Here is a 72,089-nt window from a genome sequence, read left to right on the forward strand (position 1 = left end):
TAGGCGAAAATGCGACAATTCGGCGGATATTTAGGCGATAAGTCGGTAATTTGTCGACAAAAAGGCGAAAAAGGGGAAAATCCGCATTATTTCCCCCGGACAGGCGAAAAAGGCGACATTCTGATGCGTTTTCCCCTTTATTTCCCCTTTCGCTACCAAAGCATTTACCCCTTTATTTCCCCTTTTTGTGTTGCTTGGGGATCACTGGGATTCTTTTTGAAATGTAATATACTCACCATTCTCAGTGCTCAATTTTTGTCGATCTGTTTGTCTTAATATTGATGAATGTTCATATAAATGTGGTCCATGTTGATTGGCAGTTGGACAGTCCTTCGGATTCTCGCGCTCTTTGTCAACTAGTCAAAACAATTTTATTGGAAGACTACAAAGCCAATCTCGTGGTCGGTATTCCTAAAAAACCTTGGCTGTTTAGCGTTTTTGACTGTGATATTCGATCCTTTTTAACCCCGTTGACAAGAGTTCAGTCGCCTGCAGAATTTTTGAGGACTACAGTGGCATTCAGGTAGCCTGTTCTGGGGAACACAAGTTTGTAGAGAAAGTCCAACATCATCGACTTTATGGTGGCACTGAGTTTCATCATAAACTCGTAGAATTATGGTCTGCTATGATATTAGTACTGCTCTAATAATAGACCTGATCCTAAAATTAGTAGATTTGTTATGATGTAACTGTCCAATTTATGAGATCATACGTGGAAGTTACATTATCTACACCAACTTACTACATCGTGACAATCACCAATATATGATGGAGAACGAACTTGAGTTAAAGATAGAATAATAGATTTAACATGAATAAAGATTGTGACAAGACTTAAGAGTTACCGCGCCTGCAAGTATGATCCATGCCGTTCCATCAGTACGAACTTACTCGATTCATTCTTTCCGCCTTCTCCGTCGTTGAGTTTATCTTCGCGTTAAATACTGAACATCAGTTTTCCAAGTTTTCTCGTGTTCAGCTTGGAGGAGTGTGTGGTTAGGACCCAATACCACTACAACCTCACTAGTAGTGATGCCTGTTTAATCGATACTAATGTCGTCAAAGACGCCTTTCTTTACTTCACTGCGCGTCTTTGCTGGTTTACTCGTCTGAGGACTGTTTTTTTACACTTACTGACGGTTTTTTCGCAAACTTGTCAGTAGAACTATGGTATTGGTCCGAAAATCTTTAGCATCCACGTTGCAAGTGCCACTTACCCATCTGCGACTTGACTTACTGCGTCTATTGTAAGCAGTCATTGTCTGTGCGCCGTGAAAAGAACCACTGCGTTTGTCACACTGCATACCACCAGCGACAGAAATACCGCATTCAGATCTTTTGCACGTCCTCTTCATGATCATGTTGAAATATGACTTGTTCGATAGGTACTAGCAAAAGTTTGTGACCGTGAGAAAACAAAATGCTCAGACTAGATAAAACAGATAAAATGTTTAGGTATACTAAAATTGTTCTCGAAGTGGAAAACTGTACAAACAAAACGGTACGTTGTGGCTCCCCTCAATCACGCTACTTTGCATTCAATGCTGTCATATATTGCCCCTACTAACTAGACCTATAACACAACATTCAGGATAACTCGTTGCTAACACTCTTGATTTCGGTATCTCAAAATAAATGGCTGTTATTTTTCTTGTAGTGAACTTCAAGGATTAGTATTTTAAGGTTAGGAGACGGAGTGAAGAGGTTTAAGGGTTAGTTGTTATACTTAAAAAATTGGGACCGTAAGTCATGGTCCATCTTGGCAACAGTAATGATCTGCAGACTAAAAAAATCGGTACTTATAACTAATAAGGTCACCAGTGATATTTTAACCCCTAGTTTTCAGCAGTTTTCTGTTTTTTATATCGTTTGGATCTGAAGTACGGAAGCTCCATATAGATTCGTCATTTCTGATCACTCACTATCAAGGTCGTCCTTCAAATCTTGAAGGGATAGTGTAGTTTCCACAAATGTGTCATTCTGAAGGCCTAAACAGCATGTTGCTGACACCACGATAGGAAGAGTCAATATAGACAACGATATGATCTCCACGCATAATCTCGCTAACTACATTATATCGGACATGATATGTGCTACAACCAGAGAAACAACTCTGGACATGTTAGCTGAAAGAATGAAAAAGAACACGATCGGATAAAAACGAGCACTATCAACACTTCAGCCCCAAGATACATTGTTTTGCTTGAAATCAACCCTGCTATCGACTAGCAAGGGCCTGAGTTTGTTAAAAGATGTATGCGCCAGGGTAAGTGTGAAATCCCCCTAAAATTTTCGATGTGACGAAATAAGGTCTGATTGAACCTTTCCAGCCGCCTAGATTCGTCGCAATAACCAATGTTAGAAACAATATCCAATTGATGAGAAGCTAATGGTTGTGGACGGTTCCTTAATTCCTCGGTAGTGAAATCAATGAAAAATTGTATTTCACCCCAAATGGTAAGATTAACCTTATGCGACAAAAACTGAGTACAGAGAGTATCAATAACTACGGGAAAAAATACACTGAGAATAAAGACTTTTGAATTCCACAATAATTTCCTGATTGGGAAGTACAAAGATCCATCCGAACAAAACATGTTCTCTTGTACAGAGCCTCAAATAGATGGTTCATCACATGTATTTTACAGCAGCCTTTCCTCCGACAGATCATTTACGAGATTCAATAGCTTGGACCTAAGAAGTCGCTAATTTAGAAAGAACCTGAAGGCGCTGATATGAAAATACATGAATGAAGTTTCGTGATTGGTGTATGTAAGCTTCGAAGTTCTTCACTAGAAGCAATACTGACAGCACTTCATAGTAGGTTCTTCAAAAGAATGGGTCAAAGTTTACGTGGGATCAGTAGGTGATGAAGGGGAATGTACCAGATTTTACACATCGATCACTTCCTAAATTAATTGTTAATATCAACCAGGCTGAGATCCTCACGGACATATATTCTGGATCAAATCAAATTGTGTGAGTTTCCCTTGTTAGTTTTCTCTCTTCAGACGGAGCAAAGGTAAACTTAAAGAAGCCGTTTTTCTGATGTTTTTCAGAATGTACTTTTTGTCCTTTTCTATAAAGCCCACAAATGCTCATTCCTGAAACTGTTTCCAAGAGTAAAGTGCTTATGAAATACTTAATTTGGCTGAAGTCGTGCTTAAATGCAGTCTTTGGTTCCTTTTCAGAAGACTCTCTTAACTTAGTATTTCCTCTCTCACTCCAAAATGATAAAGTTACTCTGGAGCGTATCCAACGACGAGCAGCGAAATCAGTTCGGGGACTCAAATTCAAGCCTTATGAAGGGCGTCTTCATTCACTAGACCCTTACCCATAAGAGTACAGGCGTTTTAGAGGTCACCTTCTAATGGCTTACAGCATCTTATTTACTTCTGGATATCCTTCTAAACACCTATTAAGTTAGCTTAAAACACAAACATAAGTGATAAAACCCAGAAAATGGAGACACAACACAACAGAACGGACTGTAGACACAACTTCTACTCCTTGAGAGCTGTCAAACGTCGAAATTCGCTGCCGGCCGACCTAGTCCAACTGGCTTCCCAGGAGTCCTTTGAGAGGAAACTTGATCTATTGTTAACAACTAAGGATGGTATCTTACTATGATTTACCTATTTGTTTTTTCTCTTTTGTCGGTAATATACCAAGGTTGCTGTCTGGAGGTATTGGTGATCCACGGCTACTAGACACAGAAGCCTTTTAAGCGAAAGCTTCAATTCCGTCCAAAATCATTTGTCCTTCCTAAACAACGCAGGTGAAACGACAAAAATTACGAAGCAAGATAGTTACACCGCTTAAAAATTTCTTGTATCAATAAAATTTATAAAAACGAGTGTATAATGAATACGTATTGAACTTGTTTTAATCTACGCTATTAAGGTTACTAGCTACGGTGTCTTTTCAACTTTATTTACTGCAACGTTGATATCGCAGTTTAGAATTCTCACACTGTCTGCCTCTAGTTTCTTTTTCCAGATTTCATAAACTCAAGACATTTGTTATCGCTGTTCATTGTGCACTACCTTGGTAATTAAATTTGGGTGAATAGTGTGCGCCTGCTGGGTCGCAAGCTCATTTTCTCTTTGTTTTCTTTTTCAGCTCCCCTAACTTACACTACTTTGCATACAGTGCTAGCACACAAAGCAAATACTGGCTGAACTCAAACTACTACAATTGGCAATAGTTGTATTTAAAGGATGTTCGATCAAACAATTACTGATTGATTAGTTTGACCAGTTCATATAGTCGGTCGATCGCAACTACTTGATAGTTTTTCAATCTGGTAATTTATTCGAATCTTATCGAAGGATTTACTTTTGGAATAATTCCAGCTACTCGTTTGAGCTTCACATTTGTATGGTAGTAATGCAACCGTTAGATGAAACGGACAACGTAAAAGTAGCCGTGCGGTGCCGGCCAATGGATAAAAAAGAAATTGCAATGAACTGCCAGTCTGTGATTTCGGTATCTTGTTTGTCATCCGTGTAAAGTTATGTCACATTGTAGGTGAGTGAATTGGATGGATGTGTGATATTAAAGCGCACAAGTTCATGTGATGACCCTCCAAAGCAATTTACTTTCGACCTTGTTTTCGGTTGTGGAAGTAAACAAACTGATATTTACAACATGGTAGCGAGACCAATTGTTGATAAAGTTTTAGAAGGATATAATGGTACTTATTCAAATATTAGTCATTAGATCTATTTTTGACTTCTAAAGGAACTATATTTGCTTATGGACAAACAGGTACTGGAAAAACATTTACAATGGAAGGGATCAGGTCCGAACCAGAACTGAGAGGTATTATTCCAAATTCATTTGCCCATATATTTGGGGCAATCGCGAAAGCTGATGCGAATACGAGATTTCTGGTTCGTGTTTCATATCTGGAGATATATAATGAAGAGGTACTGTACATTTTCCATATCCAACTCCTTCAATTTGTTCAATTACTGTATCTTTTATTTTAACAGTAAATAAATGATTGGTTTTGTTTCATTATCTAATATTAAGTGTTAACTTTACGTGGAATCGTTCTGTAAATTTTATGGTCAGGCTTTGATATTTTGAGTTTGAGAGCATATTTTAAATACTATATCAGTCATTTTGTTGAAACCTTCCATGGCATTTGAATGTTTCGTGAATAATTTGTTCTTCAGTAATACACAGTAATGTGGTTGGTGTGCATTATACTTTGCGGGTTTTATTTTCGTAAAACTTCTACTTTTGGTTAAACTTTTACTAGTTAAACTGATACTTTGTGTTTACATTGAACGTTCCACTCTCATACCAATTTATGGGAGTGTCAAAACCAAATCTCCGTATGTGCAACCGTAGTGTTTAGATCTTAGTGTGATACCTTGAGAAATGGTTTATTACAAAATAAGTAGAAAAATATCCCGTGCTAGATCCTAAGTCAATAACCATGATATGAAACTGTAAAGTGAGATCTCGTTCTATGTCCGGATGAGAGAAATAGATATTTTAGTTAATTCTATTATTAGTTGTTAAAATTTTATGTCCGCAACCAAGTATTTACCTGTAAAGATGACACAGTTATTCGAAGTTTGACAACGTCTTTACACATAACACCAACCCAGTCAAATCAGAGGTTAGAAATGAAGGGGTTCAAAGATATTTTTGGAAGGCTATTGATAGGTTGAGAATCGTTTGATGTCAGCTGACCAACAGTTACAAGGGATGCGTAGTGCGATGTGCCCACTTGAGATCTGGTGCGGATGCATGACCAAGCACCTTCAGTAAGGTGTCTGCAGTAAAACTTGTGAGGTCAGCATCAATGTCAAAAACGTAGGAACTATTTATTTTAGCCATTTATTTATCGCTACACTGGTTTGATAGTCATAAGAGTATTAGCATCTTTAGTGAAACAGGCCGCATGATCGGATGAAATTTGACGCATAAATTCTTACTTAGGGAGAATACCCTTAAATTTTATGAAAGCATGCAGAAAACTGTAACAGTTGTTGAATTGTATTGCATGTTCATTTTGAAGTCAATGTCTACAACTTTTGTTCAAGAACTTGTGTCAATGTGGTCACATCGATGATGTACTGGTGAATGTCGCTTTAACTAATGTCCACTAATGAACGACTGCTAGAATTAATTTTTGAACACCAACCTTTGAATCATCTGATTAACTAATCTACATCAACTTTGAGCTCAATCTTAAAACTACGTATTGTTTTGTACGTTTACAGACTATTCACAAACAAGATTGGAGAAGATTTACTTAGGAATAACAGTTTATTGACGTAAGTAATACCAAGAGTACTAAGATTATACCCCGCTGGGATCTACTTCTTACGGGTTTTTGTCCAACTACCATCCCATATACTCTCACTCTCTACCTTCCACGAAAGATAATGTTTCTAAATCAATCTTTCACCTTGAATTTAAGAGGCTTTTCCGTAAGCCCCACATTACAAACGCCCCATCAAATCCTTTACGGAAGTTTGTGAATGTTATCAGCAAAAAGGCAAATAAATTTAGTCACCAATTAGTCCCCTCTCACAATAAGAACGTTTGTCAGGCAAAAATGGCCATTAGTAGGACCATTTTGTGCTTCTATCGGCAAATTTTGTTACTCTATGTTACAGTTGAGCCTAGTCTGGACTAGTTTTTTAAGATCAATGCTACTATACCAGTTGAGCTGACAGATCGATAGTTACACCTGGAATGTCCATTTCCATCCCTGAAAATGTGGCTAATTAGATTATCATTTTAGTATTTCAATAGAAACGCAACAAATAATTTCAGAAGTAATTTAAAAGTGTTTGTGAGGAACACAGCGCCTGGATGTTATTCACCAGTCTAGTGACATATGCATTCCACATTAAGCAAGGCCACATGGTAGTCTGTCTATATATATATATATATATATATATATATATATATATATATATATATATAATATTATGATTTCGGTAACCAAACTTTCTTTACAATCTCCCTTGGTTTAGTTGAGCAGATTCAGTAATAACAGCGTGACTGATGTCCACCAGATAACATTAACAGTTGTAATTGCTTACAACATGACGTTTTCCATTTACTGATTGATATTTTTACTGTTCTTAAGACTTATTTTGGCGTTATTTATATATTAGGCACTAGAAAACGTAAACTAAAAGCGAACAAATATGGTATTTTAGAAAATATTGTATTGCTATGTATTTCAATAGAAACCCTTAAGCTTTTGCTTATTTATAAAATGTTCATTTCTTCTATACTTTGAGAACAGTATTTTTTCTATCTCTGTCCATTGTTCCTCGTTACAGGTTCCTCCAGAAATTCATTGTTAATTGAAGTGTTATTTAAATCTTTCGATTTTTCTTTATCTGAATCTTCTCATCATATAGATTTTATCAAGAATTTCCAAATAATAACTCTTATACTAAAAAGGTTCGAAATTAAGTGAATTTTTGTGGTGCTGTCTATTTTTCTTTGGTAAACTTCTAATTACCGATCACGCATTTACATATCAAAAAGATTACTTTCCTTTTTCTTCTTCATCGGAGACTTACTTTATAGCTGAGATGGTTTTACTCAATTGTCTGCAAACCTCAAGCTTATTTGCTTTGTCTTCTATTACAACAAACGTGTTTTGTCTTCATCGACGCTGAGAATAAAGCTTTCAAGTCATTTAACCAATTAACTACCTGTTGATTAGACTAGAAAATATCGTATATAATGAAAAATTATGGTCAAGTGATTTCATCGCTACCTCTTATTTATAGATTTATTCATTAATCTAGAACATCATAATCGTTAAGCAGTTTAGTAACTGTTCACTCAAGACGTATCGAAAAGTCTTTTCATCCATAGCTTCCACTGATATATTTTTTTGTATATGTAGCTACTGGTATTAATAAAAAAACGCAATTTGATTGAAACACCATAAATTTTTATTTTTTGTGATACTGATATCTGTGATTTGTTGAATTGTAAACCAATTAGCAAAGTCATGATAAAAAGTACTTAAAGTGGCAACTAATATAAATTATTTTATTTACATCTTGAAATGATTTTACCGACACTACCAGTTTTGACAAGACAAGAATTTCCTCAAATCAAATCTAGAATTCAGTACTAAACTGAATGAAACTCAATATCTGATTTGGACCACCTGATTTTTCAGAATCCAAACAGTCACCTACAATCATGCATTCTGATTATGTTACCTTTATTAACTCATTTTTCTATCCAAATATCTATTCACAAACAAAACATCCTTTAAACGTTTGTATTGATTACATATTAATATACATAGTCTATCGGTTATTATAAACATTGTTCTATCCATGTTAAAGATATTTATTTTGATAATTAACCGAATATCAATTTGTTGCTGTTAAATCGGAGAAGATATCTGTCGAAATGAATACTTTATTTATAAAATTATGTATAATACTAGTCTTTTTATTTACTCCATAGGTTAGAGATATTCTTGGAAAAGATCAATTTGCACGTTTGGATGTTAAGGAGAGACCAGATATTGGTGTGTATGTTAAAAATCTATCTTCGTTTGTTGTACACTCCCCAAATGAAATGGATAAATTGATGTCATTAGGAAACAAAAATCGTAAGATTTTATCACAATTTTATTAAAAGTATGATTAATCAGGACATTTAATTTCCTGATGGGAAATTTTACTGATATACAATATATATAAGAAAAGATGGATGATGGCTAGCACTGGAATCCAGGACGCACATTTCGTCCCACTTTGGATTTGTCGGCCGAATGTACCTGCATCACAGAGTTGATGTTCACTCCGAGACTCGAACCCAATATCCCATCGCGTTATCCACTTATCTACTGAGTCTAGATAGTCACTCGCTTGTGCAATGAGATGAAGCTTAATTCATTCGTGCATTGGTTGTTTGAATCTTCCTACTGATGTTTAGAACTGTAATTGATCATTCTCTTATTGACATATGTGCATCCTGTGCGGATTACCTCAATTATGTCTTAAGTCACAAGCATTATAAACAAATATGCTTGTAACTTAAGGCAATAATCGAGAAAATACGCACATGATGCATATATGTCAATTAGAGACTGATCAATTGCAGTCCTAAACATCACTGGGAAGATTCAAACAAATAATGCAAATGAATATATCATATATATCTAATAAAATACGTTTAAACAACCATGGTCAATTTGTTTACCAATCTTTTTTTATCAGACTTATTTATATATTATTGAACCGTTGAGTAAGTAGTGTTGAAGTTAAAAAGAAGTTTACGATGGATAAAAACTAATCAAGAAAATTAACAGCATAAATCAACTGTCTGTTTGAGCACATTATATTGGAATAAATAAGAACAGATTGAGACGAGCAAATCATAAAGATGATTCTATCGCTTTCTAAATGCTGTTTCAGAATATGTTCATCTATGCGGACCAACTTCTATTTCATAGCCTTGTTATTGTCTTATGTACAAGTTTCATATCGCGGTAGGGAAATTTACGAAATATTTCACATGTCGTTCAATATTCCAAATAGTTGGTTGGAGGCAGAAGTATATGACTGTAACTTTGTTGAATAAACTAGACGTCTAATATAAATCAAACTCACCGACTTATTGTCGATAATTCGACATTTTAAATCATGCTCATAATCTTGGAATTATTCATTTTGTTTTCTATTGTATACTCATTAAACAACTTGATCTATAAATTTTTTACCGAAAAATTTTTCAGCGGTAGACTTTATGAAAGTGAGACATGTTTATGACAATTCGCAAATAAGCTAAAAAAAAAACCAGTTCTTTCTAAGTATTCACGGGTCAGACAAATAATATAATGCATGAATGCACCAAAAGATATCGGTATGGTTATACAAACTTATTCGTTCAACACTGGAATTCAAGCGATGTGCTCCAGTTTATTTGACATCCCTAACGCCTTCACTTATCTTGACATTGTGCAACTTTACGTGACGTGTTCAATTCTGCCCCATTCATCAGATAAAACACATTATACTGGAGTTTTTCAGCCTTCTTTGGTTTACTGAATTCCTAACTATATTACTTTTGTTTCTTACTTTATAAAGGTGTAACTGGTGCAACTAATATGAACGAGCATAGTTCACGTTCACATGCAATTTATACAATAACAATTGAATGTAGCGAACATTCGGAGAAGAATAAAACATTACTTCGTCAAGGGAAATTACACTTAGTTGATTTGGCCGTAAGTAGAGTTTTAAAGAGCTTAATTTAATTTCTGACAATAAACTGGCTATACACACAGATAATCTTTTGGTGTACAACAATAAACAATCAAATCAATTTGGAAATCCCCACAACTATGAGTATCACTACGGTTGAAATTTATGGAAAATTCTTCTCAAACTTATCCTTTATCAATTACGAAATAGGGTCACTCTTTAAATAATTAGTAGGAATAATATTTCTTTGTAATAGGTGATTAATGAATCCCAAATAAGCGGCCACTGTATTTATACCTAGTAAGTACCTTAAGAAAACATGGTGTTCTGATTAATATCCATAGATTACGAAACATAAAAAAACTGGTATTTTTGTATCTGTTCTCGACATAGAAAATGAAATACATGTAATAACTTCCTGTTTCATCTGTTTGAAGAGCTGTACTTTACCTAGTCAGTAAAAAACGATCAAAGATAGTGGATACATCGCTCACATGCATAAATCCTACCTAAATTACATGTTAATATCCATCTTATTCATTACCTTTTACTATTTCATAAAGAATTGTCTGTTGCAATCTAGGAACACAATGTTACTAATATTTGATGATGTTAACATTCGCGTAATCGATGAGATTTCTTGAATGTAGCAAGTAAATTATTACAATCTATTGTGTCCTTAGCTTGTACGATTATCGTGAAATGCGATTACCAATTTAGATACGCTGACTTATACGACCAAATTAATGACGCATACACCAGTACGGGTAGCCTAGAGTTCTAATTGGTTTTTTTCCAGCTAGCCCTGCCGGTTAAGTCCAGAACGCCCATCTCAGCCTCCACGATATTATTCATATATTTCAGTCAGTAAGTAAGTAACAACGTAGAACTTCGTACGTACGTACGTCAGTTCGAGTTGCCACACCACATTAGCACAGGGATGCAGTGGTCGATTCAAATACCGTAGTGGTAGAGGCAATAAGAGTATAAGCAGTAATCGGGAAGATTAGGGTTTGGAGATGTTATTTAAAGAGTATAATCCAGTGAAATAAATTTGGGAAGAGAAAAAAAAGAGACAAGGAGGAATAAGGAGATCAAAATTCGGGAGAACACAAAGAGTGTATGCACCTGCGCCATTGCAAACGATTTTGAGCCATGTCATTCAGGGTCTCTAACCATCGGTTGCTATCATCTCGTGGTCCCCAACCAGGTAGTCTACACCTACTAACATGACTCAGTTCACTTGTCAGTGATTTCATGAACTTGTGCCATGTTTTGGTCTGGCCGCCCCTTGCTTTCTTCCAACTTACTCCTATACCACTGAACATCGCACGTCGAGGCAGTCGGTCGTTGGGCACACGTAACACGTGTCCCAGCCATCTCAACTGATGAAGTTTCACTACGTCATCAATTAATTTGCCAACCTTACCTATTACCCGTTTCCTAACAACTTCATTACTTACTCGATGGTCTCAGGATATACGAGCAATATTTCGAAGACACCTATGATCAAATACTAGTAACTTACGAATATCCTCCACTCTTACCGGCCATGTTTCACTGCCATAAAGTAGGCGGAACGAACTGCTGCGCACTAAACCCGTCCTTTGGTTGATAGACGGATATCTCGCCTACGCCATAAATGACGCAAGTTAGTCGAGCCTTCTGTATCCGTGCTGAGATTTCGTCACACACCAGACCACAAGGGTTGATGAGACTTCCAAGATAAGTGAAGCTATCGACACACTCAACTACTTCACTCCCTATCACTAGTTCGGGTGTCGATGTAACCCAATCCTGAAGTAACATTTTGCATTTCGAGGGAGAGAATCGCATCCCGAACATGCTTGCATTGTTGCTTAGAGTGGTCAGAAGACTCTGCATTGTGTCAGCGTCTTCCCCAAATAAAACTATGTCATCTGCATATTCTAAGTCAACAAGTGAACCTCCCGGTACAAGTTCAACCCCTGGAAATCTAGACGAGGAAAGTGTTATCTCTAAAAGTACGTCGACGACAAAGTTGAACAAGAATTGAGAGAGTGGGCAGCCCTGACGAACACTACTTGAGGTAATCAATTCTGATGACAGATCGCCATAAACTCTCACTCTACCAGTTGTGTTCGAGTAGAGAGCCTTTATAAGGTTAATGTGCTTCTTTGGTACTCCTTTCAGTGACAAACACTGCCATAGAACCTTACGATCGACAGAGTCGAAAGCTGCTTTAAGGTCGAGAAATACTACCATTGTGGGGCGTCTGAACGTGTGTCTGTGTTCTAGAACCTGACGTAGTGTGGATATCTGGTCTATACAACCACGTCCAGGTCGAAAACCGGCCTGGTTTTCTCTAGTCTGCATTGGTTAAGCGTCGGAGTATTATTCAAGTCAATATTTTAGACACTATATATGTCAAACTGATTCCTGTGTGATTGTCACAAGAGGTCTTTTGTCCTTTCTTATAGACTGGTACAATCAGTGAGTGAGACCAGTCAGATGGGATTACGTCCAGTTCCCAAATTCTACCTAAGATCTCAGTTAATCTCACTGCTAATATTGAACCACCATCCTTAAAAATCTCAGGGGTAATCCTGTCAGGGCCTGCTGCTCTCCCTCGCTTCAGATTTCCTATGGCTTTTTCAACTTCATAAAGGGACGGAGGACCTACATTAACTTGCCATTCAGGTTGGCTGGAGATCGTGGGAAACCGAAGTGTGGCTGAAGACCAGTTGGATTGATCCCTAAAGTGTTCTTCCCATCGATCCAATCTCCTGCATTGAGAATGTATAATATGTCCATCTTTCTCTGAGATTGTTTCGCTAACGGTCGGGTTCCTAATACCGGTTTCCTTAACAAGTCTGAACAATTGTCTGCTATTACCTATTGCCGCTGCCTTTTCCATCTCTCTTGCTTTCGCTACCCACCACTGTTCACGATCATTGCGTAGACTTCTTGTCAGCTTGCGCTTAAGCTGACTCCGCTCTTCATTATATTCAGAGCCAGGTAGAATGAGTTTCCGAGCATTTATCAGTGCGGTAGATGCTGCTGAGATCCAGTGTTGCTCCCTAACCTTGTGGTTTACAGTACTAGCAGATATCACTAATGTTTCCACAGCTTTTCGGATATCATTCCATGCTGCCTCGGGGTCTTCTTTCGAGCCCCTCCATCGGTGGCTGATAGCGATGTGATCTATTTGGGTCCAACGTTGGGACGAATTAGGGGGTCTCCATGTTAAAAGATGTTTTTGTTTATGCTTAAAGTTAGTATTTACGAGAAACAGGCGGTTATTTGAGCATAGCTGCAACGAACAGTCGCCATTATTTGTTCTTTGAGCCACGACAACATAAGATCCACCCAGGTGTCTTTCCCTATCGCTTAGTTTACCTACTTGAGCATTAAAGTCCCCAGCCACTATTACTACATCAGAGCGCCTAGCTTTTCGGAGAAGGTCGGAAAGCTTTCTGTAAAACTCATCTTTTACATCATCTGAGCTGCAGTCAGTGGGAGAGTAGGCAGAGACGACGAAGAGGCACCGACGAGTGTCCCTATCTTTCTGAGTCCTTACTGTTCCGTTTAGTCGGACAGCGCACAAACGAGTCTACTGGGATTCAGTCTAAGAGAGCTAGTTCTGCCCTAGGACTCAATGCTATACCTACGCTGGCGAGGCCACGGAAAGCAGAATATGGGCTTCCAGATACACGAAGTGTGAATCGAGTCGGTTCTTTACTTTGGCATGTTGAGGTCAAGTGAATGACGCTACTCGGATCCTGTATGCGCGTTTCGGAGACGCAGCACACATCGATGGCGCGGGATTCTAAAGTCTTAGCTAAAGAAGCCTGCTGTCCTATTTGGCACAGTGTTCGTACGTTAAAAGCTCCTACGTGTAGTTTAGAGTGTGGTTTCAGGAGACCAGGAATATTGTTCCGCGTACTCGAATCGTTTGCCCTAGCGGTGCGAGGTGATAAAGAGACGTGAGGAGGGCTAGTCATGGAGATAAGAGAGGTATTAGGAGGTGTAGGAAGGATTTGAATGTGACCAACTTGGTCTCGTGTGCTGTTACGGGTATGAGGGCTGATGTCACTTCCCGGCTGCCCACACCGTGGAAGGGTATTTCTTGAGGAACCTGAAAAAGAAGTCGGAGCGTGACCACAGAGCCCAAGGGACAACTGCTTGAGGCCGGTCGCGCACGGCCTTTTCGTGGAAGGTTTTTAGTGTGTTAGCTCCGTTCTTCAAAGGGCCTTATCGCCGGAGACGGAAATCCGTGAGGTAAGGTGAGGTGTGACATTTTTAGGGTCAACCTTTTCTAACCACACCCCTCCTGGTGGGAAGGCAGCATCACTGAAGATGCTGGTTGTCCGAGAGAACCACCTTACTGTCGTCACACCCCTCTAAAGTCAGCAGTAAGACTTCGCCCTCAGACCTTGAGTTGCTGCTTTTAGTCTTACCGTTCTCCAATCGACCTGCCTGGCATGGTAGAACCTACAGGAACATATGTTCCAGCCAATATAGCTCGGTTGATTCATCACGATAGGCAAGCCCGACCACCGCGTCAAGGTAGCAGCTTCGGTCGGGATCATATATTTCAGACATACTTGATTTACATACAAGCAAAATCAGACCACATCACACCATAACATGGAAAATAACATTTGTACAAGATCAAACCAAAAGTGGTTGTGATTATGAGAAACCGTGACTAATAGATTGACAATAACTTGAGAATAGTAAATCATATGCATTAGACAATGGGTCAATTAAGAGCTTATAATAAGAGGAATATAAATATATATAGTTTAGTTACTTAACAATTATACACTAAGAATATATATATAGTACCAGTCCATAAGTAGATCTCAACAGTTACCATCCATTATTCTCGTCTGTTATTGTTTGGATATGTACAGATATCTGTTGTTTGGATGACTGGATATAGCTTACGGTAAATTTAGTTATGAACTACTGCCAAATCAATCTTTTCCCGTTTTCACATTACCTAATAGTGTAGAAAAATTGGCATTAAGCAATGCCATCATTTTATAAAATTATTTCATACTATATTAAGGTAAGACTACTGTGAGTTTAATGACAAAATGTATCGACCATAAAGCTAAGCAACATAAAGTTCCAAGAACGTTGAAAAAGATATCAATTCTGAAATTCTTCAGCATAAATGTTTTAAGTGAAAACAAATGATATATTTGCGAAGACTGATTGAATTATGTTAGTTCCACAAGTACTTCAAAACAATGGTTCAGTCAATATATTTATGTATATGAATCTCAAATTTCATTGTATATAATAATCGATTAAATGTACCTCACCAGTTTGCTAGGAAACTAATTTTTTATAGACAGTCATGATGATTACCACTATCATTATCATAATTACTATCACTATTATTATTACTGTCACGATTATTATTATTATTATTATTATTATTATTATTATTATTATTATTATTATTAAAACAACCGTACTCTTTGAACATACATTCTAACTCTTTGTATACAACATTTTAGGGATCTGAAAGACAAGCAAAAACTGGTGCAACTGGAAAACGTTTACAGGAGGCGAATAAGATAAATTTATCGTTAACTACATTGGGTAATGTGATTTCTGCATTGGTCGATGGTAAATCAACACACATACCATATCGTAATTCCAAATTAACCCGACTATTACAAGATTCACTAGGTGGAAATTCTAAAACTGCTATGGTAAAATCACTCGTAAAATATCTTTACTCTTCATATGTATTCATTCATTTTTACTTGAGTTAATAATAAGTATTAAAATACTAAAATGGTTTTAGTGATAGTAGTTTTTGAAATCGTTATTAAGATGAATTCGTTCGTTTATGTTGTGGAGTTATATAGGGGTTTTAATTCTGCTCATGAAAATCTGTGTGCAAAATATACCAGAAAGGTAAACACATGTCTTAACAACCACAAAAATTAACTTATTATTCGGTGTCTGAAACAATTATGATGAGCTAATAAATGTTAAAACTTTTGTGAATAATTTGATTAGACCAATGTAATATAGCTAAATCAAGAGATTTGTAGTATAACTCCATGGTAATAATAAACAATACCTATCCAATTCTAGATAAATTTTGACACAATATTATAAAATTTATAATTGTCGAGCTTAATTATTAAGATGACTAAATATATATGCAGAATGAAGACTTTTTTGAATATGCAGATCGCTTTTTTTCGAAACAATCTAATTCAAACTGATACATTGTTGTAATTCAACCCAAGCAATTCTGGAATCTGGACAAGCACACTGCATTTAGACCATTGAGCTGGAATCAAATGTGTTATACACCTATCATCCAGTGGCCTGCTGTTGAACCTAATCGATTAACAGTTTCTCACTAGAACTTCACCTCGAAACTTGTTAGATCCCGATAAGCATAATGAATGGTAACTTTGAGATTCATTTATGGACCAATACTAAACGTATATTTTTATCGTATAATTGTTAAATAACTAAACTATTCATATTCATATTCCTCTTATTATAAGCTTTATTTTGACCTATGAACTATTAATATAATTGTTACCATTCTTGAATCATGCCTTGTCTATTAGTCACTGCATCCCACATTCACAGCCACATTTGGCCAGATTTTGTACAAATGTTATTTTCTATTTTATGGTACGTTGTGGTCTGTTTGATTGGTATATAAACTCAGTATGTTTGAAATAAATGATTCATTTTGCAGAAGCTGTGATTGGTGTTCAGGAGTCAACTGTCTGGGCTAAGTGGGAAGCAGGCCTAATCAGATCTCTAGGTTACTCGCACGTGTTTTACGCGTCCTTGGTCCGATCGATAATTCACTGCTCTCTGATTGTCGGTATTATTACGTTATACATTAACAAGGCACGCAGTCCACAAGTTATAGTCATTCAAAACTATTTGATTATTACTGAGAAGTCTTATATTATTACAGTACCTCCAAAGTAACTATCTATTTCCATAAGATATAAATATTTGCAATTATTATTAATGTAATAATATCATTCGACACCTTTTCTCGACAATTTTAAACTTCAGATAGCAAACATATCACCAGCCGATTATAATTTTGATGAATCATTGAGTACGTTAAGATATGCAAATCGGGCAAAAAATATAAAGAATAAAGCGAAGATAAATGAAGATCCAAAAGATGCAATGCTACGTCAATTCCAAAAAGAAATTGAACAACTCCGTAAACAGTTGGAAGAAGGTAAATAAAAAGGAAGACTTACAAATAGAGAAACACAACTTTTCCCCCTCATAATAATCCATGAACATCTAATTAATCCTTAAACATATGATCCCGAAATTTTCGTTGTTCACACCTGACATGTCACTTCGTTGTGTGACGTTGTTCTAAATATAAACCTTCAATAAAGTAAGCAGTAAATTTCTTAAATAGAAAAGTACTTGAATAAAGATCGTAGGGGACTATGACTTGGGAAACGAAGTAAAATAACGGTTCGTACATTGAATAGTCTTTAACCAATAAGTTTAGATTTAGTGTATTTCCTAGAAACTTCAATAAAATATCAATGGATATGTTCGTAATTAGAAATGTGTCTTACCACTACAATATTCAAATAATATGAGCATCACTTAGTAAAGTGTTCACTTGTAGTTGTATTTCTCTAATGTATCGTACATGTAAGAGTCCGACTTGCTGTTAGAAGCAATTCAGTTATAAAGTTGCTCTTGTGATTAGTACTTTCCAGCAACCTCTGCTCATAAATAACCTTACATTCTCTGGATTTTGCCATGGGAGCTAATTATCGTGTAACACAGATTGTTTTGTTACAAAACCTGTTAACGAAACACGTTATTCATTCAGCTTATACCAACCCTTCCCTAATCAAGCAGTTAAAAACAACCACTTATTATAAGTTGGTGACAATCTGTTCAATTAATGAACAAAAATTCAAAGCTACACTATCATTTTAAAGCTCTAAACTGAATTCAAGAAGTTTGTATAAGTATATCAAAAGCTAGTAAAGTGAAATGAAGAGTTTAATTTATTATATAATCCAAGTATATAATCCTACTGTAATAAGAAGTATGTTGATGTTTTTTCCATTTCTACAAAAAATAACATGCTTTTCAAGGTGGCATACCTTCAGACCCAACAAATGCGGAAGAAAAAGATAGTGATGATGATAATAATGGAAATGGTACAATCGATCACAATGATCAAGAAAACAGATTGAAGAAATCAAAAGGAAATACAGCAAAACTGAGTAAACAAAAAATGGCTGAAATTCAACGTATGATTGAAGCTGACAGACGTAAGTTAGAAGAAGAGAAAGATATGGCTATAGAGGAACGAAACCGTATTCAGGTAAATTAACAAGAACTCTGTCTTTCAGGTGACCTTTAATCAGTACAAGACTTTGTCTTGGATAAATAAATGTTTTAAAACATAATAAAAATTACTCTACGTAAAATTATAAAAACATTTTTCTTCTTGAACTACTGCAAAACCATGAATGCCTAAACTAGTAAAGTTTCATCATCATAAATAACCAGACATTTAATAAGATAAAAAACGTCTAGAGATTTGAGAAAAAGAACCTCACACTTTACGTCGATAAAGTAGATCATAGTTCATTCAAAACACAATAACCGAAAAAGCACCACAACCTATTTTCTCTATGTGACTAAAGAAATAGATTTATATAAAAATAATATTTCACTCTAATGTGGTATAACATGCATTATTTTATCTGGTTAAACACATTTACAGGAAACATTACTACTCATAACAGTGAATTAAGGTAAATCAGTTGTATCTACATTAGAATCACTGAAACTTGCATTCAGCAATCATTGACAAATTAAATCCTAATTGTTAATTTGTCAGCATGTTTGAAGACTTTGTAAATTAATGATAGGACATTGTTAACCCTGCAAAAGAAAACAAATTTTATCACTTAAAACGACATAAAGTGCTACTCAATGAGAAATCATATTAAACCAGCAAAACGATTCTATTAGGTAGTTATTTTGTCCCAGTAAGGGACTTCTCAGCAATAAACATGCTACCCCAGAACCTTCAGAATTATTAGTGAGCAGTATTACCTTCGAACCACTAAGTCAGGACCCGGTGGTCTACAGTTCATACCTCATTTAATTCGTGATATCAAACGACTGTCGCTGACATCCATTTAAACTCTGACGAGGTTGTACTCGACTAGTCACGAATTACCAAAAAAACAGAAAAGTATAAGACTTTTCAAGTTAAAACTTTTGTTTCAAGAAAGGGGAAGTATGGGATTGTTAAGACTTGAGAATTCCAAATTGATATCACCTACCATATTGCTAGTCGGACCAGTGACCAATTTTACGAATCTACACAACCAATGAACGACAACCAAAGCCCTAGCGCTTATTGGTTATCGAACCCCTTTCTAACCCAGGGCCAATCAGAAGACGATGATCTTGTCTGAGAACTCACGTAATAATATGCTGAGAATTCCTAATCATACAGCACTCCATACAAGAAATTCCCATAAGTGGTAGAAGAAAATATTACATAATCAATCGGCAATAATTAAGGGACGGTAAAATATCTAACAACAGTCAAAAGGTCCACTGGACGTTTACAGTAGGGGAAACATAGAAATGTAACAATATATTTATCTATTAATAATGCAACAAAGATATAATTAGTAACAATCCAGAAAATAGCTAAGAGATTTTCAACTTTCCCAATATTCGTTCTGTTATAACAAGGAAAAACAATTTCTCCCATTTCACAAATTAAAATTCATTCAAACACATTGAATATTCATACTTCTATTGTTAAATAATAACAGAAACATCTTGAGACCAAAGAAAACGAATTAAGACAAGTTGAAGTAACTCGTAATAATCTAACGAAACGTATGGAGGCATTACAAAGTCGCATAATTGTTGGAGGTGAAAATTTATTAGAAAAAGCTGAAATACAAGAAAAATTATTAGAAAAATCAGCGATTGAATTACAAAAACAACAATTACGTGCGGAACAATTACATCAAAAATTAAAAGAAAAAGAGGAAGAACGTATCAATATTGAAGAAAAATATAATAATCTACAGGTAATTTGTTCGATGATATTTACCTTGAAAATGTTGATGTATGATTAATGGTTTCTTTCATTTGTAAACTTTACTAGTTTCATTTAATAAAAATAACGAACAGATTCGAAGTAAGTGACCTGTAGAAAATAATATGTACGTGCAAATATCCCGAAGAACAGAAATGATTCAAATAGTTGTCAAATGATGATATTTTGGGTGGATTGTTCAAGTCGTTAGGACAGTAAATACTTTTTTTCTGTTGAACATATTAGAAATCAAGATTGTATTTGTTGGGATATTCAGAAAAATATCCCCGAAATTATTCTGTTACGTCTAACGCTATCCTTGGACATGAAATGGTATTATTTTCTTATTGGTCAATATTTATATCACCTGTCGTTTTCCTACTGGTCAATATTGTACAATGTTATTTTCTATTTTATGGTACGATGTGGTCTGCTTGATTGGTATATAAACAGAGTATGTTCGAAATATAACGTTTCATATCTCAGGGGCTGAGACTTGCGTTCTGGACTCAACTGGCTGGCCTAGACAGGGAAACGGGACCAATTAGAACCCTAGGCCGTTTTTACGTGTTTACGCGTCTTTGATCCGATCGTTAATACGCTGCTCCATAATCTGCGGTTCACAGTTACAACAGTATTAAATGCGTTAGCTATTGACCCTTCTTCCTTTATAGTTTAAAAAGTTCTTTTAGATTATTTAGTCTTCTTGTCAGAAATGCATTTTTTTTCTACTTATTAGGACATTTCGAATCTAAATGTATATCATTTTTGTCATAAGTAATCTACCTAATTTTAATTTGTATATATTGGTTGCTTGGATCTTCCCATTGATGTTTAGAATCACAATTGATAAGTCTCTTTTGGCATATATGCATCCAGTTGACCAGTCCCAAATAAAATGAAATGCGCGTCATGGATTCCACTGCTAGCCACCATTCATCTCTGATTAAAATCTACCTACCTAATTATCAAAACAAATCTTAATAGTGATATTTAAATATATAATCTCTTGCTTCAACCTGATAGTATACGGGGCTTGGGTAGATATGCAGAACATAGCATGCTAAACAATACTTGTACAAATAATTCTGAGGATAAAAAACAAAACTGATTAGTAAATCCAGGATTTTACACAGAACCATTTCTTTTTTCTAGATTTCTCCCATACATGCTAAACATTAAACTAATCGAATTTAACAGTATACTTGACAGTAGGATAACTGTGAATGTAAACCTTATGTTTAACTACTCAAATCAAATTACCTAAAATATGATCGCTACTATGTATATATATTGTTGTAATCATACACCATAAGAGATCAAACGGAAATCTCTCAGACCTCGTAGCTTACATAATAATCAATTTATATATTTTTACGAATATATGACTTATTTGATAATCAAATCTGCCAATATCAAATTGATGCAACTATGGACAAAAAGTTGTATGTTAGACATCAAGCACGAAATAACATAGTGTAACTTTTAATTGACAATATTCCGTAGTTATTATCGAAGTGATAGTTTTACACATAGAGTTTCAGTCAAATAAAGTATTTTCACAGTTAAATCTAAAATAATATTAAACAATTTATGTAAAGCTTCTTTGTTCATAAATTTGAATGAATATTAATATTACCAGTAAGTGTTAAATATAAGCATAACTCTTTATATTAACAATTCCTATACGACTAATAACTTAAAACTCTAACTTCTGGAAAGTCATCTTCAATAATTTGTTTTGATACAACACAACTACCCATTTATATGAAATAGTTCCTTCAAAGAGACGTTACTCACTCAAGAAATAAAGTTTGACATTATTTAGTTGTATAATTTTTAAGCACTTAGCTGTGAACGACAATGAATCGTCTATACTACTGAAAATCGAGGTTACTAAAATTGATACATCTTTGTTCAAGTTTTTGCATTAAATTATCTGTTTGTAATTTACGATATGGTTATTAAAAATGTACTGTCAAATTAAAAAAAAGCTGACGTTGATAAATGCTACTCTAATTGCCAACATAGAAAGATAAAAGGTCCTATGCCATGCTACACATTCACTCAGTCATCATCAACTCCAGCACAAAAATGTATTGGTCTGTTATCACAAGATAATAGGCGGAGAGGATTTAATTTCAAGTACAATAGAAAATCTAAACATGAGAGATTTAGAAAAAGATATAGGATGAATACAACTGAGTTTTATTTTGCACCATGTCACCCAACGTCTCTAACCATTTTTTAAAATTATTGCGCGACACCTTTCTGTAATTAAGAAGTCTTCTCTATTTTGCACTACACCTTACACGAATGTTCCCTCTTTGTAGGTCTTACAAAATTGTGAGATCGTAATAAATTTACAAGTACTCCTACGGCAGGAATTACTTAAACTTATGTCAAGATATAACTATTCACAATTTGTTTTCCAACTTATCGGTAGCTTACGGACAGCTCCAAATTAGTAAATTGCTAAAAGGTCTGCCTCTTTGTGTTATATCTGATGTAAATAGCGACTGAATTCATTGGCGAATATTCAACTGAACATACATGCAAATGATTCACTTCATTTATACGAATAGCTCTATCCATACAAATCATCGTAAGCAAATGGTTAGTACTCATGCAGATCTCTTCGATTTAATTATGTACAGTTTAATTATTTGAACGATTGTACATTATAGTAGCAGAAGAATAAACAAACTAAATTATTTTAGAATTGTGGATAGATTTTTGACCATAATATTCAGATCACCTGTTTTGTTAACATATATAATATTAAAAACTACAAATATAAGTACTTCATGTAGTTATTTGTAATACTATACTTAAATTTGCACATTATGGTTGTGAGCAATTATGATCACTGGCTCTGACTTTCTTCGACGAGCTAAAGTCCTCAGATTTAAATTACTGAAAATTGTCAAATGATGTAACTCGTAACTGTCTCTGATTGATATTTATTACTTCCAGCCACTCATTCATCCTATATGTTTTACATCACTACACTTGTAATTACTGGTTATTGTAATAGTATCAAACTCAGGAAACTGAGTGACCCAATTGTTTAGGTTTTAGTAAAGATGCAGAATTAAATCATCCCATTAGTCTTTACCTTCCACTGTCTTCCAAATATTGATATGGCTTTAAGCCTTTTATTTCCCTTAAAGCTTAAATCAAAATTTGCTGCGTAGAATAATACTACTTCTTATGCTATGTTAATCGAGATATGCTGATCAGTTTTAATTTTTGTATATGATCATAAACAACAGACTATTTACAAAAAAACTGTTATCATCTGTCTTTTGTTCAAGGGAGATGAGATCTCAGGAAGAATCGATGGGAAAATCAAAGTGACACTGATAAGCTCTCCTGTAGCTTAATTGGTTCATATATATAAGGCTGTTTGCAACTGATAGGAAGTCATGCAATAAAAGAATCCATTTTATTCTGAAAACTTTTCTGTATTTCTCCCGTTTAAAACTCATAATTAACTTCATGTAGCATGATTCGCGACTAAATGAAAACCCACTTCCATTTTGTGTTAAAGGACTATCACTACTATTTATCATATAATCAGATAATTCAAATCGAGGTAACATGAAATAGAACAATGTTAACAACTACGGGCTGATTACCACACGTCATTGAATTACCAACGGAAACTGCCCTGAGACATTATGTTCTTTCAATGACAATTCTGACTTCTAGTTTAAAATTATTTGTCATATTTTCTTGTATTGGTATTATTTTAATAGGCGGCTCTGATTTTTTACTTAATCTAGGAAGAAGCTGCCGGGAAGCGTAAAAAACTACGTAAATTAAGTACAATATATTTGCAAGCCAAGTCGGAACTTGAAGATATGAAAAATGAACACGTTCGTGAAATGGAAGGCTTAGTAGATAATATACATCAATTGGAAAGAGAATTGGCTCGTTATACTCTAATCATCGATCGATTTATTCCACAATCATACCAAGTAATTAATGAAAGGAGCTATTTTTCTGCATTTATATTATTTCTCAGATAAACACATTCTATTATAACGAGGCAACGTTAGACCAATTTTGTAATAAAATCTCGGCTTCTATACAAGTCACTACACTATAATTACTGTTTGAGGACTAGCAACATTACCCGTAATCAACTACTATTTGAAACTAATGAAACCAGTCGACCCCCGAGAATTTTCTTGAAACTCGAAACCATTTCAGGCATAATTAGTTAATCATGTATTAATTTGAACAAACAAAATCAACTCACTTATTGATTAGAAAACATTAGTAAATATCTGATATATCAGAACTGATAAATTTTACGCAGAACAACAAGATAGAGGAAGTTAAAATGCTTACATCCAACATGAGTTTTTATGATTAATTTCTGGAAATTATCTTAACTAGAGCTAATCAAAGTAAAGTGCTAATTATTTTTTAAATGACTGATTCCATGTTAATGCTTTATTTTGATAACGGAATGATGTTTGAATACTAATTAATAAGTATTATCATGGAAGGATACAAAAAGTAATACGTTCTTTATCGTCGCTTAAGTGAAATCGCTTAAATTCTTTAATTCATCGTCTAGACATTTTTTCAACTTTTTTAAAACTTACGATGTAAATTAGATATACCATAATGAGTGTATTGCCATTCTCTACACAGTAACTATTGATTGTTTAGTACAAATCGTCAAATGAGCTGTAGATCAAACTTAATATTTGACAGATCTCGTGGCTTACTCTCTTGGATATGGAGACTAGTTTGAAATAATGTAAGGAATTAGTCAAACACTTAAATTAAAAAAGCCTTAGGTTTTCTAAATCTTAACCACATGTTTACTAATAACCAGAATTTGATCATTTCAAGCTGTATAAACTAAACTATAGATAAATACAATTGCTTATAAATAAGGCTCTACCACTGGATACGATTAGATTCTTTGTGTATTTTAAAGTCGTTTTAAAATGTAATAATAGTACCTAAGTTCTGCTTAGCTTCACTTATTAGTTGTGCATGAGCATCTTAAAGATTGGAAAGCTTTCTTCACTGATAAAGAGCCGATTCGATGTTCCCAGCGCGTCATGATTCGTCAGCTGTCCTTCAGAAGAAATATCTTACATAAGTATTAGGTTATCTTCAATAACTAAAATATCATATTCTCATATAATTCTGTAAAGTCATAATCATGATTCCAAACAATCAAAGTGTATTTACTGAAAGCCAAAACAGGTTAATAGTCCAAACGACAGTTGAATAACTCATCTTTAGCTTACGAAAAGTACATTTATCTGCAATCAGTAAATCAAAAATTAAAAGTTATACACTTGACAGTACTCTAATTTTAATAATACTCAAAGTAATGTTAGGTTTCTTTGGTGACTCATATTTCAAGAATATGACTACGAATCAATCAAAAATCTGTTAGTTTAGCAACAAATTAGAAACACTTGCATATGTGAAACTAATGTTCTTATAAATTAAAAAACACCATCAGTAGTGTAACGGTGGATAATTGAACATTCAAATAATCCGATAAAGTAAACTTTAAGTGTTCAGATTAAGGGATCTGAGTAGCGGACCACAATAAATAAAATAAGAAATAGTTATTTAGAAAAGAAATAAATCACATATAAATAAGATTTCTTGCAGTCATAACAGAACGATGTATATTCCATATGGTAGGAAAAAATCATACTGGAAATGTAATCTATAATTCATCCATGAAAGTTGGATCTACTTGTCGTTCAAATCAGAGACTATAACTGGCAAGTCTGTTTTGAAATGAGTGCAGCCTGCGAGCTTCGCCTGGATATTGCCATCAACTCATTAACATTTTCAAGCAAAGTCGAACAGTGGCTACCAGTGGAATCTAAGACGAGCGTTTCGTCCTGTTTGAGACTCGTCAATCGGGGGTGTGTGCACAAGGTAGTGACTTTCCGGACTCATTAGCTAAGCGGATAATGCGTTTAATGCTTGGAGCGAATTCCACTGGGTTCGAGTCCTGGTTTTAACATCAACACCGTGATTCATGCACATCTAACTGACAAATTCCGAACAGGACGAAATGCGCATCCCGGATCCCACTGCTAGTCTCTACATAGCTTTGCTTGGAAATGTAATCGTCTAGATGTGTAAAACTACTTGCATTATGACATGAGTACATCTAAAAGCAGTAGAAAATGTCATGAAATTTGTTATGTACAATAATAAAAGAAAAGTCTGTCCACTTCATCTCAACCATTGAGGCTTATAAATCTACATTCAAACAGAAACAGAAATAGTTGTGATAGGTCCCTGAGTTCGAAATCAACTCTATATTTAAGCATGTTTTCATATTTAGTTTTCTTTATTCAACTAGAGTACATCACGTATGAGAAGCATTCAAAACAGGATAACTTTTTATTGATGTAGTATGACGAGCAATAGTAGCATACATTGACCAGGTCGAATAATAAGTATTTTGAAATAACATTTCTCAATACTTTGTAGTGCTATCACTTGTGACCAAATTAGACGTTATATGAAGCATAAACGAATCACAGAATCCATACTTTGTATTTCAGGCTCTCATTGAACAAAATGTACAGTGGGACGAGGATATAGGTGAATGGCAATTAAAATGCGTAGCGTACACAGGAAATAATATGCGAAAACCTGAAAAGCAAACACCCGAACCTGTAAGTTCCAGACTTTTATTTTCCTTTAGCAACCATATCGAACAAGTTAAAATAACACTGACTGATTGTAAACTATCAATTCAGAATAGTAACGAACTGTCACTTACATGCATCTCTCTAATATGAAGGAACATAATTGGTAAATTAATTTACTTCAACTACTTGAAACATACAGTGATGATTAAATCACGTCTATAAGTAAAAATGGAACATACTTATTCTAAAAAAAAAGTGGAATAATTTCCGTCAAGTAATAAACCTACACCTGTTTATTGAACTCTCTTCATAAACAAGCAGGACAACTGTATGATTTAATAAAATAGACCTGAAATTGACAGCCATCGTACAAGGGACTTCTGACAAGCCAGAATTGTGAATAATGAAACTAAAGATCTAGGGTATACAACATAACTATGTCGTAACACCCCTAATTCTTCCAAACACCCAGGACAAACATTGAGTAACTATTCGGGTTGGCTCTTTCATTATTTAGTCAAACCAATCTGCACAATTCTAAACTGGGAATTATAATGTCCTTACTAGTGACTAGCTTTGAGAAATTCCCGGAGTTCTAGTGAAAGCCTTGACAAGAGGAGCTAAGCCATGTCAGGTGTGTGGAAGGTACCCACTGAAGGCAATAGATGGTCGCGCAATATTGTGGACTGATCAAAGCCAGACTTGCAAAACATTGAATCGAGACTGAGTTGTCTAGAGGTTAAGCGTCCACACATAAGACCGAAGGTCCTGATTTTAATCATGTGTGGTGTGGTTGTGAAGTAACAATAATGAGTCTCACTCTACCACAAAACGGCCGTCCAGTAATTTCATGTTAGTGGCTGTGTGACTTAGATTGGTTCGTGATTTTAATGAAACTAAACAACCCCCATACTGACATTCTAAGAGCCACAAAACAATTCATCCACTAATTACAATATCATTTAAATATACCCAAAGCTCATTTCAATATATCACAACAATTGTTCATTTTACGAATTCAAAATAACGTCCTTGTTAATCACAAGTCCTTCCACCCAGAATTACCATCTGGTCAAAGTGCAAATAACAAAAACTTGACTTTCAGACCAGTCACAAGATATTTACTGTAAGTTAGCGCTCTATTCTGCTGTTCAACATGATGTTAAAACACACTTCACTATACCAAAAAAGGAACATTTTACTTGAATGCACTATCTGAATGCTAACGCTCCGTCAATCACTAACCAACAGAAGTCTACGCATTCGAAATGATCATTTCGACTGCGAGCTCCCAATTTCGGGGAAAATTTGACCCATTTTGGGGAAGCCGCTATTAACTGGGGAAATGGCACTAAAACCCCTAAGTTTTCCCAGACTTAGAGAGATTCCCCAGTACTTCCCCTTAACCCTGGCAAAACTCATTTGACTTTATGGGTTTCCCCAAACTTGGGAGATTGGAGACCGTTACAACTGGTCACATCTCACTACATTTTTAAGTGATGCAATTGTTATAATTAATCCTCGGAACTTTCCTTCACATTTGATGCCATAAAACATTCCATTTTTTCTCAGTTCAAACAAACTTACAGTTTTGAAACAACCATGAGTTTTCAACCTGCAGGTTGAACGACTGTCCTGCTTGTATTTTATATATTGAATATACCCCACACCAAACTGCTAACGAACGACAAAGATGGAAAACCTTGAGACCGCGAATATGCCAGTAGATTCGTAAAGTCAGATTCCGAACCAGAAACTGTGTTTGTAGTCCTGTACCTAGCACAAATCTACCAGATTTTCCACACATTGATATCTGGATACAATATCACCTTCCTAAGTTTACCATAACACTATGACACAAAAGCTATGCAGCCTGAAGCTAACTGGCTTCTCTGTGATCACAAATACGTCACGAAACGAAGTACGGAACAGAACACGATACTTGCACTTTTGATTTTCTTAGTAGTTCACTTGACACAAACAAATCATGATCGTCGGAATAAGCTTTGAGACAGAGACGATGGGGGTATGACCTCTCGATAATGTGGTCATTGAGGACAAGTCACCACACTGATATGAGTCTGAATAAACGCATTTTAGGTCTACAACCGCTAATTGCAAGTACTCTTCAGAACCCAGTCAGGTGTACATTGTTGAAATCCTCAATCCCGTGTATTAGTTTGGTCTCAGTAATTTGTTTCGGACCAACTGAAATATACGGCTTTGTTTGTTCGCAGACAATATGCGGAGACGTGTCGGATAGTACGTAATAGTCATTGGCTGTCAGGAAATAGCCAATCGTTCGAGCAGAACTAAGTAGGGAGCTACCCAAATAAATCGTAAGCATGAGAGAAATACATACTAACACAAAACAGCTAAATATTGCACTGACAGGGCGTGGACCCAAAACCGTGCAACTTGTAACCCCTTTCACACCTTTGGAAACACAAACAAGCTGTGTACTGTCAACAAGCGCTCTAACAAGGATCACATCAGACCCGTCACAGCCAATATATGTACGTCAGCACCCCAAACCCTCGAGTACTACGGCGACTCCCAACTGACTGCTAGGCGCAAATCAAACTGATTATCTAGGCAGAAGTCGGAATTCACTTTCTGGAATTTTCGTCGTCCCTTCATTTTATATAACTTCTAGTATTCCTAATAAACTGAAACATAACACTGCTTCCTGATTTTTTGTTTACAGCCGATCGATCTCGCACACGTGTACTTGAAATATACGGACATATCGAATTCAGAACCGAGCCAGAAGAAAACTAAACCAACTAGGAAATAAAAGCTCTTCCCCAACAGCCGGTTTTCATTATTCAGCATACACACACAACTTCATACGAATGTCACCCCAGCCCGTGAAGTGTATGTGGAAGTAACCCGTAACTTTCATACCATGTAAACTAGAGGGGACGAAGACCCGACAAACCAAAAGTACCCTAATGCGGTGGTACATACAATATCGCAGGATTTGATGCATTGGCTAGATAGTGCTAAGACAAGCGAAAAACTGCTACGTCTCAAACTAATTCATACATGACTAACTGTGAGCTGAAAAGCATCAAGTGACTACTTTGAGGATGGCCACTGCAACACAATTCGACGTTCTCTAGGACTGATTGATAAACAACCAAGCAGGCACGCAGATTCGGAAAATTATATTCTACTTACTACAGGACGTCTAACCGGCAAAAACTAGTCAATGTTACAAACGCAGTGCATGAGCTAGTCCTACAGCGGAGTCAAACTCATAAACAAACCAGCCCACTGTTTAGATAAAGGCGAACGAACTTCATATAGCCAACGCGCAACCACTTAACGGGTGGTCGTCGTGAAAAAAAGCATTTATTTTAAGCACATTTATTGTAAGACATAACAGGACGAGTCAGAAGTATTTCCTTTTCGCGCCTTCTGTTGATAGCCATCTGAAATTTAAAAAGTATTGACTAGTTAATCAAGTAAGAGTACTCTATGATCAGACGAATTACTGTCATCATTTGTTCAGACGGTAATTCCATAAAACATCACTAAACAAAACTCACCTAAAGTAGATTTCGCGATATTATCTGACACCATGCACGACAAATGACCAAGTACTAAGCGCATAAAAAGTAATCATCGATGAGTCCGGATGTTAGGTAAAATTCATTTCTGACAGCACAACCTGTAACATAAAGAATTCTAATCAGTTGAGTACAGAGCAACCAATTAAATTCAGTTAAATGTTTGTCACCATTTAGTCAGACGGTAACTCCATTACCATCACAAAACAGACTTACCGTATACTAGTCAACTATCGTCAACAGTTCTTTTCGATATGACAGAATCCAATTGTAATGGTCATTACGTTGAAGGATCAGCTACACGAGTTTCCTTAGTGCTAGATACGTAGATAAAATAATTTGTCAGTAATCAGCTCTCATAATCGATATCATATCAGAAAAACCAATAACTAACTGTGAACGCTGGACAAACATGAGTTTGGCTGCTTGTGAACAGTAACTCATTGCGTCACTGAAGGCCAAATGTTACGTTGATAACCCATTCGAAGACCACTAGGATTAGTACAAGTGAGGAAGTCTAACCCCAATAACCTTCGACAGCTTATCAACACAACATTTGTACTTACTCACGGTTAGCTAGTAGCCCTCGTTCGTTCCATCGGTGGTTTGTCATCACACTTACCATAGCGTGGCAGAAGTGACCAACACGGCGACACACTCAAACACTAATTGTGCAGTCAAACAAAGAATCTTCATTTTCCAATCTTTATTGAACGACTCCTTACACTTATTCTATATTAATCAAGCAGTTGTCTTCATAGTAAATCGAAGACCTAATCTAACAAACCCCTATTCCGTGCTGCGTTTATGGGCTTTTAGGATTCCCCATCCATCACTTTCGTAAACTTCTTTCCGGTTTTGGAAGGACAAAAGACTGAGTGATGGCCTTAGTCTTGCCGTTGCAGGTTTATTGGTTGATCAGACTTTCTTTTCAGTGCCTCAATAGAAGCAGCTCCAATTAACTGCTGAAGCAAGTAGCTCCAATTGTTGACGATTTGTTGGTAAAGCAGATAATCAGATGACCAGCAATTTGTTCTGCGCCTTTGAAATCTCTGAAAGAGATTTTTTAAATTCTCTTGTTCGGAAGACAGGAAAATTTGAAAAAATCAGACGCAAAATTGTTCTCAGTAATTTAAATACTGTGATCAATGCAACTCTAATCCTTGTATCACAAGCTGAATAGTTTTTATTTAACAGATCTCTTGTTATAAGGTAGCTCCATTATTCGGGTAGCCAACTTAGATGCTGTTTTCCGAACTCTTTACATCGACTAAGTCTTCTTTAGGAATGCTCAAGCCGTCTTTATACCCCACTTTAGTACGTATTAACACCACATACAATGTTAACGTCTACAATGCCCCGTGGCTATAAAACGTTTCCAATTCTCGACTGACGACCCCTTGATAAGTCTGTGTCTGGAAAACGAGCGGCTGAACACTATTCATTGTGCATATATCTGTACCTTAAGAACAATTATCCACCACAATGCACTTAGAATTTAAGTTCTAAACTATTTACATATTTCCATAGGTCATTCTGAAGCTCTAGACTTTCACCTTCATTTATTATCGCTCTCTATACCTTAACGTCATAAACAGATAAGAAAACTGATGGTGATGGGAAAGTTATTCACACCTGATAGTAATAACGATTGTCGCCGAATTTTATCTTATAACACTGCACTAAACACAGCCTCTCACAAGACAATATTAGACTAACATTTGCTCTCTGTTGCTTTCAACTAGGAAATTGTTCATCTGCAAGATTATGGTCTAGTTTGATATTAGTACTACTCTAATGATAGAAGTAATTCCGAAATTGTAAATTTGTCATGATTTGACTATCTAATCCATGGGATCTTACGTGAAAGTCACATCACTGTCTACACTGAATAGTCGTATCATGACAATCAGCACCATGATATTTAACATTTATGAAAAACATATTTTGGCTGGTAAGATAATAATATATTTAGTGTGGAAATATATGTGTTACATAAAAATGACTATGCATGCAAATTTAAGCCACGCCAGGCCCACTATTTGGTGAATGAATGTTTTGGAGCAGGAAGGTAGACCAGTTATCTGTGTTTCATACAAGCTTACTGTTACTGAACAAGGTTATTCACTAACTCACCGAGAAGCATTAGCTGTGTTTTGGGCTGTTAGAAGACTTCATAAATATTTATTTGGGAAGAAATTCACTATTGTTACTGTTGGAGACGATAGATCCCCAAACTCATATTTTTAAATTTTATCTTATCGATTAAATGTTAGATATTTTATTAGGGTCAATTGATGAACTATCGATTAAATGCGCAAATAGGTCAATCAATGAACTCGTTAATTAATGTTTAGAAATTTTCTATGACAATATCGATTGTAAATAATTGTATAAATACGATTGATTGTGTGCTTGACTTGACTGGTTATCTGCTGTTTGTCTGTAGAATACACTTTCTACACCTTATCCAGACTTCTTGATCGATGCTTGAAGCTAACTATGAACGAAGATGATGATTTTCTTACGCATGTGGGCGTCGTCAACCATGAATTCGAACTCCTCCGGTTCAAGTCCTTGACTGAAGATCAGTTTAAAGCCCTGATCCTTATTTGAAGCCTACAGCACCAAAAGTTCAGTGACTTACAAACAAGGCTATTAAGTCGTTTAGATCAAGAGCCGAATCTCACCCTGAACGATATAGCTAATGAATATCAACGTCTCATCAATCTGCAACGAGACACTTCTATGGTCCAGAGTGGTGGGTCTAGCCGATATGAAGTACGAGCGGTTCAACAGACACCTTACAAAAACAAACATGTCCCCGCTTCATCCAGTCCATCTCACTCCAGCTCGAGACAACAGACTAAAACAACTCCTCCTGCTCCTTGCTGGCAATGTGGTGCATGGCACTACGTTCGAAACTGCCCATTTAATCAACATTGATGCAAGAAGTGTAAGGTTATTGGTCATAAGGATGGGTTTCGTCTGAGGAAGAAGACTCCAAGTCAATCCAGAAATACTAAAAAGACCCTCCCTAGATCCCGCACCAATCCATTGAGCTTAATATCTTCGCGTCGAAGCGCATCATCAGGTGAGAGAAAGTTTATTACTGTTAATATTAATGGGCATTCATCTAAATTGCAAATAGATACAGCATCAGATGTCACTATCCTCTCTCGTAAGACTTGGATCAAAATGGGCAGCCCAAACTTGCAGCGTACAACGCAAAAGCCTCGTACTGCGTGTGGTAATTACCTTCACCTGCTAGGACAAATGGAATGTACAGTTACTCTCCGTGATTTGGCATTTGTTGGGGTATGCTACAAAACGCCAGCTGATTTAAATTTGCTCGGGTTAGATTGGTTCGATCACTTAAATTTAGCTGATGTCCCGTTGAATACCATATGCAACCTGGTATCACAACCCCAACTACGACAACAACCACATGACTTGGAAGCTTATACGAGGAACCAAATGACGCAGTTTTCAACTATTTTCCAACCTGGATTGGGTCGCTGCTCTACCATGAAAGCAACACTTCGATTGAAAACTGGGGCTAAGCCTGTTCTTCGCCCAAAGAGACCTGTCGCTTATGCAACATTACAAACAGTAGATGAAGAATTGAACCGCCTTCAACAACAAGGAGTTATTACTCCCGTTTCCTACTCTGCGTGGGCAGCACCTATCGTGGTTATTAAGAAGGCCAACGGCACGATATATGTGCTGACTTTTCAACAGGTTTCAACGCAGCTCTGGAACAACATCACTATCCCATGCCTGTTCCCGCAGACCTATTTACAATGCTGAATGGGGGAAGATTTTTCGCTAAGCTGGATCTAGCTGATGCTTATTTGCAAGTGGAAGTAGATGAAGCATCAAGAGAGCTGTTAACTATCAATACTCATCGTGGTTTGCTCCAGTATAACCGTCTACCTTTCGGGGTCAGAACTGCACCATCTATTTTCCAACAACTAATGGATACCATCCTACCAGGTATCTCGGGAGTCGTGGCTTATTTGGATGACATTTTAATTGTAGCAACGACATTAGAACAGCTACGAGAACGCACGACATTGGTACTGCAACGCATCAGTGACAACGAGTTCCGGTTACGCTCAGAGAAATGCCAGTTTTATTTGCAGTCGGTAAAGTACTTGTGGTTCATTTTCGATGCCGACGGCCGCAGGCCGGATCCTGAGAATATCCGAGCTATCAAACTGATGCCCACTACCACTAATGTCTCGGCACTACGTTCCTTCCTGGTACTTGTCAGCTATTACTCGGCGTTCGTTCCATCGATGCATGATATTCGCGCTCCACTCAATAGCTTACTGCAGAAGAACAGCTCTTGGAACTGGACTAAACGGTGTGACGCTGCCTTTTGTAAACTGAAGTCCATTATTAGTTCGGAATTGCTGTTGACACACTACGATCCAGCCATGCCGATCATCGTAGTTGCAGACGCTTCAGCGTATGGCCTAGGCGCTGTTATCTCCCATCAGTTTCCGGATGCGTCGGAAAAAGCCGTTATGCATGCAGCCCGCACACCAACCCCAGCAGAAAAAAAATACAGCCAGATAGAAAAAGAAGCTCTTGCGCCTGTGTTTGCTGTACGCCGTTTCTACAAGTTCCTGTACGGTCGGAGGTTCACGCTTCCCACAAATCACAAGCCTTTACTCGCAATATTCGGGTCGAAATCTGGCATTCCAGCTCACTCTGCAAATCGTCTTCAGAGATGGGCCTTAGCGCTATTGGGGTATGATTTCAGCATCCAGTACCGACGCACTCAACAACTCGGTCAGGCGGATGCCTTATCACGACTCATTAGTGACCAGTTGGCGGCTGAGGAAAACACGGTAATCGCATCTCTGCTAGCGGAAGACCACGCCGAATGTTATCTGACGACCGCAATACGAACTTTGCCGGTATCTGCAACGGACATACAAAATGCTTCTAAGAGCGACCCCATCATCAAGAGAACTATGAGCTATGTCACCACCGGTTGGCCGTCTAAGAAGTTTGATGGTGATATAAAACAGCTGTATCAGCGGCGGGATTCACTATGCATTGTAAACGACTGCTTGATGTTCGGAGAGAGAGTGGTCGTGCCAGAATCCCTTCGTGCAAAAGTGCTGAAACAGTTCCACCTTGGTCATCCGGGGGTTAGACGAATGAAATCCATAGCCAGGAGTCATGCGTATTGACCGCTAATGGATCAACGTATAACAGAATTGGTTGGAAAATGTATGCGGTGTCAGCAAGCAGCAAAAGTGAACGCCGAAGTTCCACCAGTTTCATAACCACAACCTGATCATCCTTGGTCCAGGATACACGTCGACTTTGCAGGCCCGATTAACGGAACCATGTATCTAGTTGTAGTCGACGCCCTTTCGAAATGGCCTGAAATCAACCCTATCATACCGCCAACGACGACTAAAACAATACAGATCCTCACGTAAATTTTCTCCCTAAATGGTATACCAGATGCTATTGTATCTGACAACGGTTCACAGTTCACCTCAAGCCGATTCCAGTCATTCTGTCAACGACTAGCCATAATGCACTTACGCTCGCCACCATACCACCCGCAGTCGAATGGGCAAGCAGAAAGGTTTGTGGATACGTTTGAAAGAGCCCTGGCTAAGGCAAAAGGGGAGGGGACGCCAGCAGACGCGTTGCAAAATTTCTTATACGTGTATCGAACAACACCAAATGAGACGTTGTCCCCAGCAGAGATCCTAATGGGAAGAAGACTGAAGACGATCCACAGCCTGATGCATCCAAGTAATGCACCGACACCAGCACGGACAAAGTTTGAAAAGCAATCCACGTACGAAGTGGGATGTCCGGTGTTTGCCCGTGATTACAGACCGACCCATAGTCCATGGACAGAAGCGCGAGTGGTCAGAAGAGTTGGCCGAGTCATGTACGAAGTTGAGGTAGGCAATGACAGGTGGCAACGCCATCGGAATCAGTTACGCAAACGGTTAGCCTCAGACCGCCCATCAACAGAATCAAATATTCCTCTTGACATCCTGCTAGACACATTCAACTTACCGGCAACCTCACCAAAAGAAAAACCTCAACAACAAGCTGAAACAAGTCCCAGACGGTGGCCTATCCGAGAACGGCGAGTAACAGTCAGAATGCAGGTTGACCCCAGGAAAGCCCGCTATTAAAAAAAGGGGAGGAGTGTTGGGGACCATAGATCCCCAAACTCATATTTTTAAATTTTATCTTATCGATTAAATGTTAGATATTTTATTAGGGTCAATTGATGAACTATCGATTAAATGCGCAAATAGGTCAATCAATGAACTCGTTAATTAATGTTTAGAAATTTTCTATGACAATATCGATTGTAAATAATTGTATAAATACGATTGATTGTGTGCTTGACTTGACTGGTTATCTGCTGTTTGTCTGTAGAATACACTTTCTACACCTTACCCAGACTTCTGGATCAAGTTAGCAGAGTTGAGGACAACGAACCAGAATAGCTATCGAGTCGCTGAATCATTGATCCTTCGTTCCGTTCGAGTAAGACGTATCAGTAATAGAATTCAAGCAATAACGAACCATAACGGTTACTGATCATGAAGCTTCAAAGTTTATTTATCACCCTGAAACATCCTTAGCACGCTCCTCAGCTGCTATGGTTCAACAACGAAGTATTGCCCTGAGTGCCTATGACTACATTTCTCGACAATCATTACAAGATAGATCTGTTAATACTCCAGATTGTTTTTTGGTGCAACCTTTTTCAGTGAGGCGTCCAGTTCTCATTAGAGAAACTCGTATATACTTTGGTTGTATACTCAGTACTACACGGAAAGGCTGGAATGTTAATCTGAAACGTAGATCGCCTGTCTATTTTTCAAAGCGGGATGAGCTATCCACCACTCCTGGGGGTATTTTGTGTTTAAATGAACGTCTTGTTATCCCTCTTTCATAACGTAAATCTTTTCTTGAAGATCTTCATAGTGAACATTTAGGTGTTGAGAAAATTAGGTCTTTGACAAGGCACACATGTTGGTGACCGGAGATAATTTCAGATATATGTCGTACAGCGAACAATTGTAGAAAATGTCATAAGTCAAAATGTCAGCCTTCGAAGTTTACTCCATGGCCAGTATCATCTGAGGCCGGGCAGAGAATTCATGCAGACTATTGTGATCCATTTCTTAACAAATACTATGAACTTGTAGTCATTGTTTCTTTTTCAAAGTGACCTGAAGTTTTTTCCACAACTTCACCAAATTCTGACTTCACAATTCAAGCAATAATAAGGGTATTTAGTCGGAAAGGCGTTCCTATGGTATTATTGGCTGATAATGGCTCTCATTTTGCTGCAGACTCACTCAATATCTGGTTGAATGGTATGGGGTGCAAGCATCTGTTCACAGCTCCCAGGCACTCTTGTTCTAATGGTCATGCGGAAAGTTTCGTCAGAACATTGTAAACTGCCATCGGTTCTACTGCGGATTCAACATTTAATGAACTGGAGAGTGAGCAAACACATTCCTGCTGCAATATAGAAATGCCGAAAATTCGGAGACGAAAGAGACTCCATCCAAGCAATTAAAGGGAAGAATTTTTCGTTCTAATGTGAAGTGTTTGGAGTCTGCAAAAGTTGCATTTTATCGTGGAAATGATCGTTAACTAGCCACTGGAATCGTGGTGAACACTGTTGAGAAATCCATGAGTCGAATTCTAGATATCAACGATTTAAGTACACAAAAGCGATATGTTGATCAGATACAATTCCACAAACCAGGTGATTTTGTCCCAATTCTCGTTGTTAATTCTAATACTAATGAGTACATTCTAGATTATACAGAGTCCTTATCCAATACACAGGATGAACTGGTGAAGAAGACGTACAATCGATTACAGAAACTTAGACTTTAATATAAGTTGTGGCGGATGTGGTGTTTGCATGAACTAATGATTTCTTTGTACTTGATGAATACTTGATTTCGAATTCCAAATGCAATACGTTCGTTCATATCCATGTAGTTCTTCTTGATTAAATTGTGTTATTCTTGGATTTCTTGTCTATACTATAATCCAAATAATCACATTGTTGTAATTTGTTAATCAGAGATGATAAATCTTCAGCCGTAAATTTCTCATCAATGAGCGTGGAACGTCTACACTATGTCTAGAAATTTTAATAATGCTTTAGGGTCAGCTTTCTATATTAAAGACTGCAAATGTACTTAATGAAGTGATTGGTAACTTGCTAACTACGGAATCGAAGTGTGGAAAATTATATACGATATTTAGTCCATTCATTCCCATGTGCAAGCAAGAAATTTCAAGACCTTGAAAGTAAATGTCTATTCTACCACTGCTGCAAAGTTAAGTGACCCAGAGGATAGCGGATAAAGTCACTCAGTGAGAATTACTAAACCGTACTCAAATAATACAGCGATCGCTTAAATAAAAAGATCTTCGTAGAATAACTCCTTCCCCACAACTCATTGAAGATCCAGTAATGCAGGTTAATAAATCTGTGGTTCATATGCGGGCTAGTGAATGAAACCAAAAGAGTCACAAGAAACCAGGTGAGTCTTCTCCAATATTCTTATACTAATCAGTACATTCCAGAGCATATATAATCTACATCCAATACAGTCTGGCAGACATTCAATAAATCTAAGGATAAAATATAATAGATTGCAGAAATTTAGACTCCAATTTAAGCTGTGGCAATAGTGATGTTTGTGTGGACTAATGATTACTTTGTACTTGATTCATGTTTGATATCGAATTCTAAATACAGTGCGTTCATTTGTGATAACCTACTTCTATTTAGCTTCAATTGCACTATTTCGAGAATTCCTAGTTAATACAATAATTTGAATACTTCTAATCATCATAGCTAACCAGAAAAAAACTAAACCATTTAAACTGTGCTCTAGAAGTTGAGGGATCTTCATTTAGAAGAGTTATAACTGTTAAGTCTTGTCGACTGAACGCTATATTCGTTCCTAAGCTATTCTGATAACCCGCACGCTAGAACTATACATCGACCTGAACACCAGAAAGAAAACGCAAAAGTATGGGGGAGACACTTTACTCCAAGGTTCGTTTTTGTGCAGAAAACATGGGTATTTATAGATGTTAACGTTTTTTAAATCAACATCATATATCGGCCAATCCGTCAGCGACATACTACGCTACTGACCAATAGTAGCACGCCGCGTTGGAGTTCTAGAGTGCTCCATCATGCTCTGATTGGCTAGGACTCTTCGGCTCCTCTTGGGCCTCTGGAGGCTCCGTTGAAGTTCTATGGAAGCCGACTCAACAATGACGCCTCATGGTGAAAGCTGAGATACTTCGGAAGTCAATGGGTCGATACCCCTTCTAACAACTGGAGCAACAATCAACGCAGGTAAATGGAATGTTCGGGCGACATGTGCAGTGAAAGGACCAGTAAAATAACTGTGGGAATGAGAAGATACCACTTTGCAGAACTCAAAAAAAGTGGGAACCACTGGACCCGAAATGAACAGAAAATATTATGTTCGACAGAGATACTGTCATGCTGTGGTCATGAAGAAGAAAATGCTCCTCACACTTAGGGAGTTGCACTGATGCCGTCAATAGAAGCACATTTTTAAACACATGTAGAGTGGAAGACTCGTGGGTTTGCAGTCAACAAACCCCCCCCCTTTAAAACAAAAGAGGAGTGAATAACAATAAATTTTATCCAGTGTTATGCACTTACAGACAATAGAAATGAAGATGATAAAGATTAGGTTTATGGAAGGCTGTAATCGATCGTAGAGAGGTGACCAGAAAAAGGTGTGACTATCATCATCATGAGAAACCTAAGCGCCAAAGTCGGAATGGACAACATTAGCTGTGAAAATATCGTGAGACAACACGGAAAAGCAAAGAACAATCGAAGAAACGGCATCACAACAGTTTAATAAAGCATTGCTTCGATATAACGACAGACTCAACGAATTCATGATAGACCTCATCAACCAGTTCCCAGCTTTACAAAATCTACCCAAAGAAAAGAAACTAATATGAAGAACAGCTAGAAATTATTTAGAGAACGTTTTGCCAAACCAATCCTGCTTTCAAACAAGCATTAGCTTGAAAATGCCATGGAGTCCTGGACCACAAGAAACATCATCACATGAAACGAACCTCCATCGATAGTATAGACAGGATTCGAGAAAATGAGTATGAGACATCAAGATACAGAATTCCATCGACAGAAGAGAAAGTCATGGAACAAACTTAACACACAGAAGCGAGCCAGCGAATGAAGTGGAGCATTAGAGCTGACAAGGAAAATACGTGGAAGATGTAGTAGTAACAGCGGAAAATTCTGCAAGTGAATGAAATCTGAATCAACTATGTGACAACGAAGAAACTGGCAGGGAAATGTAGTAAACTAAAGAAACCGGTGAAGGACAAAGAGGGCAAGCAGATCACTGAAATTCAAGAATAGAGGAACAAATGGGTAGGATAGATCGGCTCCATTGAATCCACCGGTTATCGAATTAGCAGATCGAACGCTATCAACCATATTGCAATGTGGCCACCAGTCCAGGTGACTCGACACTGCGTGCACTATGTTGAGGTTAGATGGTGGTTGGAGGTAGTCAACAGGAAACCCTGGACCCGGGTGACACGGGATCGAATCCGTCAGGGAGCACCAGCTCCTTCGAGATTACAGGCACACCTTGCTGAAGAGTGCCAAGTAGCACGGAACCCGAGTCCAGGGTCTCCTTTCAACTACCCCCAACCACCATCTAATCTCAACATAGTGCACACAGTGTCGAGTCACCTAGACCAGTGGCCACATTGCAACATGGTCAATAGCATTCGATGTGCACTAATAAGGGCTTGACACACATGACATTGATCATCACCCAGTGATCAATCAATTGTGATTATGGAACCTTCGTCGACAGCATGGAGTGACTGGGGAAATCGTCAATATCATACGGAATTCATTTGAAGGACTACACTGCAAAAACGTTCGTGGAGGACAGCTGACAGATGCATTCCAACTGAAGATTAGAAACAGATAAGCTAACATTCATTTTTCTCTAATAAGTAGTACACAAATGCATGAAAATAATCGAGAAAAGTTCATTGTGTTTTAATTAACTGTTCGCTGTTGTTTGGGCATTTGGTCCATAATGTGCACGAATGTGCCAGCTTCACTTGCCGGATGTGTTTATTCTTATTTGATCTACCCCTCATTTCATTTCCTTTCAAATACGTATAAATTACGCTGTCATTAAAGGATACACAATGTTATTCCTCCCTCTCCGAATTTATGGTGCGATCGTTCATCGAGTGTTTTGTGGTCTTAAATAGCTAGTAACACAAGTTAAAAACACAGGAAACATCAGCCTTACATTACTGTCAGTGCCTTGTAAAGACACGAAGATAAGCTGACCAGAATTAAGAGAAATAACAATGGAATAAGAATTAAGGTTTTATGAACGTAATTTTAAGCACTGAAATTACCTAACTTAGCCAGCCGACACAATATGTTTTGCACTACACCCGAAACCAAATACATCAATTTATAACACGTTAGGGTCCTTCCTATCTAAAACCAGATGACTTAATTGATTTTTATTTGTAAAAATTCGTTACTATCATGGGAATTTATTGGTCATCATAGGCCGGAAATTGATTATTTCAGATTCTTGGTACCGTATAAAGATCATCAAGGCCAGTGACAGTTAATCAGTAATACCGATTTCCTAGCACAACAGTGAAAAAAGAACGGAAAACATCAATTAGGCTTCATATATTCCTGCCTAGTCAAAAGGTCAGGGAGAAAATCCATTGATTGCAATACAAGTACTTACACTGAATTTTAATAGCGTACTATGGTGAGAGTCCATTAAATTGGTCTATTCATCGAGTGGATGAGTTGAGAAATCAAACGGGCAGTCCACATACGCCGCCAATCACCGACGAAAATTCAGTCTTTAGGATCGACATTTTGTCAAATAGGATATACCAAAGGGAATTAAGTGGACACCACCAAACCCACAATGACCTGTTTTGACGAATTATCGACAGCTTGCATGGAAAACCAGATCACTTAAATTTATCCGAATATTTGGCACAATTGTAGAGACAGAAGGGAAATTTAAGCTGCTAATAAAATGTGAAACTGTTGCGTTTCTTCAATGTAGCGAATCATTTTAGGGCAATTTCAGAATTTTCCGAAATTTTGTCAAGTTCACACAAACGTAATCGGATCAAAAAGTACTAGGTAAGCACGAACGAATGTACTGATTTGGAATTCGAAATCAAGTATTCATCAAGTACAAAGAAATCATTAGTTCATGCAAACACCACATCCGCCACAACTTATATTAAAGTCTAAGTTTCTGTAATCGATTGTACGTCTTCTTCACCAGTTCATCCTGTGTATTGGATAAGGACTCTGTATAATCTAGAATGTACTCATTAGTATTAGAATTAACAACGAGAATTGGGACAAAATCACCTGGTTTGTGGAATTGTATCTGATCAACATATCGCTTTTGTGTACTTAAATCGTTGATATCTAGAATTCGACTCATGGATTTCTCAACAGTGTTCACCACGATTCCAGTGGCTAGTTAACGATCATTTCCACGATAAAATGCAACTTTTGCAGACTCCAAACACTTCACATTAGACCTAATTTTCTCAACACCTAAATGTTCACTATGAAGATCTTCAAGAAAAGATTTACGTTATGAAAGAGGGATAACAAGACGTTCATTTAAACACAAAATACCCCCAGGAGTGGTGGATAGCTCATCCCGCTTTGAAAAATAGACAGGCGATCTACGTTTCAGATTAACATTCCAGCCTTTCCGTGTAGTACTGAGTATACAACCAAAGTATATACGAGTTTCTCTAATGAGAACTGGACGCCTCACTGAAAAAGGTTGCACCAAAAAACAATCTGGAGTATTAACAGATCTATCTTGTAATGATTGTCGAGAAATGTAGTCATAGGCACTCAGGGCAATACTTCGTTGTTGAACCATAGCAGCTGAGGAGCGTGCTAAGGATGTTTCAGGGTGATAAATAAACTTTGAAGCTTCATGATCAGTAACAATAGTGAATTTCTTCCCAAATAAATATTTATGAAGTCTTCTAACAGCCCAAAACACAGCTAATGCTTCTCGGTGAGTTAGTGAATAACCTTGTTCAGTAACAGTAAGCTTGTATGAAACACAGATAACTGGTCTACCTTCCTGCTCCAAAACTGCACCAATACCCACAGGTGATGCATCAGTATTAATCACAGAATGTACACTAGGGGAGTAAGTTCAAAGAACACCATCACTTTGAAGAAACTTTAGGAGACTTCCTAAGGGTGACTCCTGTTCCTCACCCGATTTGATTGAATTGGATGTCAAAATATTAAATTTACAATTTTCAAGACAAGAAAAATTTCTAACATAAGGGGAATATTATTGAAGAACGCCCACTTGTGAACGTAGTGTCATAAGATGTTTTGGAGACGGTGCATTTTTTAGTAGAGCTTGTCGTTTCATATCTGGTCTAAAACCATTACCGTCAACTAGGTATCCAAGACATTCAAAACTAGATACACAAAATAAATACTTATTTGGATTCACTGTAATATTCTTCCCAATTAAATGACGTAATAAAGCATTAAGTCTCTCGTCATGAACTACATTATCAGAACTATGAACAATGAGATCATCTTGATAAACTTCAACACCTTCAAGATCTCTAACTACTTCGTTCATCACTTCCTATGATATGGCTGGAGAACAACTTAGACCACATGGAAGGAAATTGTATTGGAACAGACCAAAAGGAGTGTTAATTGTCGTCCAAATAGATGAAGATTGATCTAAAGGAATTTGAGAATATGCATCTTTTAGGTCAACTTTCGAGAACACTTTAGAATCATGAAGTCAATTTAGAACATCTTCAGCCTCTATCGTCGTGCACGTTTGCTTTAACAAACGGGAGTTTAATGTAAATATATAGTCACCACATATTCTAGGGGTCTTGCCGTCTGACTTCAGTGGCGTAACAATAGGAGTACCCCATGCTGAAGATTGAATCAGTTCAATTATGCCTTTCGCACACAAATCGTTTAATGTCTTATGTACTGCTTCTCGAAGACCATAAGGAATTATTCGTTTTTTAAGAAAGACTGGATCACCCTGTACTTGAAGTTTTATAGGCTGAATTTTCATACCTCCACTGCATTTAGCACACGTAGCTATCAAATCTTTAAGTAAAGCATCATAATTTTCTTTAGAAAGTAGAAAAGACAACTCCACTTTAAGCCTTTTCAAATTCTTTAAACCCAGTGTTGACAGTCCTGTTTCTCTCACTAAAAATTCCCAAGGTATTTATGAAGAATTATCATCTCTTATTAGCAATTCACAACATCCTCGTATGGGCAGTCTGTGTCCAGTAATTCTTAATATCGATACTTCAGTGGGTCGTACCACAACTTTAGGATCTAAAGATTTCAAATTCTGGAATGAAATAATGAACTCTATACTCCTGTGTCCACAATAAATTCATAACATAAACCAAGATATGTATATAATCGCTTTTGAATATGAGCATTACCTGTCGAAATGGTAGACAAAGATAAATGATCATTAGGAACAGCTGAATTGGTGGGATCCAAATTGCAAGATTTAGTACTGTAGAATTATGGTCTACTATGATATTAGTACTGCTCTATTAATATACCTAATCCTAATCGGATGGCATGGCCCAGCCATGCCATCCGATTAACGTAAATTTATTCAATTCCTTGTTCGCGCTTTCCCCATCGTTAGGTATTTCTCCGCGTTAAATATTGAATATCTATTTTCCGAGTAGTCTCGTGTTCAGCTTTGAGGATTGTGTGATTATGGTCCAATGCCACTACAGTACTACTTGGAGCAAAATGGACAGCAGCTTTGCATACTGACTGAATGTGTCCCATCTTACCACATTTAAAACATTTAGCATTACGAAATGGACATGAATTACGATAATGAAACTTTCCACATGATAAACATTTACCAAACTTGATCTCACCTTTGTGACTTACTTTGTAATTCCTTGCTGAGACACCTTTCATATTTACACGAGAATAGGAATCACTGTTAAACGAACGCTAGTTTGATTGACCCTGAGATTGTATTTCATCATGATGACTAAGCAAAGTATTGGAAATCTTCATTAACTGGATATCAAATTCATTCACTGCCTGGTAGTTAATACACGCAGTTCTAGCATTTTGAAAAGAACAATTCGGTATTTTTAACAGCTCTCTTTCCAAACCCGGTATGTTAATTCCTGCAATTATTTGATCACTCAGTTGCACATGAAGTTGATCGCCAAAATTACATTTGGCAGCATGTTTCTGTAATTCAAGGATGAATTCCCTAACCTTTTAACCATTTCGACGAATCATCTTATGAAATTTTGCCCTTTCACGGCATTCAAAACTAGTGCACTTTACACGATTTAATAATAGTTCCTTAAGAGTTGCATAAGGAAGTGAGATAGGTTTTTCTGGATATGCCAAAATTTTCAATAAGCTGTACGCTTGTCTTCCGATGAATGTCAGGAAATGTGCCACAGTTTTATCACCTTTAACATCTTTCTTGGTCATGCTCCAGATTTCAAACTGTAGCGGTAAATAAATTCCCAAAATAAATAGCTCTGTAAGTTTTCGACATTGGATGCTGACCATATGTTTTAGTGGACTCATCTAGCTGAAGGCGCTCGGTCAGGCATCCGCACCAGATCACGTGTGGTAACGCTGTGCTCAACATCAACCTCATTCGCTAGCCAGATTAGATCAGAGAATTCCGATATATTGGTCATCGCCAAATATACTCTTCCTATCTCCTTGACTCTGTCTTTTGATTTCTCTGGGTGGGAACGAAATATATTAGAAGGTGTTACTGGTAGAAGCGTTGTCAAACACTGAATACCTGTGACATCATCAAAACCTTTACATATAATCCTCAAAAGCTTCAGAAGTTGAATGAATATCTAGCTGTTCCATCACAGGCTCAATCGCGACGCCATGTGATGATTAGGAGTATTTGAATTATAATACGAACTAACAATTCCAGAAATAGCGTAATCACATCAAGAAGTACTAGATAAGCACGAGCGAATGTACTGTATTTGGGATTTGATATCAAGTATTCTTCAAGTACAAAGGAAACATTAGTTCATTCAAACACCACAGGAACTCAAAACAACTGTCAACCGATATCAAAGTGAGAATCTTCTATGCGAACGTCAAAACAGTCCTACTGTACGGAACTGAGATTTGGAGAACTACCACAACCATCATCAGGAAGGTATAAGTATTTATAATAAATTGTCTACACAAGATAGTCAGCATCCTTCGGTCGGATACTATCAGCAACAGCCTTCTGTGAGAGAAGACAAACTAGCTTCGAGCTGAATAGGAAACTAGGAAAAAACGTTGTAATTGGGTGGTACACACATTGCGGAGATCACCAAACTGCATCACGAGGCATTCCCTTACTTGGAATCCTGAAGGGAAGAGGAATAGAGAGAATGGAGAACAAATTGCTTTGAGAATTGAAAGCAGATGTCAAAAGAATGAACGACAAGTGGAAAAAACAAGCAAGGATAATCCACGATAGAGTGAGAAAGAGAATCTTGATGGGTGACCCAAACTAATTTACAGGGAAGTAACAGGTATAAGTTATTTTAAACGCAAAAAATACGAATGTTATCTAGAGAGTCTAAAATGAAGACATCACCTAATTACTATAGAAATCTCCCGAAAATAAATGATATCAGTCGTTAAAATCAGACAAGTAGGCCACCACTTTCTTATAGTGGTAAAGAAGCACATTTGTTTGGACGATGTACCGTTCGTTCATATAGTTTTGGCGCGCTACTCTGCATCGTGGTCAGATCAGGAGTCGATGGTTAGTACTGTTTTATTCCGAAAACCATCTTATTTGTGTTTCAGTCTCGTATCAAGGCCAAAAAGACAAGGAAGTTGCGTGGCCACGTAAGTCATGGCCATGGACGAGTAGGTAAACATCGCAAGCATCCGGGAGGACGGGGAAATGCAGGTCTTGAACATCACCATCGTATTAACATGGACAAGTACCATCCAGGCTACATTGGTAAAGTTGGTATGCGCCATTATCATCTTAAAAGAAACCCCTACTACTGTCCAACAATTAACCTGGATAAAATATGGTCTTTAGTTTCGCAAGCGACTTACGAAAAGTATAGAGACTCCACTGATGGCAAAGCTCCTGTAATAGATTGTTTGCGCAAGGTAAGTACCAACAACTTATGTATCAATTGGCCCTTATAGGGTTATTTCAAAGTCCTAGGCAAGGGATATCTTCCAAAGGTCCCAGTTATTGTCAAAGCCCGGTTCTTCTCTCGGAAAGCAGAAGAAAAAATCAAAGCAGTTGGGGGGGCTTGTATATTAACTGCATAAATATAATTTAGCATTGGATATTCCATTCAATTTTCTGAACGTGACTGGTGACTAACCTAGGTATGTATGTTGCAACAGCGTCAATCGACACCCTGTAAATTCATAGTCTACTATAAATGACGTACATAATGTTTAATCACAATTTGCTCGTGTAAAAGTCCTTCGGTCACTCAGTCATAAGAAAACGGAATGAGGTTCCTGGCCTTTCATTCTCTCGGCCAACTTTAACCCATTTAATGAGAAAGTAGTATCATTTATGACCGGTGGTTTTTATTTGCGTTCATTTAACATCACAGTAAAATAAACAGAAATCTGTATACGGGGAATGTTGTCTGTGTTTGACACCCAATAGTGACTTGCTTAGAATTGGAACTCGAAAACTCCAGATGTATATTAGCAGTGTCAAACTTCTAAAGTAACAACCCACTTGATATATTATTTAAACTTTTGACTTCACGCTCTGCAAACTTTTCGACCACATCTATTATGTTGGCTCCAAACGTCAGTCAAAAGAAATTCCATGATTGATAGCATGGGCTTGACTCAAACTATAAGGACTTATTGTTTCAGTAAGGCTTTCGTGGTGATCAGGATATGGGACCTTACAGTCAGATTAATCACAGTTGTCCTTGACGGAATATGCTTAAGCCTAGCGCCGTTACATATCTCCTATTCGGAACTATCAATAACAAATGGTCCAAATTTCAAATGTTTGGTCAAACTTGCGACTGAAGTAGACCAAACTAAGTCGTTTTTGATTGTTACCCAATACGCTCTAAATTCACCTCGTTCGTGATTTTATATTTTTAGACTAAATTAGTAGTGTCATGCTAGAATTTTCTCAAGTAATAATAATAAGCTATACTAGTATTTGCTTCTCATTATGATCGACTTATCTGTTGCACTGCTGCCTGAAATGTAAAACCCTGTTTGATCATTGTATTTGGATTAAAACTAAGGTAAACCGACTGATAGTCAATGTGTCTCGACAAGTTTACTTCGTCGCAAAATTCAGAGTGCATACACACGCCAGGTACTAAAATTATGTGATGACTCTAATGTCCTAGCACCATCTGATGTACTCGTTATCGACGCATCTGTACTGTGTCCTGCTAGTTCTAAGTGTCATCTACTGAGGGACTACGTTTCTTACTGCGTTCTCTTGTCGAATAAAATCGAAGTATAGTAACGTATTTGTATAGCCAGACAGTGACTTTAGGTATAGTGAATTTTCTACTGCAATATGACTGAAAAGGGTCACTCGCAATTGCATAAAGTTACTTAACCAGACACATTAACGTATTCGACGTCTCATCCAGTTTTACAACCAACGGTATATAAAATAATGGGTGCAATTCTCAATGAAATACAAATGCCGTTGCTATTTGCTGGATCTTAATAATTAAATGACATACACTTACAAAGCCATATGGAGCTAAAATACTTAATAAATCAAAATTACCAAACCAACTATATGTTACTTTACTCCAACTTCACATCACTATTTTGTACGTGCTGCTGCGAAACCTGTCAACGTTGTCTGATGCTTTCTGTGGATAGACTACATTTTCCAATGTCACAAAGACATGCTATTGTAAGACAGACACTACTGAACTTTGCGTTAACACTGAAGAGTGGACGAGAATAATATGCCTACGATACTACCGGGATTTTGTTTGCCCTTCCTAGCTTGGATATCATCAATTTGAATGGTGTGCGCGACGTAATCCCAACAAAAGCTTCTTAGTATTGTAGATTACTCCAGATCGCGTATAATGAAGTCCTGTTTATATTAGACTGTGACTTACTATATGGATAGCTCACCTATTAAAACTCCCACCCAAGTGTTCAAAAATTTCATACACCCTACTAGTAGTTGTATGACGCATTACATCAGAAACATTCTTTATAACAATTGCACTTTGTTCACCGTGAGTCCAAAAACGTTGTAGGGGCGAGCGACGAATACTCTAAGTTCGACAGACTAAACCTGCAGATAATCCTGACTAGGCTCTCATTATATTGAAGCTTTACTAATAAGTTTGTCCACGAATAGTCACCAACCTACCATAATATTCCCTGTATTTTACAAAAGAAATTCATTGTAAGGAACTATTGCTTGTGTGCTTAGAACCCGAAACATGAAGTAACTTTATTGCTCGTTTTTACTTATATTAATAATTTTTGACACAAATCGCTGAAGTGACTTAAGTGTCGCTTTAAATGTTGCCCGCAGATTTACATTTTAAACTGGCTTATCCTTCGGGGTTTGACTTTGCTGTGTTATGGAAGACAACTTTGCAGTTGGATACGTATTAATGCGGCCAAGGGTAGCTGGAGTTAGATCTCTCTCGAAATGCACCCGCACGGCCACGTACATACAATTACAGCCAGAGAAGTCCTACTTCCTACCTTCTCATGTCGGGAGTGCTGTTCACGAAATTAAGACGACGAAAATCGGTTGTCTAGCGCTTTAACCGGGTTGGTGGGTCTACCTAGGGGAGTTGGAAGGCCCTAATTACAAACCAATGGTGCGAACGGGCTCCAGCATCCTGAGGGAACAAACGGCGTATGATGAAAGTATTGGTCACCGGCTACCTTGGACTGCATCTCTTTACGCTACTCCACTGCCCTGTGGGTCAGACGTTTAGGTCGAAGGCTCCGAGTGTGGTCCAATAACAATCCACCTGCTTGGATCTGGGCACCCGGGCAGTACTTCAGCCACCATACAAACCAAGTAACTTGTGTAGCACATATGTGCTCGGTGCCCGTTCGTACTAATATTTATGTGTTCAAATAAATAAGCAACCATATGATTAGTTCTGATATGTTATTATGACAAATCACCTATTTCAATTCACACCGTTCCACAAGTATAATGAAGGCCAATGTGGGCCACCTTTGGCGCCTTCTTGATGTTAGTTTGGCTGTGAAAGATCAGATCTACAACGCGTCGGTGAGAGCAATTTCGCTCTATGCTCGTGAAACCTGGCCTAATATTTATATTTCAGATTTGTGTAGTAAGTAATAAGTTCCACAATATTAGTCTGAAGTCGATATGATCAAATATCCTACATCTACTTCATTCAGTATGGTTTTTTATACAAATAAAGTGAAACATAAACGCTCTCAATGTCCTAGACTACTGGTCCGAGTGTATTAACTATATACAATCCCCATAGGTGTGATGACGACCTACTCTAATCGTCATTTGAACGCATTAACAAGAGGATCGTTAAGTAGTACGCTTTGTCAAAAACCCAGATGACTGCTTTGTACCATTCATTTAGAACAGTTTAGACCAAAGCATTCAGAGACCAAGAATTTACTTAACATTACTCACGAGAAGTCCGCTTTACACCATGTTATTTTGAGATTGCTACTTTACACCTAGGGAGGTCTGAAATGCGAAAGCAACCGTCGAATTAAGCTTTTAGAGTAACCGAGTTATATTTGCAAGATCGGAGTCCCTGGAAATATGGAAGTTCATCTAACGCCTATATTTGCAATAGCACATCCTCATAAACCAAATATATTGAAACCAAACAGCTATTTGATGCTAGTGCATAAGTCGAAGCATTTGAAGTAATTGAGTTAAGAGGTGTAGACGTTAAAGTCAATTTTATGAGTTTATTTAACAAGTACAGATCATTTCAGTTTTTAGGCACAATTGAGGTGACGGTTATTGATATTACTCGGTTGCCAAAACTGAAGCAGATGTCTTGAACAATCACTCGACTGACTAGGCACTATCATCTTACACTTAGTAGCAAGCGCTATTCAACTGTAATTTTGTTCAAGTCGCATAGAACTTGCCAGTGATACAGTTTAACGACTAAGCTTCTTAGGTGGGAATATTCAGAATTTTCACCACTATACAAGGTGAACCGTATGCATAACATACAGCTCCCAGCCAATAAGTCCAAACATTACATCAGTTTCAGCAGTGTTAGTTACTAGCCCCCTCCATAAACACAGCTCAAACATGAGCAGTCTAATCTACATGACGTGAGTTAAATCCAGCCTTGTTTAACTAATTAACGACGTAACACTGCACAATACCAGTTCATATCATTGCATGTCCTACAGCACCTGGTTTTCCTAGCTCATGTACCAAACGAAGCAGAGTGCAATAGTTTCGTGCCAACGTTATCATAAACTCCTGTCGAAACAAGTTTGATGGCACTTTTCAATGCTATGGAGGGGACTGCTTTAAGTTCATGATTTAAAGTCGCCGTTTTTCTCATGTACTCATAATAACTGGTCATGCTGGGCTGTAATATTTTTCAAAACGCAATTTTGAAGCTTTTTGACTGATTCACTACCCACTCACATATACTCCTGACCTGAACTCGAATATTTGCGTCAGTGTTCTGTTGTTTGCTGGTTATGACAGTAACAATCAACTAGTTTTGAGACTCCTTGATTGCGTGACAGAAATTTTACGCTCAGCTTCGTCACCCAGAAGACTACCAGTGCGTTTTCACATCCTCATGTATAGTCAGTCGAATAAGCAGACGAGTTCTTTATCCGAATTTCTGCCACAAAACCAGTGAACTGTGGCTATGAAAGCTGTTGGTCAATACGATAATCTGAACAAACACATCTTTTAGTTGCACTGTCGATAAATTAGGTAGAACACGTTGCAAATACCATAAAGGTCAAATACAGGTATATTTATTTCGCTATTGAATGTATATGAATGACGATTTCCGTGCTATCTAGACTAATAATAACAGAAAAATTCAACAGTCGTAAACACTATCCAGTTTTTTTCGCACCATATATTGTACTACGATTGTATTACAGGTCAAAAAATACTACGGAACAAGAACGGTATAAACTGAGTCATCCTCGAGTTGTTCCCAATTTCGTGACTGATACCATAGTCCCTATTGCTATATGAGCAAACTGCTTCAAAACACAATTCATTTATATCTGTCAGTATTAGGAGTAACGAAAACATCTTCGCCTGGTGCAGTATACAAAATGAAAAGCTCCTCAAATCTGCTCAACTCGTTTCTTTACGGTACAGTTACCTGGTACACAATACTACTAGCTATAACAATAGAAGGCAGCCGCTAACCAAGACTACGAAAGCATACACAGTAGTGACATGACATTTCAAATAATGTTTCTATGCATATTAGCATGAGATGAACAATTGAACGATTCAGGCAAGTTACCTTTCGTAACAACTATAATGAAGCCATTCAATTTTTAACAGACCTGGTGCACGAACGCTTTTCATCTATTTTACTTTGATCAAGTACAAAAGTATGTACTTGGTGAGTTACAACCACAACTGTCAGTGACCTAGACGTAAGGTTAACCCATATACTATTGTTCTCAAGGAACAAGTTTTCAGAATTAATTAGTGACGACCAAAAAAATACATAAATGGAGATGAGTTTGGACCTAACGTTAATTTTCGGCAACATTAATCTAAATTAGTTTACCACTACTGAAAATGCTTTGCATTCTTCTGTGTTATGTTTGTACTTCTTGAGAAAATGCAAAAAGAGACAAGCGATCAAATAATGTAAAAGTTCGAAACCAGTGAAAAAAAATTTACTAAGAATATGATGCTGTGAGAAATAGTTTTCAAAAATAGTGATTGAATTATTAACGACACAAATCACAGGTCATTATAATTTTCCGGCTATCCTGTGAGTGACTAGAAGAGATAAAACAATTAGGTTAAACAGATCCTACCATAATAGCATTGACTACATCATCGTTATTTTCACGAAGTGCTCGAATAGCTTTGCCACGCGATACACCAGCTTGCTGCATAATGAGTTCAACATCTTTCTCGTCTAATCCAGTAGCATCAGGCTAAGCAGAATCAACTTAATTATAATCATTTTACCTCTTCATCATCTTCAGACTCTTCTGCGATGGCAGTCTTCGAGATAGATGAAACTGTATCTTTTGATAGACCACTGGAAGTCCCTAACTCAGCACCTCCCATAGCTTGACTACGAAGTTTTTCAGCTGCAGCTATCTGAGCTTGGGCTGATATATCTTCTACCTTAGCCTCACCAAATATAATGTATGTATCCGAGGCAGATGATTTATAGACCTCTGCCCTATTGATTACAAACATAATGGTCTTTGCTTTCCGTATAGTTACGCGGCAAACTCCCTGTACTAATTTTAATCCCAGCTTCGACATAGCTTTCCTAGCTTTTTTTTCACTTCTGGACTGCTTACATCGACTGAGTAATTCGTCGGCCATATGTGAAACTTTGGCATCGCTTTGTTCCTTAGAATCTTCTATTTCTGGCGCAGAGTCGTCCGAGTCACTGCCAGAATCAGAAACCACATTTTTGTCTTCCAGCTTGTTTGTAGCCCCCATCATCCCAGTTGCAACAAACCACTTTATAACCACGGATATGTAGCCTTGAACCCCACTCCTTTCGTCCTAAGTAGTTCAAACAATTACAGTTTTCAATAGACAGAATAATCAGACAGGCAGTCTGCTATATTCTTTCTTTGCTAACCAGATAAAATAAATCATTGTTTCAGTGTGATTAGGTTGCATAGATTATTTTTAAAAACGGGCAACGACTTCATACTCGTGCATTAACTATGCTTTTGTGTACCAATTTAATCAGTAGCATACTTGGTACAGTATAACTTGAGTTATTCCCTTTATGATTAGGAGTTTTCTAAACACATCTTTTGGTAATATTTTTTATTTGATTATCATCCTAGTCATTAGCTTGTGTTGTTGTCGATTTTTCCTGTCTTAGATCCATCTGTACTCGCATGAGACCCTTAATCGGTATGAATCGTCGATAGAAACTTAATAGACCGTTGAACACACACAATTACTTGGTTGTGGTTGGTTCTTGATAATCCACAATGGCTATTACCTTGCTTTACAGAAGGCGGATGCCTTGAGTATCAATAATATGTCCAGAGAAATCTTGGGAGTAGGAACCAATTTGACATTTCTGAATGTTTACAGTAATGCCATATTTTTGAAGCCATTCGAAAACAAGGTGTTAATATTGAAGATGAGATTCTCTGTCTTGACTTGCGATCAAGCGGTCATCTGCATCTGCATGCATGAATTTGAAATTTCTAAAGAAGTCATCGATGAAACTGTGCAATGCTTGTGCAGCATTTCTCAAACCGAAAGACATGCGCGAAAATTAATGGAATTCAAAGGGAGGTGATGATAGCAGTTTTAGGAACTTAGTCAGCAGCCGTGAGAATTTGACTACAGGCCTTAACCAAATCGATTTTCGAAAAAAAACAGTTGTGCCTTTTAAGATAACTTTGAAATCGTAAATGTGAGGCAACTAGTAACAATCAGAAATTATTTTCGCATTCAGTCGCTAATAGCCATCAGTTGAACACCAATCATTGCTGTCCTTTTAGGGACCATGTGCAATCTACCTTATGGTCGAATTCATTTTTGGCCAACCATAGCTTTTCAGAAGCTTGTTGTCACGCTCTTGAAAATACTGGTGGTTCTGTAGTGGTGATGACGTTTTTAACGCTGCGGTTGCACACGGTAACTTTTTTCGTGTTTGGTACAGCTCGAGGTACTTGCAGAGTATCTGTTGATAGCATAGATCGATTATGTGCTTAACAGTGATTGGGGATGGCCTACAACTAGAAAAGGAAATCATACAAATAGATAAATTAATCTTTTCGTCTACTTAAATTCGTTTTTGCGTAACGATGGGTAGACTATGGTGTTCTAGCAGAATTGTGCGATCGATCGTTAGAAGTTGCCGGAAGAACGCTTACTTCTGCTCCAGTGTCGATGAGATAGCAAATTTTCGTCAATATGTCAGTGTTGTGTAACAGACGGCTATACCCTCCGGCTGCAGGTGCCGTTAACGCGTGACGGTTTGGAAGTTTCCTGAAAGGTTTTTTTGTGTTGGATGGTTTGGAGCTCGGGAAACTACGGGGTTTCCTGCAGTTTCGAGAAGATTTCCCATATTCATTATGGTATCAGCACTAATAAGAATTATCTGTTTCTCGTGGACGAGAAACGAATGTACGCCGTGACATGCTTCTTCGGGGAGTTTGAGAGCGTCTACGATTACGATAAATGTCGGGCTAACAATTTAGAGTGTGACAGAGATCTGTCGTGTCGTTTTGAGTTGTTTGAACTTTTGTTTTTCAAAAGAAACATCGATGTTGGGGATTCTAGTGATCTCCAGAATACATTCGGCAGATGCAGCCAGTTCGTCACCGGCGTTATTCTGAAATGATACGAGGGCTGCCAACACCTGTGGAGGAAACTTAGAAAAAACAGGTTCTCTAAGCGGGCCCTCGTCAAAGGTCCATTGGCCAATCAACTCTCATATACATAGTAACATTTCTTTTGCTGAGCCGCCTTGCAGCTCGATATTGTGGAAGAGTTAGCCCAGCCTTTGTCGGCTGGTTAGGTCCCCACACTTAAGAACAGTCGCAAGGTCTCGAAACACCACTAGTAAACATACTAGGTGTGATGTACCTGTTAAAATCGAGCGGTTGCGCTTTTACTGCTGTGGGGAATTGTGCACATAGGTCTGTCTTACTGTGTCAGTGAAAGTCAGCTCCCGTGTATCAGAACCAGGATTCTAAATTATTGGATGAATATTGTATTGGCTGAATAGTGAAAGAACTCAAAGCAACCGTCAACCAACACCAAGATCAGGATTTTCAGTACAAACGTCAAGACAGTTCTACTGTATGGGGCGGAAACCTGGCAAACTACGAAAGCCATCATCCAGAAGATACAAGTGTTGTATGTCAACAGTTGTCTACGCAAAATACTTAGGATCCGTTGGCCAGACACTATTAGCAACAACCAACTGTGGGAGAGAACAAACCAGATCCCAGTGGAGGAAGAAATCAGGAAGAAGCGCTGGAAGTGGATAGGACACACATTGAGGAAAGCACCCAACTGCGTCACAAGATAAGCCCTCACATGGAATCCTCAAGGTCAAAGGAAAAGAGGAAGACCAAAGAACACATTACACCGAGAAATGGAGACAGACATTAGAAAAATGAATAAAAATAGGATAGAACTGCAAAGGAAGGCCCAGGACAGAGTGGGTTGGAGAATGCCGGTCGGCGGCCTGTGCTCCATTGGGAGTAACAGGCGTAAGTAAGTAAGTAACTGAATAGTGGGAGGCAGAGGAGGTTCAATTTTAGGTAACTTAATTATCTGTTCCATCGTAACGAAGATATAATACATCAACGAGCAGGAAAAAAGTTCAAAAATATGAAAATTTTATCACAATATGTAAAAATAAAATTGAAAAATGATATATCAGGTTCCAACAAGGAACATACTCGCAGTTCACTAGTTAGTGTACCAGATCACGTCGTTCTCATCACTAAAGATGTCACAAGTATTCGGAGTTTTACAACAATTTTATCAATAACACTTTTACATTCTAAGTATGCTAACCCAGTCAAATCAGAAGTCATAAGTGAAGAGGTTCAAAGATATAATTTAAAGGCTATCGATATGTCGAGAATCGATCGGTCTAAGCCGGCTAACAGCTGCAAGGGATGTGTAACACAGTGTACCAACTCGTGGACTATTGCGGATGTGTGACCGAGCGCCTTCAGCGAGGTGAGTCCAGTAAAACCAGTGCGGTCAGCACCAAATGCCGAAGGCTTATAGGACTGTTTATTTTGGGGATTTATTTATCGCTACCATCTGAACCCGAAGTCTACTTACATTCAAACATATCATTCCACTAATCTCTATTATTATTATCATTCACAAACAGCTTACGGGTGCATAAGTGATGTGAAGAAACCGTTTCGGGTTCCTACAGAAATGGAATAATGCACAAGTTTCAATAATGTTGGCATAATATTTACCATATTTGAAAAAAAACAGGTTATGTGCAATTGAAATGAATATTGAGGTGACCTTAAAGAAGGAAAGGGAGAAAATAAGGTAATGGCAATGAGGGGAACTCGAAATACACAGTTTAAGAAGCGTGTTTGTGAACCCAAAACAAGAATAAACGACTATGTATGTATCGTCAAATGGATAACAAGAAGAAAAAAAATTGAAATTAAATGAAGAAATGAGAAAATAACTTATTATTGCTGCAAGATATGAAAGTAGAATAAGTGTTTGTGCAGTAATGGTTTGGAGTGATGCTATGAAGTCCCAATTACTTGCAAAGGATAATCAAGTATCATTATGTTTGAGTCACATATACATAGTGAAAATAAAATGAATCTGAGAAGTTAGTTCAAGTGTAACACAAGATATTGTCTTAATTACAAACTCCGGATAGTTAAGAACAACATTTATTTAGAAAGAAGGGAGAGAGAGAAAAAGAAATGAATACCTACTGAAAGTGTTCAACCATAATAATAAGAGTGCAATGAATTTCGACCTCTGAAGTAAACCATTAATTTTTTTAAATATTTTTCAGTTCACTCGGGTAAATACACGGAAATTTATGTTTTAGGGTACAGAGTAAAACTTGATATTAGTATAAATTCTTGTGCAATAATCATTCAGAATGATGTTATGAAAGTTACAAATAAGGATGCAAAGGATGACCAAATATAAATTTCTATGTGTTATATATATATGGTGATGATAAAATTAATTTGAGAAGTTAATTTATTTAAGCGTAACATAAGATAATTTGTTTTTAGTTATAGACTCTGGGTGTTTATGAATATAATAAGTTTAGGAGGAAAACAAGGGACGAAAAGATTATCTAATGTATCAAGGGACCAATAATAATTATTATTATTATGAAAATAAATGAACTTCAGATATTAAGAACTGCATCACTTTATACTATGACAGTATGTGACACCATAGCATCCTAATTACAGATCAAAATATTTTGGTATTTCGAATTATTTGAATTATAGTATGAACTAGGAATCACAGAAATAACGCAATTGAATCAAGAAGTACTAGATGAGCACAAACGAATGTATTGTATTTAGAATTCGAAATCGGGCAATCAACAAGTACAGAGGTATCTTTGGTTCATTCAAACACCACATCCACCACAGCTTAAATAGAAGTATAAGTGTCTGTAATCGGTTGTACGTCTTCTTCTTAAGTTCATCTTGAGTCTGTCCGACATTGTATTGGATAAAAACTCTGTAGTCTCCAGAATGTGCTCATCAGTATTGGAATTAACAACCGAAATCGGAACAGACTCATCTGGGTCCTGAAATTATATACAATCAGCATGTCGGTTTTGTACTGAAATCATTGATATCTAGAATTTGAACCATAGATTTTTCAACACTATCCTCCCCCCACGAAACAATGTTGGATCTTTATATCCTCAAGTTATGAATGATGTGGCTTCACTTAAAACATAATTCTCACATTGTTTAGAGTAAAAATTAGACGTGACTTTGCGATAAGGATAAACAGCAGTTCATATGAAATTGTAGCGTGGTGTCGAGTTGAGATTAACTATGAACACCGCTACAAAGAAACACGTGCCAAATAAAGCAGGTGAGGGTTGAACGTAACCAATGAAATCCATAAAATCCCCGAGAAGCCAAATATCAGAAGACAGTTAATGGACCAAATCGAGGTATATTCGCTGGCGATCTCGTGGCATCGAAAGGATACCGAGATCGTGCCAGGATACAAGCTTGGTTACAGAACGTAACCGAATTCGCGCGAAGTTACAATCAAAGTGTGTAAGAATAAGAATGGAAGCACGAAATAGCTGTCATTAGCACAGTCAAACAAAAGCACATTAAAACAAACACTGGTACAGTTGGTTATAATAATAATTGTTTCTATTAAACCAGTCGTGTTCTCGTGATAAATGTGAGTCACTACAAAATCATCTGAATTGTAATTAAAATCGAGCTCATTTAGTACTTGTGCTTCGCATTGAACAAGTTTCCCACAGGAAACAAATGCATTATGAGGAAAAACAATATTTGACATGACATCAAGATTTGATTCTTCTGAAATAGTTTCCTCAAATTTATTAAGAATGTCATTGCAGAGTAAAGGATCATTAGAAAAATTAGCATATATCAAAGCCACATCAGGTTTTCGATCATAATTATGCTCACTCAACATATTTTCTTCTGATTTGTAAGAAATTTCATCAGAAATAAGTGAATTATTAGGAAGAGCCATATCTGGTACAATAACATGAGAAATCTGATAAGTTGGTTGATTAGGAACTGTTGTCTCACAAGAATTCTGGATTTCATTTAACTCTGAACTGCCATATCACTCTACACTGTCTTTTGAAATCGTTGATAAATATAAATCATCATTATAAATACTCGACTTTGTAGAATCAGAATTACAAGACTTAATATTAGTTGCAATAAGATGAACATTAGTATTACAGACTGACTGAATATTTCCAATATCACCACATTTAAAGCACTTAGAATTACGAAATTTACATGAATTAAAAGAGTGGAACTTGCCACTGGACAAACATTGACCAAACTTGTACCCATCTTCGTGAAATTCATTGCAACTCCTCAATGAATTATCTGCATAGCCTTGAGTATGCACTGGGTTGGGATGACGTAGTAATGCAGTGGAATTTTTTATTTCCTCACGAATCACTTTACAAAATCTTCCTTTATTGGGTTCGAAATTTTTATACTTAGCAGCAGTTACTTGAGAGTTGTATAAGAAAGCGATATAGGCTTTTCTGGCATAGCCAGAGTTCTTAATAAGCTATATGCTTCTTTTTCGATGAATGTGAGGAAATGTGCCACACTATTAACATCCTCAGCATCTTCCCTGGTCATAGCCCAGATTTCGAACCTTTCAAAGTAATCCTCAAAAGCATCAAGATCTGAATGTATATCCTACAATTCCGTCACAGGATCCTGCTCCTGACGCCAATTTGGTATTTCGAACTATTTGAATTATAGTATGAACTAGGAATCACAGAAATAACGCAATTGAATCAAGAAGTACTAGATGAGCACAAACGAATGTATTGTATTTAGAATTCGAAATCGGGCAATCAACAAGTACAGAGGTATCTTTGGTTCATTCAAACACCACAGATATTCTAACCACTATATACAGTAAATTAACATCAATACTAACTAGCAATGTTCTCACACCTCTCAATATGTTTAGGAATACCATGGTTAATCATAAGATTAGATCTTAAAAGATCAAAGCCTTTACTGTTCACCAGTGTATCATTTTTCACGCAATCATGAAGAATCCTGAATTCCTTAACAAATGGTGAACAGTTGTCTTTATCGCTATTTCAAATTATTACACGATTAGATTATCCTAGTTCTTTAGGTAAGTGTCTAGCCACCCTGCTTGCTTTCATGCACACTTGTGAATTCATACACAAATGATCACTTGAGTCACCAAGAAACTGGAATTCTTTTCATTCATAATTACTGGTCATAATTTAAATCGTGTAAACTATTGTTTAACATATACGCAACATAAACATTGATTCTCTTGTTGTAAATACAAATGGAGTATCAGTCAGTTTTCCGTAAGATCCATTAGGCGACACATTAACGCAAAAATAAGCCTATCATTAACCGAGTGTTCCAAACGCGCTTTTTTCGTGTAGCGTTGCAAACACCTTTAAGTGAAGTGAACTATGTTTATCAATATAGTCTGTATAAGACTCATATCCAGATGACGTAATTACTTCTACTTAAGTTCAATCTCTAGAAGAAATCTTAGTTTTATCTGGACTTACTTCTGTAGTAAATGTAATTGAGTGTCCAAACTCACTATTAATAGATAATCCAAAGTCTAATTTTACCTCATCACCATTACTACTATCCACCAAGAAAAAGAAACCACTCACCGTTTCTAAAGCTCCCTTGTCTTCGACAAAATGTTCTTCAAGGAGGTTATTATAACTCTCGTAGTCTTGATCAAATAATACCTCTAAATCCTGTAAGGCACAGTGAGTTGAAGAACAAGGCTACCAATCAATTTACTTTACTGATCGATTTATTCACTTAAGATCCATAATCATCCAAACGAGTTGGTTACACAAACCTAACGAATGTTTCTTATCTCCCAAACATTGTTTCAAAGTTTAGTATGCGTCTAGAACATCACATCCAACCAAGACTCCTATTGAGTTGTTTCACAACCTCGGAAAAGTTATACCTTTAAATCATTTCACCGTCTCAACTGTTGTTCAATTAAGGGTTCTGCAACATCGAACGCTGACTTCTTGATAGTATCAGCCCTACTGATCTGAATAAATTCATTATCATGCAGAGAAAATATCTCTAAAATTATTTTAAAAAATTGGTAAGCGTTAGTGCCTTTCACAGTCGTTATGTTTATCAAGGCTTCCCTACTTTTGAGATCCAACTGATTAATTATTTCTTCCCATACAAGAGAAGTATCAGAGCCACTATCTAAAACGGCGTAAGTTTCCAAACTTCCTTGGGGAAATATGGTTTGACCGGAATAATATTTAAACACATCTTCGATGAGTTCTAATCATTAGCCAAACTCACTTCATGGTCATTATTATCACCAAAGTGTAATATTAAATGATGTTGAACCTTGCAGTTCCCAACTTCACAAATGAAGCCCAAGTTACATCGGACGTACATCCCATTTGTCACAACGCTATACAAATATTAAGAAGATTAGTCATAAAGTCGGTCAAGTCATCGACTGAGTATCCAAAATGATTATGACTAATTAACTTCATAATTAGTTCGCGAGTAACCAGATATTTTCTTCCAAATTGACCATACAAAATTCATCTTGTCCTACCACGTTAGCTTGAGTGTGAGATTAGAAATCACATCCGATAAGAAAACCCTAATTAGAAAAACACTACGTAGGAGAAATCATTCAAACCGTTAAATTCTGTTTCGAAAGTTTATGGATATTCATAAAAAAAAAATTTATGATGCTCCATAGTTTGAACCGAGACTCTTCGGAAACCAGTTCTCGTTCTGACAACCAGACCAACACTAAAGACGGATAAATGGAATGTCTGTCCAATATAGGAGACTGAGAGTCTTTTCCAAATAACCACAGAAATGGGAAAAAACATGCTTCTGATTGGAATAAATGAGACTTATTGGACACAAGCTGGATAGAAAAGACTAGTTTCGAGAAAGTTGCTGTTGTACTTTGTTAACGAAGAAGAAAATCCCCGCACGCACACACACACACAAGGAGTTGCAATGATGCTGTCTAATGATGTGCGAAATTCACCCATAGGATTGAAACCCATAGCTTCATCATCATCAAAGCACCCTCTACAACAATTAAATAAGAGATTACAATGAATGTCACCCAGTACTACGCACCCAGCAATGGTAGCAGCCATGACGATAAATATCAGTTTAACAGGAGGCTGCAGTCGATCATGGAAAACTGCCTGATCATCTTGGTGAGTTGCCTAAGCAATAAAGTTGAGGTGGATAACACCGGTCACTAATTCAACCCAGGTTGATATAGAACACGAAGAAAAATAGTGAATCTAAACACCTTCGGCAATATTATTATATCTGGTCCTATATTCCTCCAAAAAGTTACATGGGTCTCAACCGATCATACTACTATGTACCACATCTATTATATCTGCATCTACAAAAACGCCAGAAGGTCCATGGAAGACAAAAATAAAGCGAAGACCTGATAAAGCTTTGGATAATCATCCGGTAGTGACCAAGCTGAAAATAAAGTGTGAACTAATTAGTTTATGCAAAAGCAACTAACCAACTTGTACAAGCTCCACAAAGTAGATGAAATATATTCCCATATTTCACTACGTTTATCACCAAATTCATTATAAATCATGACATCTTCCAATAAAGGAGCTTTTAGTAGGACGAGTTGAAAAACGGCTGTTAAATATTATAGTAAAATAATGCCGCTAATATATTAACCGACTAAATATTATAAATTAAGAATGAGAGTAAAAATAATGATTAATAAACGTGAAGTAGATTTAAAGGTTACTCATATTTTTGAATTCTTATAAGACAGTTTAGTACCTTTAAATGTACAAATTAAAACTGTATACTATTCCGTGCAAATAGTTTCGTATCCATCTATTTTTATAGTCTTCAATGACCAGTTTACTACTTACTGCTAACTTATCGTTTTCCTTTTCTTGTGCCGTTTGTGGTTTCTTGCAACAAACCGTTCAATTTTCAATTAATTTAGACTTGATTCCTTTTTTGAGCATCAGGAAATTTTCATATGTTTGGATAATTTGGCTAAAGTGCATCTGCTACTCTTCTACTGCATTGTTCTTTTTAGGAAAATCTTCTACAGTAGGATTTTGAAATAGGTTCGCCGGGGCCTCCGCGTCTTGTAGGTCTCCTGATTTAGTTATGTTCAAATAATTTGTTGATAAAATGAGTCCATATTTATTGTCTATGTTAAACGGATACTCCATTAGGCTGTAAAATACACTTCAGACATCTTGAATCGTTACAAAACCTAATACTGCCAAATGGTGGACTTGCAGAGGAAAATATTTATTTGTCGTATAAAATTGGTGAAGGATTGCTATTTGTTCTAAACTTCAAAATATACATTTGATCAGATGGATCAAGCAAATTCATTGTACTGTATGTGGTTATACTTGTCTAAATACTGATAAGGCTGAATGTTTGTAAATACTCATGATATTTAATGGATTTAAAATCAGGTACATCTCGTTAAATTTATTGACGGTGCACACATACAAATTTTTATTTATTCTTTCATTAGAATCTAAACCAAGGAAGTAATCGTACAGAAATTTATAGCATAAATTGTGTAGATTTGAGTGAACAAAGAGTAAGAAGTTCTGAATGTTCCATCCATCCTTCAATGACGACATTAATCTAATAATTCCAAACTTTTAGTTGTAGTAAACACTAAACTTCATTTTTCACGCAGTCCGCTATCATGCAGAAACAAAATGCTCTTTTCACTATGTTGTATTTTTACGAAGGTAGATTTAGTGCATCCATGCAATGTACTTGAATTTTTTCAGAATACCTATTGGTTGAATTGTTGGACCTAAATTGTCTGCTGCAGCCGAATCATAAATAAAAGTTGAGCTGAAACTGTATACGACAGACTGGCAGAAACCAAATCTATAGTTTGGTATGTTGCTTCGTTTCCTTAGGCTCCTCTATCTTACATTTAACTAACCGCCTTTCCCTTCTACCTAAAACTTTATTTCCAACATTATTATTTTTTGCATTAATTTCATACTTTATATAACAGCAAGACCTACACATCACTGTACGATATTCAGTACATCTCCAAAATTTTTTATTAATCAATTTTGCTGATCTGAAGATGAGGAGGTTCAATATCAAAGTGTTAACACCTTCGTTACTGTTTACGTATTCTAATCCCTTTGCGATAAGGCATAAAAAGATGTAACCAAGGTTGTAATTCGATGCCTTCGTACTTAATGAATAAATACTAACTTAGTTTAAACACAATTACACTTTCGCTACAATTAATTAATAGTAATTTAGTTTATTATTTTTACGTTTTCAGTCACTTCTAACTGTACTCCATATAAAACTAGTTCATTCCAAAATGAACTGTTGGTCATTTTTCACCCCCTTACCTTTATTAATGTGCACTCCCTTAATACTCGCAAGTGACTTATTATATTTTGTCTGTTAATATATTAAAGACATCATTACATTGTATTATTAAATCACCCTTTTTATGCATCTACTTTTGCATTCGTTCCTAAGTAGTCAAACTGTTAATCCTGAAATGATACTGTAATTTTATTTTCTCTAAGTCATCAATTTCAAAAAATCAAACTCTTTCTATTTTCTATTGCTTAAAACGTTGTCAACTCAGTTATACATGAAGGAATTCATGTTGTGGTGAGACTATAATTTATGGACGACCTTTGAGCGACGCCTTAGTGATCTTGAGAATGTCCACCTACTTACTAGGGCTAAATGAGCGTTATAAAGCAGTTTGAAGAATAAGGATTGTGATTTACAGCTGATGGTTAGGGTTAGGAATTAAATTTATGGTTTTCATCACGAAATGACATCAGCTAAATTGCCAAAACGCTATCTAGACAAGTGCGTGAATGAACTTCGCGCCAAAATCCGAGATCTATTAACCTAAATCTGATTGGTTCATCCGTAAATTATAATCTCGACAACAGTTCTTCAAATTTATTTTATTAGAAACAGAATAACACAATGTAATATTATATAATTATAAAATATACTACTCAAATATGAATCTGAATTGCGAAATTCATGATCAACAAGTGGTTGGGAAATGTCATCAAGTTTCAGCCAGTAATAAAGTGAAAGTATTATTCATGAAAAATGGTATGTTCAACGAAAACTTAGATAAACTTTAGTATTGTAGATTCTGATTGACTGTAATTGTCAGTACTATCTTGATGAAATTAACTGTGAAATATCAATGAAATTTGTTTTATTGTATTTCCATTTCATTTCAGAGAAAAAATCTTCAAATAGAAAAGACTGATACTAAAGTAAACATTCCAAAATTGTTGTTTAAATTGATTAATCGATATTCTTCAATTAAATTTGTGAACCAACTGTGTTGAATGGTATTGCTTTTGGCCCCTAAAAGAATATATATAATATCATCGGATAAAATGAGGTCAGTTTCTGATGAGACGACTGTCCTTTTTTGTTATCTAGCGGATAATACATTGACTTTAACTCTCAATACGAGCAGTAAAATTTTGATATATGTAGTCGCACTGTTTTAACATTAGTGTGAAAATTGAGGTATTAGTCTTGTCTGACAATTGTCTCATTTCCATATGCTCTTCAACTGTAGAAATGCCGCCCCTGCTTTGTCAATCCTTGCCTTTAAACCTGCATCAGATTCTCCTTGTTTATCAGTGATGCTGAACAGATGAGTAAAGCCTTTAACCTCTTCCAGAGCTTCTCCAATAAATGTGATTCGGTTGTTACTCACTTGATTGTATTTCAGAACCTTGCTTTTTCCTTGTGTATGTTGAGGCCCACGGATGCGGAATTCGCTTCTACACCGGTAATTTTCGTCAGCATTTGTTGTTGTCTATGGGATAGAAAATCTAGATCGTCTGAGAAATTCAAATCCCCTAGCCGCGTCCCACCTGTCTATTGTATTTCATAATTTCCCTAAGATGTAGATGTTTTTATAATCCACCCAGTGGTCAAAAGAAATAGAAAAAGACAAGAGTATACAGCCTTTCCTGACAACGGTCTTCGCTTAGAATGGATTTGAGAGCTGCCCTCCATGTAACACTTTGCAGTGTAGGCTGTCGTAAAAATTCCGTATGATGGTGATGACCTTCTCAGGTACTCCATAGTATTAAAAAAGATTCCACAGGGATCTCCTATCGATATTATCGAATGCTGTCTTATAATCAAGGAAGTTGATGTATAACGATGAGTTCCATTCAATCGGTTGTTCAACAATGATCCGAAGTGTAACAGTTTTGTCGACACATAGTCGATCTTTACGAAAACCAGCTTATTAGCCTCAAAGTCGGACATCTACTGAATCTTTCACTCGTTTCATTAACAATATTGAGAGCTGCCTGATAATGACAGTTATGCGATTCTTTACTACGATCTCTTTTTTTCAAAATCTTTATGATGTATCTTGCCTTTCAGTCTGTTGGTACTTGCTCTTCCTCTTAAATGTTTCTGAAGGAAATGTGGAATATTTTTTAATTACCACCAACTTTAGTGCCTCAGTTGGCGTTCTATTTAATCCTGTTTTTTGCTGTTCTTGATTTGTCTGATGATTTTCCCGGTTTCTTTGATTATTCGTTTGGTAATACCTATAGAGAGAGGGAGAGAGAGCTGTGAGTGGTTCTTTGGCGTCCAGTAGGTTCGAAAGGGATGGTTTATTTTAGAGTTCTTCGAAGTGTTCTGCTTGCCTGTTCTGTTACTCTTGATCCTTATTGGTTGAGTTGCCTGTTTTGTCCCAGACTGCTCTCTCTAGTCTCTAGATTACTGTGTCCGCTCCTTGATTGTATTACACAGTTCTCCCATATTTCCTTTTCTGGCAGCCTGTTCTGATGTAGGTACCAGGTATTCCATATATTTTCAATTATCAGTTCCAATGCTTTTCTTAACCCATTTGTTTGCTTTTGTACATGCAGCCTGTGTCTTTACTGTTTCTAATCATGTTTGGTTATTATTGATTGCTGTCTTGTTTTTCCTTTCTTGAATCTTGCCCAAGGTATCTAAATGGATCTACTCATTATACTGGTGCTTCTCACAAATCAGCACTTTCTAGTCTTTTGAATCTGTTACTCCTGTGGTCCCCCTCCGGTTGCTCTTCATAGTGGTTTCCTCTTCTAGTAGATCTTGTGAAGCTTGGAACTTGTTGCTGAACTATCGCGAATCCGTTGAGTTTGTTAGTATCTCGAAGGAAAGCTGTATTAGACTATTGCAACAGTGTTTGTTCTGTCTTCCACTGCTTCCTTAGGCTTAATTATATAATGATCACCACCGAAGGGTAATTTGAAGCTATATCAGCTGCTATCTTGATTTCCACTTCTTCAGTGGATCTTCTGAACTTGTTATCAATGCCAATGTGATCGATATAGGTTTTTGTAGTGTGGTCCAGTGAAAGATATATAGCTTTGTGTATGTGGTTATGGGAGAAATATTGCAGCTTATAACCATTTTATTGACAGTAAATAAATTTGTCGGTCGCTCACTTCCTTTTGCTTTCTATCATTTTATGTCGTCATGATGTCTTCATACTCAGTGTTGTCCATTCTGACCTTGAAATTAAGGTCCTCTACTAGGTTAGTCAGGTATTTTCCTGTTTAGTTCTCCAGGATAGACTGCAATCCCTCACCAAACTGATGTTCATCAGCGCTTATCTCATAGGTAGGTTGGTAGCACTGGAGAAAATTTATCGTATTCCCTTCCTTCAATTGCTTGAATGAAGCTTTGATTATTCTAGAACTATGAGATTCCCACCCTATAAACGATTTTAGTGCTTCTTCGGAGAGGACCAGTGCAATTCATATTTAGGACATTTTCTTTTTCATGATCGGGATGCGGTTCCAGATTTTGCGGGTCCAGTTTTTTCGTCTATATTGTGTCCAATGTGTCGCTTATTCCAAACAGAACCAGGTTGGATCTTCTCACTTGTGTGGTTATTCGAGTGGTCCTCCCGGTCTCCCATATTGTATTGACATTTATTTAACTATATTACGTGCTGCTCTGATTATCAAAAGGGTTATCGGTATCGTGACTTTGAAGAATCTCGGTTTTGCCCATAAGGCGTCATAACTCTTTTATATGAATACCCTTGGATTCTTAGGCCAAAGTTTACATGGTGCAAATGATTTTTTTCTCATTAGCGTTTTATTAGAAAGAACTTTTTACGAGGTGTGATTTTTGATCCTACCCTCAACCCTTCCCTTGTACTCGTGTTTGGAGGTCGGCAATAACTCTTAGCGGGCTCCAAGTGAAGTTTTCGTGATGTTACCCAGTTAAAGTATTGCTCTTATATACATATTCCAATAGACAGTAATCAATGAATCTCTGAATATCAGCACTAAAAAAGCACAAACCCTTCCAATTACTCATGTTTGGGACAATGTGATTGGTAGTATTTTGACTTTAAATCATACACTAGTTTAAAGGTAAATCGATTATTACGAGAAATCAAATCATTTATAGTTATAAATTTAAAGGTTGTAAATAACTTTGAAAATTATTAATTTGTTTTTCATTCACTGATAATAAACTATTTTTTTCAATAATATATATCTCAGTTGCACTAATTCACAGACAATAGCAGTAGTACTGACAGCATTATGTAGTAAGCTGAGATTTTGTAAACATGGAATGTGATAAGCCATAATCTAGTAGATGAATCTTTAAGTGCAGTTTATCCATTGCTAAGACAAAAAGTTATTCATAATAGAGGAAACTTGTTTACAATTGATTGATCACTAGGTGGTGATCATTGTCATGCGTTTTAGGTCCTTCTTAGAAGAAACTTATAACTCCTGTGAATATATTTGGTGGTATTAACCTCCGACTAGGCTGGACAGTTGCCAATAATGAAAATAATGAAGAAATAATTATATTGACTTTCAATGTAAAATATGTTCCTGTAATTTTGACTTCGTCTAATAATAATAGCAATATTGGATTTGAAAATTAACAGAAAAGATAAATGTAATTATATCAAGCAGGATTTAGCTAATTAAAACGATACCCGTTTGGTTTATTTTTGTAGTGCAACTTTATTTGTTTTATTACCAAAAGTTAGTGTATAGGACTGGATTTTAGGACCCATGTTTCTTCCGATTTTTGACTCGTCATCTGGATGTACTAGATCTCAGTGTTACTATTCACTTTGGAACTAGAGTCCCATATCTTTTGCTTCACTTCACGCAGGAATTACACATACCAGCAAAGAATTATCAGAATCCGGTCGAGAGTATCAACAACGGTGTCATTCAAACCCTTTTTAATAACCATATTTTTGAAAATATAAAATACAATTTCATGAAAAACTACAGATTACCCTTTCTATCTAAATGCCAACTGACTAATTCATTATAAAATTGACGATATTGTTGTTCTGCCAGAAAACACAATAACACTTAATTATTGCACTGATTAGATGATAATTCAGTTATTTTTTTTATTCTTTCATTTACCATGTTTTTGTATTATTCTTAATAACAAAACATGGTAACCAATAACAGCTTACTTAACAGTTTGTCATAAAATAGAAGATATTATTCTTTGTTTTTCTTCATATTAATAATTCTATTCTATTCTACTAATATTAATGGGATTGTATGAAATATAGTTTATTTAAAGGTTGGATATAGAATGTTTATTTACAATTAGTCTGTATATCACAAAACGGATGTAAACATGAAACCCATCGATTTTAAATATTCTATTTTCAAAATTTATATTATAAGTGCATAGATAACTTACCAATAACAACCATAGTGCAATCAGTGTTTGCTTAAAATAGTGTTCAAATGGTACGGAATTTCCTAGTTGACTTTGATCATCATTGAATAGACATCGAATTGAATGTTATTATCAAGATATGAAAGCAGCGAGAACAGACTATACTTTCTTTAGAGCTGTGAAATATGCATTTGGTAATTTCCAATTTGTTATTGTAACTTTTTATTTGTAAATCAACTTCCATATGATTTGATAAAGCGCTGGAAAATACTCTTTAAAAGTTTACCTCGAATTATCTGCTGTCACTTAAGAGATTGAATCTAAATTGACCTGGTCACTTATGCTACTTATATCCATAGGGATTATTCACATTTGTATCCATGAGATTCAATTAAGACATAAATTGAAAACATTCATTGATCGATTTCTTACTAGATTTAATAAAATTACCGGTTCAGTTACGTTAAGCCTAATTAAGACAATAATAGTTCATCTATTGTGATAAATGTGACGACACAGTTTATAGATTTAATAATTACAGCTGTTAAGCGAAAGTCTTGTAACATTTCAATACACATTGAGTCATGGTAATAAGATATGAGATATCCACCTAACTGATAATAATAATAACAATAATAGTAATAATAATAATAATAATAATGAATTATTAGTACTAACTTAATTCAGTAAAATTTCTACTACATAAGTAAATTTTTGCTTCAAACCCTATTTGTTTTCATAGTGTTTGTGATCTCTCTTTTATATTTATATGAGATAATTATTATGACGAATGAATAATTATGTTCATATAGAGGTTTATAATACATGGAAATTATGGAATGCCCTACGTAATAATGAGTAAAATAGATTATTAATAAATAAATGTCATCACAGTGAATACGTTACTCCGTTTAACTCATGATGTTCAAAAATGAATGTATAAGTATGTTTAATTTTAAAAGGTTATTTTAAGTAGAGAGAACATTCGTGGAAATTTTTCAGTTAGAAAGGGGGTGTACTTCAAGAAATCACATCAACTGGAGAACTACTGACAAATACAGAGCTTATAATACTTCAGGTTGAACATCAGTACTCAAAAAGAATCAGAAATAGTATATTTAGGTTGCTCAGTCAGCACAACACCTTTGG

General features: G+C 36.6%; 3 protein-coding genes across 5 annotated transcripts; 2 read left to right on the forward strand and 1 right to left on the reverse strand.

Moving 5' to 3' along the window:
- The first annotated feature begins 3,893 nt into the window (after positions 1-3,893).
- On the forward strand, positions 3,894-31,218 carry KIF3A_1 (Kinesin-like protein kif3a). Of its 3 annotated transcripts, none has more exons than XM_051213140.1 (14): positions 3,894-4,306; positions 4,356-4,488; positions 4,531-4,696; positions 4,744-4,931; positions 6,243-6,296; positions 8,476-8,623; positions 10,104-10,243; positions 15,734-15,931; positions 17,280-17,454; positions 18,347-18,579; positions 20,057-20,320; positions 24,117-24,311; positions 26,898-27,011; positions 29,695-31,218. In XM_051213140.1, exons 6-14 carry the CDS (start codon positions 8,590-8,592, stop codon positions 29,782-29,784), a joined length of 1,443 nt encoding a protein of 480 aa, XP_051069078.1. In that variant the 5' UTR covers positions 3,894-4,306; positions 4,356-4,488; positions 4,531-4,696; positions 4,744-4,931; positions 6,243-6,296; positions 8,476-8,589; the 3' UTR covers positions 29,785-31,218. The 3 variants fall into 3 exon arrangements, with proteins under 3 accessions (XP_051069078.1, XP_051069077.1, XP_051069079.1); XM_051213141.1 differs by lacking the exon at positions 6,243-6,296 and having other exon boundaries at positions 3,904-3,974; positions 4,123-4,306; XM_051213139.1 differs by lacking the exon at positions 6,243-6,296 and having other exon boundaries at positions 18,347-20,320.
- Positions 31,219-53,715: 22,497 nt separating this feature from the next.
- MS3_00005109 (uncharacterized protein) lies at positions 53,716-54,486 on the reverse strand (the record flags this gene model as incomplete). Its single annotated transcript, XM_012937106.3, has 3 exons — positions 53,926-54,486; positions 53,769-53,891; positions 53,716-53,730 (listed from the first exon to the last, which is right to left on the reverse strand). The coding sequence occupies exons 1-3, from the start codon at positions 54,415-54,417 to the stop codon at positions 53,716-53,718; spliced, it is 630 nt and encodes a 209-aa protein (XP_012792560.2). The 5' UTR covers positions 54,418-54,486.
- A 2,441-nt stretch (positions 54,487-56,927) lies between these two features.
- On the forward strand, positions 56,928-58,437 carry MS3_00000061 (uncharacterized protein). The gene has a single exon (XM_051207984.1). The coding sequence runs from the start codon at positions 57,289-57,291 to the stop codon at positions 57,625-57,627; it is 339 nt and encodes a 112-aa protein (XP_051069080.1). The 5' UTR covers positions 56,928-57,288; the 3' UTR covers positions 57,628-58,437.
- The last annotated feature ends 13,652 nt before the right edge of the window (positions 58,438-72,089 follow it).

The sequence above is a fragment of the Schistosoma haematobium genome, chromosome 3, assembly GCF_000699445.3.
Source record: "Schistosoma haematobium chromosome 3, whole genome shotgun sequence".
In the NCBI taxonomy this organism is placed as follows: Eukaryota; Metazoa; Platyhelminthes; class Trematoda; order Strigeidida; family Schistosomatidae; genus Schistosoma; species Schistosoma haematobium.

Excerpts from the sequence above, each read along its gene's own strand:
- KIF3A_1 (XM_051213141.1), top strand. The coding sequence starts at position 4,381 with ATGGTAGTAATGCAACCGTTAGATGAAACGGACAACGTAAAAGTAGCC. Across the intron at positions 18,580-20,056 it reads AGGAACGAAACCGTATTCAG|AAACATCTTGAGACCAAAGA; the intron begins GTAAATTAACAA and ends AAATAATAACAG. Across the intron at positions 24,312-26,897 it reads TTATTCCACAATCATACCAA|GCTCTCATTGAACAAAATGT; the intron begins GTAATTAATGAA and ends TTTGTATTTCAG.
- MS3_00000061 (XM_051207984.1), top strand. The coding sequence starts at position 57,289 with ATGAAAATTTTATCACAATATGTAAAAATAAAATTGAAAAATGATATA.